The sequence below is a fragment of the Gymnoscopelus braueri genome (genome assembly GCF_963280865.1).
Source record: "Gymnoscopelus braueri genome assembly, chromosome: 18".
Classification (NCBI taxonomy): Eukaryota; Metazoa; Chordata; class Actinopteri; order Myctophiformes; family Myctophidae; genus Gymnoscopelus; species Gymnoscopelus braueri.
In genome coordinates, this window is record NC_137618.1 from 37321230 (window position 1) to 37393318 (window position 72089).

The 72089-nt window shown below is 40.1% G+C and overlaps 4 protein-coding genes and 1 long non-coding RNA gene across 5 annotated transcripts; 4 read left to right on the top strand and 1 right to left on the bottom strand.

The window, feature by feature from the left end:
- Positions 1–3358: 3358 nt before the first annotated feature.
- Positions 3359–6567, top strand: cryba2b (crystallin, beta A2b; the record flags this gene model as incomplete). The annotated part of the gene is made up of 4 exons (XM_080456926.1): positions 3359–3516; positions 4668–4809; positions 5698–5840; positions 6120–6567. 4 exons carry the CDS (start codon positions 3359–3361, stop codon positions 6265–6267), a joined length of 591 nt encoding a protein of 196 aa, XP_080313052.1. The 3' UTR covers positions 6268–6567.
- Positions 6568–13468: 6901 nt separating this feature from the next.
- fev (FEV transcription factor, ETS family member) lies at positions 13469–16583 on the top strand. Its single transcript, XM_080456467.1, is given in 6 exon segments — positions 13469–13629; positions 13632–13707; positions 13710–13799; positions 14663–14734; positions 15304–15550; positions 16166–16583. Coding segments are annotated over 6 exon segments (828 nt in total). The 5' UTR covers positions 13469–13596; the 3' UTR covers positions 16476–16583.
- Positions 16584–35843: 19260 nt separating this feature from the next.
- On the bottom strand, positions 35844–36767 carry cdk5r2b (cyclin dependent kinase 5, regulatory subunit 2b (p39); the record flags this gene model as incomplete). The annotated part of the gene is made up of 1 exon (XM_080457244.1): positions 35844–36767. The coding sequence occupies one exon, from the start codon at positions 36765–36767 to the stop codon at positions 35844–35846; it is 924 nt and encodes a 307-aa protein (XP_080313370.1).
- Positions 36768–44542: 7775 nt separating this feature from the next.
- On the top strand, positions 44543–45901 carry LOC308073347 (eukaryotic peptide chain release factor subunit 1-like; the record flags this gene model as incomplete). The annotated part of the gene is made up of 1 exon (XM_080412219.1): positions 44543–45901. One exon carries the CDS (start codon positions 44543–44545, stop codon positions 45899–45901), a length of 1359 nt encoding a protein of 452 aa, XP_080268345.1.
- Positions 45902–68469: 22568 nt separating this feature from the next.
- On the top strand, positions 68470–69850 carry LOC308106159. The gene is made up of 3 exons (XR_013934974.1): positions 68470–68553; positions 68985–69033; positions 69394–69850. It is a non-coding gene; the product is annotated as an uncharacterized lncRNA (long non-coding RNA).
- The last annotated feature ends 2239 nt before the right edge of the window (positions 69851–72089 follow it).

Genomic DNA, 72089 nt, shown 5'->3' on the forward strand with positions numbered 1-72089 from the left:
ATCAGGGAGAAATAATTCAACAAATGGTGGCAAATAATCTATGGCACAGTGGCAGCCATGTTGAGTGTACCAGCCAAATAACTACTCCACTGATTGGTACAGTCCATGCCTTCCAATTCTCTTTATTTAGCCCTGGCCCTGGTCTACTGCTGGCATAAGAAATGGCTGAAGCCTTGGGGAAACATTTCATTAAACCAGTGTGAGTAGCAATTTGACTAGTGGCAGTGCCATAAACATATCTCTTTCAAAATAAGTTGACTTGGTATTTCCCACCCTTAGTGTGATAAATATATTCACCACTAGATGTCCCTAAAGATAAAGATATTCATCACAAAAACATCACATAATATGTCTGACTGTACAAACAAGAGTATTATTATCATTATATTACACCATCAACAGTCAAGATTAAAATGCTGACAATATTTTCGAAGAAATCTTGTTATTGCTCACATGGGGTAGAGCCAGCTGTGAGTCATACAAATTTGGTTTCGATGATCAATCTCAGTTGAAGCATATAGGCTTTTAGCCTCCTATACAACCCAAAATAAGGGGTTTGGGGTTGTGAACAATTACAGGCAAAAAAAAATCTCTTGTAGGCTACCCCCTGTGTGTGGTGGAGGATAATGAAGTCAGTAACTTCACTGCAGATCTTAAAATAGTAAATGCGCTTCACTGTATAGCTACTGAACCAAATTAAACATATACTGGATATACACTTCCAGATGATTCATGTTATATGATGTTAGCCTGGCATGGCCAGACTAACATCACTGTGTAGATATTAGTCTGGAATCTCTGTGTGGAATCTGCATTTTCGAGGGGCAAATTAAAAAAATGCCTCTGGTGATAAACCTGCCCCATATTTGCATACTGGGCCCTGATTGGTCCCTCACAAAAGAGGGTGAAAAGCGTCTCTCGAGCCCAACAGTAACTTATATTCCTTTATTTGATTTCATATCCATTTTACAGAACATTGTATCCCAACAAAATATTTCTTTTTGATGAACAGAAATCTTAATTTTACTATAGAATAGGGCCACTAGTGTAATTTGTACAAGGTAAAAATAAATTGACCCATAATTTGGTTGAGTTACATTTACGCTCTGCATTTTACTGTGTGCTAACCATGGTCTTCAGAAACATAACTGCCCATAACTACCCAGCTACTCACTATATCAACAGTATGCCCACCAGCACAACATCACTGTTTACAGGATTCATTCATTCAAGTTTTATTCTCAAAATGACACTTATTAAACTGCTTTACAGTGCTCCCAAGTAAATACAGGAATAAACATCACAGTGTGGTAATAAGTACAAATATACAGTATAAACTATCTAAAAACAATGACATTGTGGTGACTTTGGTCAGAGTATCTCATTTCAGTATATCCCGCGGGGTATTCTACGTGGTATTTTAAGATGAAGTCAAAGTCAAGTAGACCAGGGATTTCTGGTCTGTCAGAGAGCTGCAGAAGACTGCTTTTCACTGTGTAGCCTTTCACCATTGCTAGATCATCTGTGTCTCCCCTTGGGAGGGAACGAGGGAAGGGTCCATTCTAGGTAATGCCCTAATACGTTCTCATGCTCAGGCCACAGACTACTGTACTCATTTCCCCACATCTCCTCCCAATTACTCAGAGAGAGAGAGAGAGAGAGAGAGAGCGAGAGAGAGAGAGAGAGAGAGAGAGAGAGAGAGAGAGAGAGAGAGGGGATCAACTCATAGAATGTGTCTATTATCCTCCCACACCAATCAAACTGTCGTGTCAGTGCGTTGCCATTGTATAGCGCTGGGTCAGGCTGCTACTGGCCACGGCTGCCGTATTGATGACTAAGTCAGTTTGGGGCTCTGTGGACAATGGCCCTCTGGAGCCTCTACAAAGCGCTAGGCTAACGTTCCCCTTTCAGCCAGCCTGCTCAGCTGCTGAGTATGCAAGGCTGACGGACGAATGGTAGGCCTACGGCACAGGTCCAGGGGGCCTGGCCCTATAAAAACACAGGCCCGGGTCTCTCCCCTGACATTGATTATACTGGATCTGTCCCACCTCAGTACTGTCTGTAAGTATTTCCACACACAAGCCTCAGATTTAGCGAAGGAGCCGCAATGGGGGGCAGCTCTGTGCTTTGCTGGGGGTGGGGGGGGCGTGATACCCTTCATCAGTCAAGACATTGCCAAAGCCAATCTTTTTTATGGAGTTAGACAGCCGTGGATGCAGTTCAATAATATTCAGGTGCAGGCTCGGTTTATCAAGAGAATGGGAAACAGGGGACCCACACTACATTAATCTAAAGTGAACAAAGTATATTTAAGCCTTACTGTTGGGACTGGCTGATCTATACATCAGAAACCCTTCTAACCACGAAAAGATTGCTTGATGCTTTATTATTGGCGCCTCCTTTTTCTGTGTGACATGGTCAGGCTAGCCATTTAAGACTATCAATAAGCATCATATCATCCTCAGCATCAGCTAGAGAACCGTACAGATGGCGGCAGCTGTGCCAATTAATTTGTTTGAGATTAAATCAGGCAATTTTTCCTAAATTAGAGATTGCAGGGTGTGTGGGGACTAATAGACAATAGGCAACCCCAAGCTGTACTCCAGCAGGACATGCCTTTTGCTTTGTTGTGCATTATGTTAAAAAAAAGATATTATCACAAAATATATATATTTTTTTACATAGAGAAAAGAGTGCAGCTATAGCGTTTTATAAATGGAAACCAGTGAGCCATTCCTTGTGTGTGGAAATCAGTTCTGATTGGCTGCATGTCATTTGTTACACTTTTTACAAACACAACATGCAATATATGCCGTTTGTTGCTTGCCATAGCCTTGGACTGCAAAACAAACGGTGGAAATTCTAAGTAACATTTACTTTCAGGAATACTGTACCTTTTGCCACTGATGGCAGCAGCTTTTTGGAGTTTATGTTAATGTACAGAAGATGTTATTGAAGACATTATACGCAAAAACAAGAACATGGATGCTGAACATGTAGTTTGTCAAGTGGCCTCTGTCTGGATTTAACTTTAACTAAATGTGCGCTGTACATGGCCCAAATTGTAACTGATTTTCCGCACTGAATCTGCATGTCATGAAAAGACCTCTTCTGAGGTCACATAGGGTCAAAATTATTTTTATCCTGCACCTGTCTTACTGAACTCACTTAGTAAGTCAGTGCCCACATATTTTCTGGTTAATTCAAGTCCACAAGTTAATTCACGTCCACATTTCTTGGTGATTAATCATCTCAGCATCTCATTTTGTATCAAATATTCAAATGCCAGTTTTTAAAACACATCTTCAACCTTCCTCCTCGGCCAGAGAGTAACCTCCACGGGGAATAAGCAGCAGCCATGAACACTCAACAGATGGAGCAGATGGGTCAGTTCAAGATCACAGTCTGGGAGGAGGAGAACTTCCAGGGCAAGCGCTGTGAGTTTATGCTGGAGTGCCAGAACATCATGGAGAGGGGCTTCTGTAAGATCCGCTCCATCAAGGTCGAGAACGGACCGTAAGTCACTGTATGGCCCTCTATGCCCTTTCAGTTTCCTCTCTTTCTTCCCCTTCTTCTTCTAATTCTATCGGTCTCATTGACTACTGAATTTAAGATAATTCATATGTGACCAGTTTAGATCTACTATTGAGTATGTGCTATAGTATAGTTGTTCTGCTGTGAGGTGTTCAAGTTTTTAGATATATTTAATCACAACAATATAGCATTTGGTGCCACACTGCAAAAGCTGAGAGTTAATTTAACCACTTCAGCCCAAAAGGCTCTTTTTCAAAAATGTCATAACATTTTGAAAATGTTCACCTATAATGACATAATAACACATTATTGGTCATTATTGCTGTCTTTGGTGTGTGGTGTGCCTCAGGGGCGACACAGAGTTTGAAAATGGTGCGGCTGCACCATAAATAGATAAGTGACATTACTATATATAAGTACATACAATGTATTGTGTCATTCCGACTAAGACCAATACTGGATCATTCTGCTTAGATAAATCACAGAAATTACCTAAAATAGTGACATTCATACTTAAGAATAGTATTCCATAGATAGACTATAAATTGATTTGTAGTGAATTTATTAGAGAAAAGTAGTTACATGGTCAAACAGATACACAGCATTATTACCATGGCAGTTGGCATTGTATTCAGCATGTGTATATGTGCATAATGCTGTGTGCAGCTGCTGGCTATGGCAGTGAGCAGAATGGCTGACTGAGACTGACTGACGATCAGATAAAAAAGCAGGTGCAGCAGCAGTAGCAGCAGCAGCAGCGGGAGCAATAGCAGTAGTAGTATCAGCAGTACTAGTATTGGATGTTTGCCCTGGGCTTTGTATTGCCAATATCAAAGGGGGAGTATGCTGTTTTCACTTTAGGTTGATGTTCAGCTCTATATTTTAATATAGCACTCTCAGTGTTGTTGCACTTTGTTATGTTATTCTTTGTTTGGGGATTTCATTCATTCAGTTTGTTCATATTTCTTTCTTTCTTTCTTTCTTTCTTTCTTTCTTTCTTTCTTTCTTTCTTTCTTTCTTTCTTTCTTTCTTTCAAAAGCAATCTAAATGTATTTGTTATTCTACTCTAACATGAACTTCATTCCTCTTTCTGCTTGCCTCCTCCCTCCCTTCCTCCCCCGCCCCCTCTCTAGTTGGGTGGGTTATGAGTACCCAGAGTTCCAGGGCCAGCAGTTTATCCTGGAGAAGGGAGATTACCCTCGCTATGAGGCCTGGAGTGGAAACAGCGGCTACAGAACCGAGCACATGCTCTCCTTCAGACCCATCAAGTGCGCCGTAAGTCCCTTCATTTTGCCCTCCATTTCTTCATACTCTCAACTCCAATCTCTCCATTCAATCTATCTATTGGTTAATACGTTAAAAGACCACATTACCCATTTTCAACCCATCTTCATATAATTGGTCCTCAATAACGCTCATTATAAGATGGCACTATTTCTGTGAACTCTGTGTCAGAGGAAGGAAGGATGTGGATGGTTCAGAAACCTCCCTAACAGTGAAATTATCGGTAGGCAGTTTTGATTATTTCAAACCAGATTTATTTCAGCGCATGATGACTTTACAGTAAGAGAAACACTGTAGTTTCTATTAGCTTGGATTCCCTGTTGATAATTTCATTTGTAGACAGGTTTCTGAACTGTCCATAGCCCATCAATGAGTGAGTAGTTGGAAACTTTTCCATCTTATAATTAAAGCATTAGTGAGGACCAATTATATGAAAATAAGGTTGAAAATGGGTGATGTGCTCCTTTAATATACAAGTTATTATTATATAATATATAGCAGCATCTCCCTTCCTTAAGCCGTCTTTCTTCCAACTGTGCTATTTCATTTTCAATCACAAAACACTTGACAAAGGAGGACAGTATTCCTTCATTAAGATCTACCTTAAATTCCCTATCCTCCACTCTCAATATCAGTTTTGTTTTAGTTTACTATTCACAGTTGGTATACTGTTCAGCTCCCTATCATGCAGCTACACAGTAAAAGCCGCAGTGTTCATTTAAGGTACCAAATGGTAACTCACCATGTTTGGTTACATTTGTACACTCTCCGCGTTAAACGTTAAATCAACACTCATGATTTTACATTGTAGCGCATGCTAACCAATGCTCTTTCTTAGCTTGACCCTTCCTTTGTCTTGCTCTGTCTGTCTCTCTCCAGAACCACAGTGACAGCAAGGTGACCATGTACGAGTGTGAGGACTTCCAGGGCCGTAAGTTTGAGATGTGTGACGACTACCCCTCCCTGCAGGCCATGGGCTGGTGCAGCAAGGAGGTTCCCTCCATCAAAGTTAACTCCGGAGCGTAAGTTACTCATCCCCATCTGATTTTCTCAGAGACTCAGAACATTAAGCTATAAGTGTGTTTGTCTGTGATTTATTTGAAGTAAAAGCAGAAGGTTTAGATGCATGACATTACAGTTGTTTTGTAGACTGGGTACGGCACTGATCAAATGTTTCATGGAATAAATTAATTGAACTATAGTGTTAAAAATGCGCAAGGGCGCTTTTGCTGACTTCAGTATCTAATTTTCTCTGTCTCTCCATCTCTCCCTTTGTCTCTCTCCCTTTCTACACCATCCAGCTGGGTGGCCTACCAGTTCCCTGGCTACCGTGGTTACCAGTACATCCTGGAGAGGGACAGGCACCAGGGCGAGTACAGGCACTACAACGAGTACAGCACCCAGGCTCACACCAACCAGGTGCAGTCCATTCGTAGGATCCAGCACTAAGCCTTGGTTCCACCTGACTCGACCTGACTGAACACCCCCCTCCCCTGACACACATGAAAACCCCTCCTCAACCCAAGCCTGGACAGACCAACGCCACAGAGCAGTAGAAGGCCAACCTCCTTTCTATCTACCTACCTACCTATCTATCTATGGCTCTGCTTGTATTGACATCTAACTGCCTACGACTACTACCCATGCTATAGCATGTCCTTCAAATAGGCAATAAAGGCTTTTCTTCAAAACTGTGGCAACTGAGTGCTTGTGAATATTCCTTTATTTTTTACACATATTAAAATCCTCAGTGTTCGCCTGTCAGAGCACAGGTGCAACAAATGCACAAGTATGGCATGAATCAGAACACTCTACACAGTAAAATCCTGAGGGTTCATTTAACTCAGTTACAAATTGATAAAATAACGCTGAGGATCTTACTGTGTAGCCTACTGTCTCTCTTTTAGGTACAGGACTAAGTCTGTAAAACAATAGAATATTTAAAATAGGCTATTTTCAGAGCTTATGCTTTGTGTTATATAGTGAACAGGGCAGATTCCTATGGCTTCTTAGAGAAGATTATTTGAACACACTTAATTGACATCTAATCTCTCTGTTAGGTTTTAGGATGTGTCATATTGTTCCTGTCAGATTGTAATTTGATTTCCAATAAACAAGAGCACGAGATCACAGTTGTTTCTATTGTTTGTTTCTGTATTGGTGCAGGCTTGCACAGAAAAGGCCAACTACAAGAACAAAGAGCAACAGAGATGCCTCTAGCATTTTCCAAACTAAAATGTATTCCTTCTACCAGCTGATCAGAATAGAGTAGTCTGTTCCAGAGAAATACATTAAAAGAAGAAAGATCATCATTATTGTTGCTTAATTGCTAACAATGATTTTAACAATCATTACAGTCAAAAGAAATGCATGCTTGCTCAACCTGGTTGGTGTAAAACAATACTATGGTGAAGCCAAGATAACCAAAATTCCATAAATTGTGTGTGTTGTGTGTGATGTCAACGAGGTCATGTAAGGAAAGGCCTATGGCTCAAGAATGACGTGGTGCCTCCAGGTATAGCATGGCAGTCAGAATAGGGAGAATTTAATTCTGCAGGTGTGGTCTAACCTGTTGTGCAAGCTAAAATGTAGTTACAGTAGCTGCTATTACTCTACATACAAATGTAACTTAGCTACACTAAAAGCTCTCTTTCATAACATGTAGGTTACTTAGTAAAAGTAGCTAGCTACATTGCAGCTACTTTGTTGGTAGTGTGACAAGGACATGCTGTGACATGAGTGATTGAATTCGAGTACTCATACAAAGGCCAAAAATGAAAGTCTCCCTACTTACTATGATTTCTTGGTAAGTTGGGCACAGCTTTATCTTAAGTGATTTAAAAAGTATGATGAAGACATCAGTACATGGGTTCTGAATGTAAGCTACCCAAAAGCTACAGGGAAATGCAGTTTTACAGCAGCTACTGCCTAATGATAGTAAAACAGCTAGGTATAAATAGTCATGCAACCCATGCAGTGCAGTGGTTGCCATATAGCTCACGTGCATATTTGCCTTCTTGTTCTTTTTTTTAATCCAATTTCCACGCTGTTATATATCAACTTTTTGCTCTATGGTGCAGGGCAGTGGTGGACAGTACATTTACTTGAGTACTGTACTTTTTTTTTGTGTGTATCTGCTTTACTTGAGTAATGAGTATTTGTATTATTGGATACTTATGACTTTCACTCCACTACATTTCAAAGACAAACATGTGCTTTTGATTCCACTGGGTTTCCAGGAAGGGAAATGTACATTATGAATTAACCCCTTAAGCCCCATTTCAAATATAGTGAAAATAATTCTGGAAAATAATTACTTTTGAAAGTACTCGAGTATAAATTTGACAGAGCAGCTTTCACTTAGTTGAGTAATATTTGACCAGGAGTATCTAATATTGACTCATACTTAACTGGGGTTGAGTATGCAGATTGCTGTCCATGGTGCTGAACGCCATTCATTAACAATCACTATTAGTTTGCAACAAAAAAAAAAGCCTGCTGCCAAAACAGTGGTTTGTCACATATTTGTTTATTCTAATGCCACACATTTTGGTGGAGTAAATCCGTTGATGGGTTTGTTTATCTATGCACACACTCCTCCCGTAGGTCCAGGACGTGGAAGTCCGTGTTACACACCGGGTCACACCCACACACTTTCACTAGCTAGGTCACGAGTCTGGAAGCCCAACCCGGTGGAAAAAGTACTCACAGGTTGTACTTACTGTAAGTAAAAGTATCAATATGGCTACTGCAGTGTAGAAATACTCTGTTACAGTAAAAGTCCAGTAATCAAAATTTACTCGAGTAAAAGTACAAAAGTATATTGGCATCGAAATATACTTAAAGTGCCTACCAACAGTAGAAAGTATATACTCATTATGCAGAATGTCCCATTTCAGTTTCCAAACGTATTTTGTATACAAATCTTTTGAAAATAGCAGATCTACAAGCTCACAATGCCAGCTTGTAGATCGGCTATTTTCAAATGGCCGAAATGTATAGGGCTGAAGTGGTTAATGTATGTTTTGTAATAATTATCTAAATCTACAGAGCAACTAGTAACTAAGTTCAAATAATTGTAGTGGAGTGGCGGTGGTGGAGTAGAAGTAAAAGTAGGCTACTGAAAATTGGAAATCCCCCAGTAAAGTAAAAAATACCTCAAAAATGCACTTAAGTAGTAAAAGTTGAGTAAATGTACTTAGTTACTTTACACCACTGCTGGAAGCATACCGACAGAGTCCCACACCCAAACCAGGATCTTTTAATAAATGTTCAACCCTACACACACCTTTCTCAAATATACATACCTCAGGCGACTGATTAAAACGGCTGCACTGTTGCACTGCAGGGCAGCTTTAGTTAGGTTACAGGTGTGAGGAGGAATGCTGCTGTATAGGTTGGTTATTAAAGAGGTCTTCTAACCCAGAACATTAAGGTAAGATGATGATCAAGGTGTATAGGTTGGTTATAAAGAGGTCTTCTAACACAGAACATTAAGGTAAGATCAAGAACAGTTTTTTAGTCTCTATGCTTAGATTTAGTAGCAGTCTGAATTGTGTGCGTTAAACACAAGTCTATTATTGGTGAACAACAGCGTTTGATCAACAGGTTAAATTAGGCTTATTATAACCTATAAAGTCTGATTTATACTTTGGCATATAGACGACAGCGTCGCTCGCTGAAAATAGTTGATCTACAAGCTCACAACTGGATCAACAAGCTCACCATTGTGTGCTTGTAGATCGGCTATTTTCAGCAAGCGACACCGTCGGAGTCGAACTCGGAGAGTATAGGCCTATAATAGCTACCTATATGAAGTGTGACTGTCTCACTATGCGGAAACTAAATGTATTTGCAGCCATAACTCTGCAGTCTTTGGAAATTGTTTCATTTGAGGCCGACTGCTGGGTAAACGTAGGCTATAGGCTGATATCCTACGCCAGTGGTCCTCAACCTTTTCAGGCCGTGACCCCTCAAAATAATCATATTTGAACTGGGGACCCCCCATTCTGACAAGCACTTTTTGTAGGAGTTGAGGCATTACATTTAGTTTGACTCGGTTCCACACAGATACATTTTGCGAAAATAGCTAATTTACAAGAGCTTGTATGTAGATCAGCTATTTTCGCCTCTTTCTTGTATTATTTGACAATTTTGACAATTTTGACAATGTTTGACCAGTTTTTATAGTTAGGCATGTTTGATGCAATAATGGTCTTTTTTCATTTCATTTCATTGTAGGTATTAAAAATTGGCCTAATACGCAACGCATTGGGATATAATCTAGCATTCGAGGCTTGTTTTAAGTTGCCTGCGACGTATTAGTGGACTCAGGCAGCTAAAGCAAGTCTGGGACGCCAGAGAGACGCACCTGCATGCAGCCTGAACAACATAGAGCCCACAGCGGAGAACAGCGGAGGAGCAGAGGAGGAACAGAGGAGGAACAGAGGAGGAACAGAGGAGGCAAGGAGAAGGAGATATAAACTCACATTTCAACCGAGGAAGGGGGCGCAATAACATGGGCTTATTGCATAGCCTACCACATAGATTATACAAGGGACCTGAAGGGTTCCGTTTTGGGGTTAAAACATGTTTTGCTTGTATCAATAGGCCTGCAATGTAGAAATACCCTGTTACGTAAAAGTCCGGAATTCAAAATGTACTTGAGTAAAAGTACAAAGGTATTGGTATCAAAAAGTACCAAAAGTAGAAAGTACATAGGCTATATACTCATTATGCAAAATGGCCCATTTCACAAGTTTTCACAATGCACATTGTGAGCTTGTAGATTGGCTATTTTCAAATGGCCAAAATGTATTTAGGGCTTTGCAATAACAATCAAAATCTACAAAGTAACTAGTAACTAAAGTTTTCAAATAATTGTAGTGGAGTAAAAGTATAATATTTGCCTCTGAGATGTAGTGGAGTAGAAGATAGAAAATTGGAAATACTCCAGTAGAGTAAAAATACCTCAGAATTGTACTTAAGTGCAGTTGAGTAAATATACTTGCACAACGTGCAGGGCCATCCCATATTCAAAGAGAAAGAGATCTGACCCATTTGATATGATACATTGTTATAAAAAGACATATTGTTTCAGTTCAAGCTGTGGAGCTGAAAAGAGTGTGGTTGAAACGTTGTTTTTTTCTGTTGACTCATAATACTGCACGATTACAACTAGATCAGGGGTCTTCAACAGGGGGTCTGGTGTAGAGGGAAAAAAGAGCAGACCAAGAGTGAAAGGTCAAGTTATTGACGGTTTAAGTGGTTAAATGTCTGAGAATACACATTAACATGAATCCAACACTGATGATAAATAATGCTGTCAAACAAGTCTATGAAGACATGTATCATGAAATCTATGAAAACGTTTGATAATCTGCAACACAATTTAATACAATATTTAGTCCCTGCTTCATCTCTCTCTCAGCTATGGGTCCTTGGCCTGAAAAACGCTGAAGACCCCTGATCAACTAGCTGCCTACACTGCATTTAATCCATGGTTACGCAGGAGGTATATAGTGAGATGAGAAGTGAATAATTAGCCTCGATATGGGTATGTATTCTGCAAGATAAATTGATGTCGCAATCATCCGTTTTTATAAGTGCCTATTCTTTGGTTAAAACAAAACGCTTTTTTGTTTTTGTTTGTTTGTTAACAAAGCCCCTGATAGCAGTCACACTCACTACAGTAGCCTATTATGTGTATGTTCAGTAGACAGGGGTCTCCCATTTGTCTCCAGCTTTTAATAAACAGAAAATTACGTTTTTGGATTGCCAATCTCATCCAATCAGGAGAGAGAACCAATTTATCAGCTTAAGGGCGCGTTCGAAAATACAGCACTGAGCGCACTGGCCAATACAAACTAATAGGCGAGTGTGCTCCGGTGCGTAATTTCCGAACGCACCCTAAATGTTTAGTGTTCCAGTTCCAATTCTGTCTGCTATTTTTTGTTTTAGTTTAGTCACTTCCAATTTAACTGTTTATCCTGTATCCTGTATGAGTTCTGTTTCCTGATTGGATTAAATTAGTATCCCGACCTGAAAAAGATTTTTTTGTTTACTAAAGAGCTGGAGAGTCAACTCTCTAGATGATTAACAGCTAACACTTATTTTAACAAAAATAATAATGTTAATGCTACTAGCCTACATATTGATCTTATCTTAATCATTAACACCTGGCTAGTCGTGGCCTTTGACAAACATGATCATTCCTGGCACGGAACATATAAAACGGATATCCGTTTTTTTTTTTTTAAATCTAATTCACATGACTGGTCTGTAGACAGTATACTACGTTTACTTGTACATTAAATACATTTTTGTAGTCCCCCCCCCCTCAAGTAGCCTAAGTATATGACTTTCACAATAATTATTGTAGTTTGTTTTGATAGGACTCTTAGTTGGGACTCAAACGTAACAAATATATAATGAATCAACCAATTAAGCTCTATTTCAAATATAGTGAGTTTCTTTGGGAAATACAGCAATGCATTGATATTAAAAACAATATTGTGTACTTTTAAATAAGATATTGTGTACTTTTAAATAAGCCTGCTTCAGTATTTACTTTGTCCACCACTGCTGATCTTACGGGAAAACCATGGTCATGAATGATGTCTTCTTTCTTCTTGTCTCTCTTATTATGTCTCATCTCATCCTTGTGGAGAGTGTTTCGATTTCTATGGTTCTCTCTGCATATTCTAGGGCTTCATTGTGGTTTATTTGGATAACAGCCAAGAAGTTTTCACCCAAGGACATATGTACCATTGTCAAACCTGTTCTGAACATGTGCTGTTAATGCTAAATATTTTGTCCATTCTTTTCCTCCGATATCTATTTGTTTTTAACTCCCTTTACTCCATGCATAAAAAAATTGTCTTTCAGTAAAAAGCATTGAATTATAAGACTACACAGTGATCAATAGGCTATACAGACAGGATTTTTGGAGTAGAATAATAAATGTATAAAATGTTATTCCAACCAGTGAGAAAGTGGTATTTTTTAGCTTTGCATGTTTCTAATACCCACAATATCTGATACCAAATAAAATGTTTTGCTAATGCTCATGTTGCATTCAGTTTATTATTTGATATATATTGCTTTTGGCCTGATTGAAAGCCATGTATTTACTTGCATGTATTCATACAAAAAACAGTCTATTTATTTTGCTGTGTGTGCATATATATATATATATATATATATATATATATATATATACATATACATATACATATACATATACATATACATATACATATACATATACATATACATATATATATATATATATATAAATGTGTAAACCAAATTAAGATATGTAACTTAAACCTTATACCTACATCAATGCCAACCACAAGCCATGGTTTTAGAGTTACAAGCTCATTAGCCTCAGATTGAGGCTATATAACGTTAAACCTACAAACAGAAGGCAGAGGGGGCGAAATGTCCTTGTTTTCTTACGTGCACTGAGGCGTGATTTTAAAGGTAAATACTCTTTCCCCAACATGAAACAGGTCTTTGTTGTTTGCCAAGAGGTAAAGAGGCGGAAAAGTGAGTAGGATCTGAACTGGTTTCCATGTCAAACACTTCAATTCACCATAGAAACTCAGATCTTAACGCGGAAACTTTATTAAACTGTGATCGCGGATTGATAAGGGCGAATTTCTATCGGCCCCCTTTTATTGTGGCCACGGCGGACTGACAGAGGTAAATTGCTCTTTTAATTAAAGCAATGCACCAGGGGAAATTGCTGTCTGAATATTGTCTCAGAGAGAGATGGGGGCCAGTGACAGTTGCCTGGAAACTTCCAATCTGTTCCACCCGCATTTATTCCAGATCACAGTTATGAGATAAAGTTTAATAAAAATCTTTACCCCCGTCGCCAGCCAACGAAATGAAAATCCAACCCTTTTCTGAACAACTGAACACAATGAGACAGGACTGCGGAGGAAGACTCATGTTCAACATGTATCTCTCAGGTTCGTTATGCTATATGTCTGTTAAAAATGTAGAAATATTCTTTTTTTCCCCCCCTCTCTTCTCTCTCCTTTCATGCTATTGAGGAAGACGGGTCATCTTCCATCGCCGGGTGCTCCAGCAGTGATACAGGGATCGTTCAGTCGTTTCAATCTGAAAGCCCGTCTCCTCTTTTGTCGGAAATCGGATATCCTCTTTCCTGGACGCGTTTCCTGCAGCTTCCCCGGTGATGGAGCTCGAAGGGGACGAGAGGCTACATGCATTAGAAAGCTCGACGAGGATGCAGTTATAGCACCAGCCATTGAATTATTTTCACTTTGTCTTGATTTTATTTCAGAGATCTTAACGTTATGTTCAGCTTAATATTTATATACCAGGGCCAGGCTCACTTATTATTATTTTATCAATATTGCTTAAAGGAGTATAGTTCACCCAAAAAAAAATACTTATTTTCTATCAATTAGACAATTACACACCACATGAAGCATTGAATGTATGGAGATTCTTTCGTTTTTGTCGCATTCCTAAAGCCAATAATTTGATGACCGGTGGAGTCTCTGGTAGGAGACTCTTTGAGTCGCCCAAGTCTTCAACTGACATCAAATGTCATCAAATTATTGGCTTAGGAATACGATAAAAACAAAAACAAATCTCCATGAATTCAACGCTTCATGGGGTGTGTAACTGATAGAAAATAAGTACATTTTTGGGTGAACTACTCCTTTAAGAAATAGCAGGCCTATATTTTTTTTTAATATTTCTTGGTGGAGGTCTAAGAAAGAAAGAAAGAAAGAAAGAAAGAAAGAAAGAAAGAAAGAGCTATAGGTTAACCTACTACTCACATTTGATTTCATTGTCATTTCAGATCCAGCAGAAAGTCTACTGAAAGAGAGCAAAGGAACATCTTGGGGTCCAATAAATACAGGAGTGCAAAAAGGTAAGCAACAACTTCAATTAATTGAATGTTTGCGTGTATGCCAAATAGGCTACACCCTCAGGAATGTGTAATGAATAAAACATTAATAAAAAATAAAGTAAAGCATGTCAATTTAATTTTGAGTATTTAAGTTAATTAACATTTCAATAGGCCTTCTAGGCCAATCGTCATACGGCCTGCTTTATTGTGATTGGCAAGTGGCAACCCAACCCCGCGAACATTAGGTTAATAATTTGCCTATAGATTTTTCGGTATCATTATAGGTCTATTTTGTTTAATCTCCGTTAAACCACCACATATAGTATAAACAAAACATCTGCCCTAGTAACATAACCCCCTTGCCATTATTAAACCGAATCATAAATTATAGGCCCCTATCTTGAACTGTTCAATCAATATTCAAACTATAATTATTTGCTTGAGACAGACAGAGCATAATCTGATCTCCTCTATTATCATTATTATTATTACAATTATTATCATCATCATCATCATCATCATCATCATCATCATCATCATCGTCGTTATTATCATCATCATCATCATCATTATTATTGACTTCTCCATAGGCAGCGGGCAGATCCAGCTATGGCAGTTCCTCCTGGAGCTGCTGTCGGACGGCGGCAACGTGTCGTGCATCGCCTGGGAGGGCACCAACGGGGAGTTCAAGCTGCTCGACCCGGATGAGGTGGCGCGGCGCTGGGGCGAGCGCAAGAGCAAGCCCAACATGAACTACGACAAGCTGAGCCGCGCGCTGCGCTACTACTATGACAAGAACATCATGACCAAGGTCCACGGCAAGCGCTACGCGTACAGGTGGGCTTCTGTCACGATTACACATTCAAAACCCATTAAGAACCCCAGAAAAAAAGATTTGAGTGACAAATGCTCTTCTTAAAAATATAAATATTCAAAGATTTGCACAAGATTTTTCAAAAAATAGCAAATCTTACAAGCTCGTGCTGCACTATGAGCTTGTATATCTGCTATTTTTCAATAGCCAAGGAATTCTAAAATGACACAGATGCGTTTCCGGTCTTAAAGGTTGAGGTTGACTATTAATTGTCACACAGATAATTGCGATTAACGATTTAATTGTGTTTTTGACTTTGGAATATTGGAACATATGAATGCAATTTTAATTTCTGTTTTGGTTTTTAGGCTTCATAAATTGACAAATTGCACAGGGGCAGATATGACAAATAACTTAAATATACAAAGAAATTACTGACACATTTAATCATTTAATCATAAATAGCTGATCTACAAGCTTACAACACGTCACGAAGTGACATGTTGTAAGCTTAGTAGATCTGTTATTTCAGCTGTTTTTGGAAAATGTTTGAAAAAATGACAAATGTTCAACATGGAAACGATTATGACATTATGCAGGCGATTATGTAATAATTGTGACAGGGCCTATACACACAGGTTCGATTTCCACGGGCTGGCGCAGGTGTGCCAGCCGTCGACCATGACGGAGCAAGCCATCTACAAGTTCCAGAGTAACTTCGCCCCGATTCCGTTCGCCGGGATCTCTAAGTTGAACCTGGTGGGGCCGGGCGTGGGGCCCCACGCGGGCTTCTCGTACTGGCCCGGCTCCCCGCCGACGGCCCTGTATCACGGCCACAATCTCCATCAGCCGCCCGGGCCTTTCAGCGCTGCCGTGTCCGCCACCACCCACATCAGCTGTGTCAACAACATCAGCAATCTGAGCAACATCAACAACCATTACAATTGACTCTTAAATGGTCTATAGGGTACCATGTGGGGTTTCAACCCTTTTCATATCAACAAGGGTCCATTACTTATTCGGCATTTGAGCCACGGACCACCGTTTGATGAGATTTAGACTCTCAGACCCAAGACTTAGAATATGTTGGTATCGTTGGATATACGATTTTGTCCACAATTCCATAATGTATTGATGTTGGTACCATAGAGATAACAGGCAAACGTTCAAAATAACAATTATTTATTTAAGTAATGCAGATGTTTAACAATAATTTAACTCTTGAGAGTGTAAAATAGAAACCAAATGGACCCGTTCATTTTACACTCTCAAGAGTTAAAGATCTATATCAATTTGGTTACCAACTCTCCATCATTTAGCTTGGGACCGCCTGGAACCCCCTCAAGGACCACTGGTGGTCCCCGAACCACTGGTGGTCCCCGAACCACTGGTTGTGAACCACTGGTCTATACAGTGGTTCTCAAAGTGGGGTCCGGGGACCCCCAGGGCCAGGGGTACTTGAAGGGGTTCCAGGGGGTCCCCAGCTAAAATAGCCAATTACATCGAAATCAGTTTGACCACTTTAACCCTATATAGACTGCTTATATAGACTCGGCTATTTTCAAAACAATCTAGAAAAGAAAGAAACATTTTAACAACGCAAATCTTGTGTAGGTGTCCCTGGCACAACATATCAAATTTCAAATTGGGGGTCCGCGGTGAAATATTAATTTGGAGGTCCTTGACATGAAACGGTTTGAGAACCACTGATCTATTAGATACATTTATAGGCTACAACATACAACTGATGTAATGTATTTAACCTTATGCAGTAAGTGACTGTGATGTGTTAACCACTATAAAATGTAAATTTACAACTTAGTTAATATCACGCGCCATGTTATGTCAAAGTTGAGGAAAATTAGCCTAACGAAGAAGAGTGCTGGATTTCCTACCTCGCCAAATTACGCACAGACACTGACATTTTACGCACGAAAATTTCATTTCCTAACCGTGATCAACGCTTTTTACAATATACCCGACTTATTTCCAAAGCCGTTTAAACATAAGTCTACCAAATTAAATCAGAAATGACCGAGGATTTGTGCACCATTCTCGGAAATGAGCACATTGAATTAAAGAATCACAGGCTTGCTTATTTGTTAATGAAAGCTAATCTTTCCCCCCCCCGCTGCGTCTCTTGTCACGTTAAATTATTTCCTTTCTCCCTTTCATCACGATGGTACATTTGTAACAATTAATGGACTGTCTCTCCAGGTACAGTGTATAGGCCTAGTTGGATGATCAGCGCCATCTTATGGTTTTCACTTATTAGTCCATGAGCCAGAGCCCCAAAATTGAGCAATGATTATCGAAAGAGTGGGCAAAACCAAACCTATATTAAATTGTTCATAGGGTCAATAAAATAAATATATGATAACCTTTCCACAGGAGTAGCTTTTTCATGGTTATCACACATTTTGTTATTTTCCCCATACGTACATGACAGGTGAAAAAATTACAACATTTTAAAAAGAGTTATCATAATGAAACTTCCTGAGTTGATTACTTATATGAAGACAATGATTTATCGTATTACAAGTTTTCTGAAATTGTATATTTAAATATGCAAATTAGGCATTAGGAAAATATTCCCACATTTGCATAACTTTCCAGAATCAACATTGGAACATTGGACAATGCCAGAGTCAACATACTTATTTCATTTTGTTAAGATGTTGGAGTCAAAGGTTTTTAACGAGGGAATATTCAATATCTGGCTCAATTTTGGGGCTCTGGCTCATGGACTAAATGCCTAATTTGCATATTTAAATATACAATTTCAGAAAACTTGTAATACGATAAATCATTGTCTTCATGTAAGTAATCAACTCAGGAAGTTTCATTATGTTAACTATTTTTTAAATTTTGTAATTTTTTCACCTGTCATGTATGTATGGGGAAAATAACAAAATGTGTGATAACCATGAAAAAGCTGCTCCTGTGGAGAGGTTATCATATATTTATTTACTATTGACCCTATGAACAATTTAATATAGGTTTGGTTTTGCCCACTCTTTCGATAATGAAATCTTGTCTGGCTCATGGACTACTGTGAGTCTGTGACATGTGAGTGTTCACTGTGAAAATGTAACATTTTGTAGAAAAACAAAACTGGTATAACTTCCACTTTAATTTAGAAATCTCATGGTGAATTAAGCTTACTTCACAGTGATAAACTGCATTGGTTTAGGCACAATAAGTTAACAAACCATTTCAAATGATTCAAAATTGAATATGTTTTTGTCCATGGCTCATAGTGACAATTGTGAAGTCAGTCAACTCCACTGTTTAGTGTCTATTGCATAGAAGGCTAAATTTACGTGGCGATTTATTCACCAAGGTGCACACTTAATGTAAAAAATAGATAAAAAACGAGTTGCACAGAATAAAAAAATACAAATGCAGTATAAGCATATACAGTAGCCTATCCTACCTGTTTACTTGTGTGTGAATCATTTATAGAAGCCAATACTTCCTTAATCAATCTCAAAATGTGCATCTGCATTCATTTTGGATTCATGGTAAACAAACGAATGGCAGTGGTAAAAATGTAGGTCTAGATGAGAAAATCGTATTTCATATTATTTCTGTATTATTGCTATATTATAGCCTAGCCTAGCCTGTTCATGGTCATGTAGCTACAAACAACATAGTGAGGCAATAATAATCTAATATTATTGTCACACTTAAATATATAAATGCAGTCAGTCAACTATGCTCTTACTAAAATCTAATTTAAAAACTGAGAGTCATGGTCTGGATGCCTGAATTATGTTGGCATATGATGCATGGAGAGAGTTTAGTTTCCCATACGGTCAAAATTCCGTGGTGGGGTCAGAATTTGGTGTAAATCTTGTACATATTTTCCTTCATTTTATTATATAACAGTGCCCTTTTAATAATTGTGAAGGTCATGGAGTCTTCGTGCTTTCTCTTGATTGTTTAATGAATCAGCTGGTAAATTTCATACTTGCTGAAAAAAAGTTATGATGATGATGATGATGATGATGATGATGATGGTTGTTGTTGTGGTGCTGCCATACCAGCGGTGGTGATGATGTAGAAAGAGGAAGATAAAAAGAGGAAGAGGGTAATGAAAAACTATGACCATGCACCAACACGAAATGATGAGGACAAAGAACAATGAAGAAGAACATGATGATGATGATGATCCGAATAAGAATCAGAATAAACTTTGTCTTTTTTGTGATGATTATTTTCTTTGACTCTTTTCATGATGATGGACAACAGTGGTGATGCATTTGCCCAAAAAATTACCAAATTGAAATATTCACAGCAGCCACTTGAGGGCACCATTACACTTCCAATATCAGAGCCATGCTTAAATCTATGGTTTATATAAACAGGGGACTGGAGGACTGATCCATTACTGAACATGGATGCATCTGCAAACAACTGATTAACCAGAGCATTGTATTGCTCTACAAATCTATACCAAGACCAAGCTATAAAGTACACACCTCCTCAGTTCTCTTCAGTATTACACAGTAATGGAAATCACACCCATACCTTAATTTGTGTTAAGATTGATTGATTGATTGATTGATTGAATACTTTATTAGCAGTTTGAAAAAAAAAAGCACAGGAAAGTACAGTTCAATACAATGTAAGCTAAGAGGATTTTAAACCCAAGAAAGCCTATGGCTTGTTTCCATTGGGGTCCTATATACTCAATTCATCGAAACATTTAATGACATACAAATATACAATACTATGCAAAACATGGGGGGGGGGGGCGGGGGCTTTGACATTTTACAGAGGCCAGTTTCGAATTGTAGCCACCTGGCTGTAAGTGCTCTTCTAGAGCGGTTTTGAAGGAGAGTAGGGATTTACACTCCTTTACAACATTTTTGTGGCATAGCAGGAGAACAAATTTAACCCTTTGTTTGAGTCAAATCTGGGTTGAACGTGATTCGTGGAGCTCCCTCTGGTGTTGTGATTGTGGACTAGTTTTTGAAGTAGTTTGACAGGTACATGGGGTTCTTTGTGGTGTAGCGTATCTAGACCAGGCCCATTGCAAGTTGCTGTACTCTGTCCTCTACCCTGAGCCATCCGACCCTAGCTAAATGAGCAGGGGTTAAATGAGTTGTAGATGTAGGGCCAAGCAGTAGTCTGACCACTTTGTTTTGGGATGCCTTGTTTTTAAGGCCTTTGCAGTGCTATGGTACCATGAGATGCATGCATAGTCGAAGTGACCTTTGCATGAGTGCTCCAGTTAGAGTCTTCAATGTATTCTTACTGACCAGGTGAGGAGATCCTGTACAAAACTCTTGTTCTTTGGTTGACTTTTTTGATTACTTTAGTTGCCATTTTATCACTGGAAAGACTTGCCTCTAAAAAGGAACCCAAGTAGGTAATTTCCTCTTTTCTTGTGATAACATTGTCACCCACTTTTACTGTGAGGCCGTCAGCCTTGCCGAGGTAAATTTTGGACCCAAAGAGAATGGATTCAGTTTCACCCAGGTGTAATGATAGTTTGTTATCAGCCAGCCAGCAGGTTCAGATTCTACCGAGTTCAGAGCTTAAGGGCTTTTCAACCTGCAACTTGTCCCTGTCCGAGACCAGCAGAGCCGAGTCAACCCACGAACAAGAACAAATTGCATTCACAAGCTGATGTCATGTCGTTTACATATATATTAGGAACAGTAAAGGCCCTATCCACAAGTTTCCTAGGCTGTGTGGGCATCACTTCCTGTCGATTTCATTGGATATCATTGGATTTCATTGGACCAAATCGACAGGAAGTGATGCCCACACAGCCCAGGAAACTTGTGGATAGTATGCTTCCTTGCGGCACGCCACAGCTCACTGGGAGGTGGGGGGTGGGGGTGGGTGGGGGGGGGCAGGGTTCTGTTCACCTCCACCACCTGTTCTCGCCCCTCCAGATAAGATTGCAATAGGATTGCATCCTATCTGGATTGCATCAAAACCGATTGCTTTTAGCTTATAAATCAATATAGAGTGATTAATGGTGTCAAAAAGCCTTTTAAAGGTCCAGCATGACCATGACCAAGATCAGGAATACTTTAGTACTTTGCTTCAACAACACACACTTACACTTTTTCAAGCAGCAAATGTAAGCAATGTTTACTGGAGAGAGAAAAGCAAGTAAAAGAAAGAGAGAGAGAGAGAGAGAGAGAGAGAGAGTTGCCTCATTGTCAATAGCGACTCATTGATATGCATGTCACACACACACACACACACACACACACACACACACACACACACACACACACACACACACACACACACACACACACACACACACACACACACACACACACACACACACACACACACACACACACACACACACACACACACACACACAGCTTATAAACCCCCAGTGGGATGAATGAATGGCTCTGTATTGAAATACGTTACAGTTTATATATTCATGAAAATGTGATGCGTGTTGTGCGGTTTGTTTAGGGAATCTACTGCATACAACTGAGTGTATGCGTGACTTGATATACAACAGTACCTATTTAATATCAGTAAGACACTGATATGAAGCCAGATGAGAAGGCTGGCGCCTTCCATTCAAACTTTGCCCAACATATTGAACATTAATTATGGCAGGAATTGTTTTAAGGCCCTCAAAAGCCCGAAAGCATTTGGTTATAACATTGGTTCTCAAAGAGGGGTCCTTGAGGCGGTTCCAGGGGGTCCCCAGCAAAATGTGTTAATACATTTCAACGCTTTTATCCATATTTTATATGTTGGCTATTCAAAAATAGCAGATATTCAACAGCTCACGAGCTTGTACATCTGCTACTTTTGAACATTTTGAGCGTGTTTGAAGAATTTTTTAGAATTTTGCAACACAAATCGTCACTTCTGGGGTTCCCTGGCACAAACATTTTCAGATGGGAGTCCGCGGCCAAATATAATATATCAATTTGGGGGTCCTTGGCATGAAAAAGTTAGAAAACCACTGATCTATGCCAATATTCGCTCTTTCAAGGCTCCTCCATAATTTATTGGCAAAAGACGTTCTTAGACATTAAGACCACCAAGAGGTCTAAAATGCACCAGCTTTCTAAACCATGAATTAAGTAGAGGGAGAAAGAGAAGTTGCAGTTGCAGTGGAGCTGGAAAGCAACAAGTTACAAAATGACCTATAGAAAGACGCTGCATAGGAGATTGTTCAAGAAGGAGAGAGACTTAAGCCCCATTTATACTTAGCCATACGGTGGTTTCACACAAAATAGCCGATCCACAAGCTCGCAATCATTGCATCCCTAGCTGAGCTTGTAGATCAGCTCTTTTTCATATGACGGAGCATAAATTAATCATTAGGGTGGAACAGTTGAAACTGGAGCTGATAAAAGAAAAGGCTATAGTGAATCTGTTGGGTGATGGTATAGCCCAGGCCAACATGGGGGTGCATTTGATGTTGGTGGAACTATAGGAACATGTTGTAGAGTCTAGGGTGGCTTGATGCTGTGTGCCTTCAATCTCAGCTCTGCCCTGCTGTCTGACAGTGCAATAATCTGTGCAATTATGTTAAGGTTATAATGGTCATAATCAGTGGTGGACAGTAACGGAGTAAATGTACTTGAGTACTGTACTTGAGTACAGAATCTGTACTCAAGTACAGTACTCAAGTACATTTACTATATTCTGAGGATCTGTACTTTACTTGAGTATTAGATTTTTTTGATACGTGTTACTTGAGTACATTTCCAAGACAAATATTTTACTTTTACTCGAGTATATTTCTAGGAAGGCTATAAAGTACTGAGTACTTTTAAGCCCACTCCACATCCACAACAATGTTTCGCCGTGCATGTTGCAAGGAGTTGCAACATGCAACTACTTGCAACTACTTGCAACTATTAACCCCAATGGCAGATGCAAGGAGTTGCATCGGTGTGGTTGACCTTAAAACAGTTTTGGTGCAAGGAGTTGCGACTAGTTGCATTGGTGCGGTTTGGCCTTTAGGTTGGCTGTTTTTTTTCTTCCCTAAAATGCAATTGGCCTAACTTCTGCTCTCACACTAGCCGTGTTTCTGGCTTCCCCCTCCGCTCGCCTCTTTGTTACATCTTGTATGGGTGTATAGGAGTAAAAGTATTTAGTTGTGGTTCCTCAGTCATTTCTATGTTTTTGTAGGTGTTTCTGAAGGCTTTGTATAACATCTAATAGCAAGCACATCAGTGCATGCAGTGCATGTGGTTTCAGAGAGTTACAGTACTTCTCTGAAACAAGAGTTACAAGGTCCTATAAATTCATTGTGAAAACATTACAGCAATTCATTGATATCAAAATTAAGAAATGTACTTTTACTTGTACTTTAAGTATTTTTCAAAGCATGTACTTTGGAATACTTAAGTATATTTAAAAACAATAACATTTTTACTCTTACTTGAGTAACATTTTGACTGAGCTACTTTTACTCCACTACTAGTGGAGTGAATTTGACCAAGGAGTATCTGTACTCTTACTCAAGTACTGGGGTCGAGTACTTCGTCCACCTCTGGTCATAATGACTACACACCACAGTCAAATTCAGTGCAGATAATTTAAGAGACTTGATTTTTAGATATGGCATTTTTGGTATTCCATACTGCAGATAGCAGGGCTGACCAAACTGACATGTCTGCTACAGGTGGCCAGCCTGGTGTTCACAGCCTGCTTGGTCTCCAACCAGAACCAGCGCAGATCCCTCCATTCCATTGGTTCTCAAAGTGGGGTCCGGGGACCCCCAGGGGTCCTTGAGGGGGGTTCCAGGGGGTCCCCAGCAAAATGTGTTAATCAACTGGGGCAGCATCACAATCATTCTAACCACTTCATCCATTTATACTTTGGCTATTCAAAAATAGCAGATTTGTTTTTGACCTTATGTGGCAAACCCGACTGCAGCAGAGGTAGAGGGCACATTAAAACTGTATAGACCAGTGGTTCCCAAACCTTTTAGCTCAAGACCCAAAAGAAAAAAAATACATTTGCCCGGGACCAAAACTAGTGAAAATAGCAGATCTACAAGCTCACAATGCGCGCTTTGCAGTGTGTTGCGAGCTTGTAGATCTGCTATTTTCTATATCTTAACCTTTTTTTAAATTATTATTTCTGAAATGAATTAAAACATTAATAAAAATAAACCCACGCACACACACACACACACACACACACACACACACACACACACACACACACACACACACACACACACACACACACACACACACACACACACACACACACACACACACACACTCATGTATCACATGTCACCTAGTCAGACAGCATCTGACTAAATATTCTGTGTTTAACAACAACATGCATTGGAATCTCTTCAGGATTGAGTCACATCCACATCAATGTTACTCCATGTATTGTCCACTCTCCCCATCTGTTCTGCAACTAATCTGCTGCTCATTATTGCTAAGCAGCACTCATCCTCTGTACTGGTCTTGCATAACACACAAGGTGGGTGTTTTAACTGCAAGCCACAGGATTAACATCACCAGTCTGAATGTAGAAAATAGAGAACGAAGAGGGAGAAGGAGAGAGAAAGCACAGAATGAAACAATGTCTAACTATAAAGGTGAGCTCAGTAGAGCGCAAAATTCCTCCAGGAGGCATACCCATAATAATAACAATAATACTGTGTCTGACACTCGAACGTCAAACTCACAAATCTTGGCAATAGATTGGGAAATAATCTTCATCAGTCCCTGCATGGGAAAATTGGCGTTGTCAGTCCCTGCCCATGTGCAAATTCAGATTGATTGTTCAACCCACTGAGGAGAAAAATGGATGAGAATGAATGAGTTTACAAAAATTTAAAAAATCCTCTTCGTCCCTGCCTATATGAAAACCATTTTGTTGGTGTCTGCCAATGCCCATTTGCAATTTCAGCTCGATTGATCACCCCACTGAGGTGAGAAATGGACGGAGGACAGACAGACAGAGTTCCCTTTTATAGTATTTTTTATAGTAGGCCTATAGTATACAGTAGAATAGTATTATAATAGGATAGTATAGTGGGATAGTAGGATAGCAGGATAATGAATATAAAAAAGCTGTGTGATTGGATGTAAAGAAATGACTTAATGACTGAACAAAATGTTCTGTATACTGTAAGTAAATAAATAGACAGACAGATGTGCTGTCTTTGGATTCTAGCCAGATAAAGCTTATATTCACCATATTGGCCTGATTAAGGTCTTAGAACTGAATCAGTGTAATTCGGTTTTGATTGTGTGCAAAGAAACTATAGTTTCTTACAATCACCACTTTAGATTTATTTTGTATTATTTATCGATCTATTTGAACAGAATGCACCAGTGAATCTTAGCCTCAAACAGAATTTGGGACTTGACTAATGTCGGACTCATACCTGAAAGCGTCTCACTGAGTCCAGTCTGACTTGAAGAAAAGGTTTAGGGTTTGGGAACCTCTCAGTTAGAGATAAAAACAAGCTCACCCAGGTAGTCAACCAGGCAAGTAAGATCATTGGAGACAAACAATTGCAACTTCAGGACATATACAACCGCTCCATAACCAAAAAAGCAATTCTGATTTACAATGATTCTACCCATCCTCTTTACTCTGAATTTGACTTGTTACCATCGGGCAGGAGGCTTAGGGCAAAATTAGCAAAAAAGAAGGGTTACAAAACGTCGTTTGTGCCAATTGCTGTGGACATTTTAAATAAGAAAATGTTTAAATAGTCTAATCACCACTGCTCATGACCACTGTTGTTGTGTTAATGTAAGTGCATTTTATATAGTATTTTAATGCACCTGTGTATTTTGTAATGTTTTATTGTTGTAACTGACTGCTGGTGTGCCAAAGACAAATTTCTATTTTTTGTCAATTTAATGGACAATAAAGTTTTCTTTATCTTTGAAAACAAGTTTTTTATTTTTTATTAATTAGAATTGATCCTAGCCTGATAATCAGCAAACATCAACATTATTTGAAAAGCATTTTGTTGGACAATCCAATGGCCATATACAGTGGTCCATTTTTATTTTAGCTCTGTACTGTAGCTGATGCTGTTCTCCAGCAGATGGGGGCAAGGTGCCTTAAGGATGCTTTACAGTGAAAGGACACACTACTGCAGTGGGGCTTGCACTTTGGGACTTATCAATTGTAGGACAGTCTCTCTAACCACAAGGTTAGAGACACTGATGTAGAGAAGTCCTTTCATAATAATCAAATAATCTGTGAGCCATATAGACATAGTTATGCACAGCATGTATACATTAGAACATCAGCATCCTAAGCTGAATACATAAGAGTGTTAAATCAATCGCTGTCAGTGCAAAAATGAGGGCGTTTACATGGGGATTTAATCACCTTTTCCAAGAGCTGCATTTGGTGGATGATTCATTCAGACTGTGCTGTATGATGGTTATAAAGAGGGACAAATTTGACAACCTGTGTTAACAAGGGGAAGGCACTAAAAGCCCCTTAAATCTCTACTTAAATCACCCCCCTCCTGAGTACATTATTAGAATACAGGGTAGAAGTCAGTGGGCTTGGTGTGAAAACAGTGCAGTGCAGTCGGTGACTCATTCTGCCTGCTCCCCTGTCGGCAGCAGTGGTAATGAAGGCTCTGCTAAATTAGAACAGCACTCCGTCCTATACCTGCTCCTGAAATAGAACTGGCTCCGGGAGACACAGAGAGAGAGAGGGGTGAGAGGGAAGGGAAGAAAGAGAAAGAGTAAGAGAGAGAGAGAGAGAGAGAGAGAGAGAGAGAGAGAGAGAGAGAGAGAGAGAGAGAGAGAGAGAGAGAGAGAGCGAGAGAGAGAGAGAGAGAGAGAGAGAGATAGGCGATAGGAGATGGAAGATGGGAGAAAAGGAGGGAGAATCAACAGTCATTTGAACCCCAGCATCTCTGTTATGGGGCTAACATTTGCTAAAAAAAAATAGCCAACCTACAAGCTCACAACGTGTCACAACGCGACACGTTGCAAGCTTGTAGATCAGCTATTTTCGGTGAATTTATTAAGTATACGTAGAGCGAAAACAGAAGGGGGCCTAGTATAGAGCCCTTGGGAATCCGGTCACCTAAGTATAGGTTTTAAGTGGTTAATTGGGCAGGGAGAAAGAGCGGCAATGAGGGGGAAAAAGAAATGTGAGAGAGAGACAATGGAGGAAAGGAGAGACAATTTAGACCTATTTACAGTACATGTGACCCACTTTTCCCTCACATTTCAGAGCCACTAGAAATAGATAATACTATAGCCTCGGAAAGGAAACACAAATGAGAAGAAATCCAACTAATGCAAAGTTCCTGTTCAATGTCACTGTCATAGACCATGATTACATTATATATCTTCATAACCTTGCTGAGTCTCGTTTCACTTGATTCTTTGCTAGAGTCGTTTGTTTTCCCAGTGTAAAAGGCCAAGTAACCTGCTGTGAGATCACTGAAATAAGAGAGAAAGTTCTGTTCAGTGCAGATTTTCACTCTGATTCGAGACACAGAAATGTATGCAGTATCAGTGAACACGTGTGCTCATTCAGAGGTTTCAAGCAGGTGGAATCTATGAATTCACTCTTGTTTCATCTACAAAATACAGAGATTTGAGTCTCTTCTTATCATTTCCAGTACAGCCAACTGAACCTTCTGGTGAAATAGTTGGCCTCTCTTCCCTGACACTGAGCATGGCACTTTAAAGCACTTGAACCCTAGCCTATTCTGGACATAATAGGTGAAGATTTGGCAAAAATAGCAGATCTACAAGCATACATGTCGCATTGTGACACATGGCTATTTTCCGCAGAGAGAGTTGGTGTAAAGGGGGAAAAGATGGGGACCAAGTGTAGACACCATGGGGAACCATGGTCAACTGGTTAATTTTCCACCACTTCATGCAAAAACATCAACTAACCAACACCAACCACGCACATAACATCTACCCAACCTCATTACTAGAGCTGCTAATTGTCAAACAACCATATTAATATAACACTACTAATTGGCAAACACAACATGACTCTAGATATACTGGGTAGACGCCAGGTGTGTGTTTACAAGTCACACTACTCCACGACACACCGCTGCCTCCTCCCTTAAGATACTGCAACTACTCCCTGAGAATACTGCAGGAAATAAAATCTGATGAAATAAGCATTAAAACGGGTCTTCTAACAGCAAGATCCTGAATGCACAGGGGGACCGGAAAAGTGACACAATTCTGAGCTCAAGGACAGAGCAAAATGGTTGCAGGTGTCAATTTGGATAATGGGCTGTGATTGCATCGTCTGCATTTACTACCAAAGTAGGGGTGTGGAGTTTTGGTGGTTGCATAACATGGAAGGGATGAATAATGCAGCGTGAAGTGATTTACTGACAGCAAGCACAAAAACATGAACATTGTGTAGGTGTCTGGAATCATGAATTAATTAGTCAGTAATGTTTCTCTTGGTCTGTTTCATATTGCATGAAGATATCAAATATTATACCAGGTAGGAGTACTGTAAATAAACAGCCCATGATTAAATTAAACCTAGCACTAAATACTATATTAGATCCAGGTCCCTCTCCATCCTCAGTCAAATGGCAAGCTGCCTATTTCTCATGCATTCTCTATGTTGTCCCATATTATGGTCTGTAAGTGCTACATTGGTTGAAGATCCCAACATTCATGCTGTACATACTGTAGGCTTGTAACAGAGGATAGCCCTTTTTCACTAAGGTGCAGGCTGAGGCGTCAACCTAATTTGGTGTGCCTGCACGGCACCTACAGTATGCACAAACAATTGAGTTTGAAGTAATGTCCTAGCTCAGGATTATACCTGGAGGTGTAAAGGCAGCCTAGTTCTATACTGTTTATATTGCTTTGGAAATAGGGTTTGTAGGCTACTGCGAAATTCTCTATCTAGGGCATCATGACTGGTATCTGCAGATGACTGCCTTGGTGGTGTCAAAATAGATTTGTGACATACTGTATGTCCCATTATTATTAAGTATTAATGCATTGTTTGGTTCTTTTCTTTTCAGAATAATGCGTTGTAGCTTTGGTCTATATACTTGCAGGTGAGAACGAAGGGTTAAAAGGCTTACATTAACTATGTCACTGGAACAGTATTCATGTGATTGTTCCTACTGAAGATGGAATGCATACAAAAGGACCTATAAATACAGTGCAAGGAAAATGTGTAAGATATATATACACTTCACTGTACAATTATAATGAAAAACTATACTTTTTTAAAATTATGTAATTTTGCCTAATCTGTGGAGTATGTTAATTCAATATAACTTATACTATTGGGGTGGTTGTATTTTGTCTCCCTGCTCTTCTATTGAGACATTTCGATCGTGTCAAAGGTCATGTCTCACCTAGACACAGGAGCTGACACAAAGTTTGACCTGACGGTCAAGATTCAATTCATCCCCTGGGCAAGCAGGTCGGCTCTATTAGCTCAATGTTAAAACAATTCAGCACTTGCGCAGGACACAGGGTTCAAATCCGGGGTGGAAGAGGAAAGTTACATAGTGCAGCTTTAACTTGACTTAATACTCTTTAGCAATCATTAAACTTTCAATAATACCTGCAGTGAGCATGGTGAGTTAACTCTAGCCCCTACTAAGCCTGATTCAACGCGTCTGTAGCTGTCCCCTCTCACTGTAACTCATTACTGGGTTAATGACTTGAAGAGATTAGCAGGGCGGTTATGTAGTACTGTACGTAGCACGAAGGCAGAAAAAATAGATATTTAATCCCTGCAGGTTGTTTATCTAGTCCAATTTAGATCCTATTTACCCTGAACTGGACTGACTGACGATATTTAAAAATCATCAAGTGTAATCATGAATATGAAAGCACTTGTAATGGTGGAAACAATACTACTTATTTCTAGGATGTTTGGTCAGGTCACATTATATATATATATATATATATATATATATATATATATATATATATATATATATATATATATATATATATATATATATATATATATAAAGAAAAGTAAAGTCAAGTAAAGTTTTATTAATCTATTTGACTTCCCATTGAGATGTGAGACAACAGCAGTAATAAAAATGACAGTACACTACACATAAAACACATCAGAAGTAGGCTACATAATAACGTGCTTGATTAAAAATAGTACAGCATATATTCAGTGGGGACCCAGTCTAGTCTGCCAGTTCTGTATCAGAGATGTAAACTCTAAATGGGTTCAAGAATTTTAATGGCCATCCTATTTATTCCATCGAAATTGTACTGGTTTTGAGGTATAATGCCATTAGCTTTTTTGTGTGCAAGTCAAGGGGCTTCACATACTGTACAGTATACACTGTACAACTCATTTAAAAACCTCAAGTCCTTCCAAATAGTTATAATTGATCCTCACTATGACTTACATGCTATTTTGAGACATGGTTGATAACCACACCATTAAAATGCATTAGCATGCTCACAAATGCTCCCATGGTGACTTTTCATAATTATATTCTGTGAAAGGCACCTTCCTTTTGCATTGCATTACTTTGTCTTTCATACACCATGTCCCTTTTAAAGACAACACAGAGTCAGACAAAACTGCACTGTAGTGTAACACCTTATGTCTTTCTCGAAGACCTGTATGTCCACAGTGGACAATAGGTTTTGGTTCAGCTAGGCTGCTAGCTTAGAAGTAATGCACCTCACAGTCCCACACATTGTGCTTTAGCTAGGGAACCTTTGAGTATGTTTCTTTTTTTTCACAAGTAGTTTAACAAGAACTAGGGCAATATACATGGCTAAGAAAATGTGTGTGTGTGTGCGTGTGTGTGTGTGTGTGTGTGTGTGTGTGTGTGTGTGTGTGTGTGTGTGTGTGTGTATCTGATGTATCTATAGTTCCATGTATCAATCAACCTTTATTCGTCACATAATTGTTTTTGTATTTTAGTATTTTTTTAGTAGTATTTTCTAAAATGCAGTGAAATGTATCCAGGTCAGCCCTACGGATAGTGAGCAATAAAACAAGACATACAGGACTAAACTAACCTGAAAAATAAATAATCAACCACTAATCACCACATAATCACACTGTATGTATACCTCAGCCTCTGCATAAGTATGTGTGTGTGTGTGTGTGTGTGTGTGTGTGTGTGTGTGTGTGTGTGTGTGTGTGTGTGTGTGTGTGTGTGTGTGCGCATGCCCGCTAGTGTTATTGATCACTGCAGTGTGTGAGTGTGTGTGGGCCCTGCAGTGGCTCAGCCCACGCACAGCGCACTGTGTCCAACTCTCATTCACTTACCTACCCGTTGCCATAGAGACCAGCCGAGAAGAATGCAGAAAGCCTGCTGGCAGACAGACGGACAGCAGACCTGTGGTGAATCTTAATAATGAAAAGAAGATCCATGTACCGAGGCGAGCCGCGGTATTACATAACTTTGCTCCTGGGCGAAAAGTTCACATCATCATGAATCAAACTAGTGAAAGGAATTGAGAGGAGACATTGATGGGGTTTTCCCCCTTCCATTAACATACATGGAAGGGGTTAATTCATGAGGCAGATGTTTGTAAAGTGCATAATAGGAGAACAAGTGAACTTTCCCTTCAAGTAGCTTGTTAAACAAATGTATACTATCAGACAAATAGGAAAGCACAAATGGGTTAAAAAGAAAATCCATGTTGCACTGTGCTCTGTACCACAGCAAATGATCAGCTGATGATGTATCATCTTTAAGAGCAGAACACATTCAAGTAAAACTGAACTAATCAACAGTTAGACTTCCACACTAACAATTTACCATACATAATGAGAAGTTACTTGTATAAAATGCAATCTTTCCCATGGAGATCATTGAAATTAAGATATATCCATGCACTTTATTTGCACTGGATTGGTATGACATTGTCTATCTTCAATCAATACATTCTCTATATTCTTTCTTCACACTTATCAGACTCCCAACAGCTTTCTAGCACCTTGTTTCACTGTCTGTTGCCCAGCTCCCTCTGTCTGCCTGTCTCTCTCTCACACACACTGTCTTTCTGTCTCTCTCCCTTACTCTGTCAGTGCATTTCTCTTTCACTGCTCTACAAGGATAAAGAAATGTGTCCCTGTAATGCCTAATTTATGCTCCGTCATATGACAGTGTCACGTGGCAAAAATAGTTGATCTACAAGCTCACAACGTCCTGCGGATGCGATGCATTGTGAGGTTGTAGATCGTCTATTTTCGGCGTGCAACACCGTCGTACAACAAAGCAAAAATCAGGTTTAGGGGGAAGGGAGAGGGAGAGAGCGATGGAAGGAGGGAGATAGAGACACGGTTCTATCGGAGACTGCAGCAAATTCCAACCAATCAAGTGAAGGAAACCTCGGGCCCACGTGTTCAATTCACAAAAACAGAAGGAAACCCCTCTGCTGTCCTATACACACATAAATGTAATGCACTGTAAAGACCTTGCAGGTGAAAGCTACTCTTTCATGACAGAATGTTACTTGTACTATTAAAGTTGTTTAAGAGCTTAGCAGATAAAACAAGCCCATCTCAAAATGCATATTCAATGTCAAAATATTTGAAACATAAACCCCACTGCATGAGGTAATTGTTGTATTAGCATACCTGTATGGTATGGTAAGAATTTCACCTGATCAAATCTCACTTTAATCTTGAAGCTTTTTTATTTATTTTCAGACTATTGTTGTCCTATATTTTGACTCTGTCACAGAAAATATATCACTATGACAGATTGAAAGGTAGCTTATAACTACTGATTAACATTTTCTTGTTTTTGAATTTTACTTGACTGTTTACATTGTAGTGCATGGCCCCAATTTGGATTTCCCAGGGCAGTTAATGAGATACCAAATATGTCTTCTATATACGCCAATATACGCCACATCACTGCATCAACTGTGGCATATTGGAGGACAAATTGCAGAATTAATCTCTGTGACAAACTTGGCCAATAGCATTTGAACGTGAATATTACACCAAGGACTGTTATGCCTAAGGGCTATCTTACAGTTGCAGCCAGTGCATGTGCGCAGTTATCCTATTCTCCATGGAGGCATTTACATTGCATAACCATGTCTTAAGTGTTCCCAAAAGTCAATGGATTAGTGGGTGATGAGAGTGGTTAAGAGGCTGTCCAAGTTCATCACCACCTCAGCAAACTGTTACTGAACAGAGATAATCGTGTACACAAGTCACACAAACATGTACACAGGCACACATTTGCAAATACATACAGTATAGATGCATGCACAGATACACACTCTTGGCCTGAGTCAGATTACAAAGGTGAGACCAGTTGAAATGGATACAAGAAATATTAGTCAATGAATGTATTTCTAAAGTTGTATTTATTTTCTTAGTCATCATAAACAAGTACAGTACTGCATTCTCCATTCATTAACATGTAGATTGAATGAACGCTCAATGTGGTGAATGCCAGAATGCATTCTCATTGTTCTGAACCTATAACACAAAAAAAGTTTCACATGAGTTGAACTGAACACTTAATACATATCATTGTCTGTGGGTGACATACAGTATGAATGTTGTTCTGTCTTATTCATTGATGTTATCCAGTAATAGGAATTGTGACAACTGCAAAGCCTTAAGGGAACACTCTAGTGTCCAGACGCAAACACTAGCATTATGACCATTACATTATATCACTGTGCAAGACAATAAGAGTTTTATTCACTGTTTGATCACAGCTGTGCAAAATACTGTAGCAGCATCATAGTCCACTGTCCAAGTAGCAGGCTCACGTCACAGCATGGCAATGGTCACATTATGAGGACCGTAGTAGACCCAATTACAACTACCAGGGTCGCCCTAAAAGCTTGGTGTCTGGGTGGGAGGTCAATTCACTTCCAGCAAATAGAAACTGCAATTGATTTTCCTAATGACAGAACTTTTGCTGTCATCTATTTATGAATATAAGACACTTTCCATGCCAAGAGTTTTACAATACCATCAGTGTTTTAAGGAGAGTAATAATAATAATGATAATAATGCGTCGACTGAATTTAAGGTGAATTGAACCCTGCAAGCTTGGTTCCACTGTACATTTACAGAATAGGGCAAATATAACATTCAACCAACAAACTTTTGCTTTTGTTATGCTTTAGCTACAACATACACAAACACCATTGAAACAGGCAGAGAAAAAATATAAATAAGGAGCAAATATAAAAAGAAAATCAGCTTTATACCAGGGTATTTACATGTAAACCTTATTTTCAGGCCCAGAGTATTTCATAGTTGGCACATCAGATAATATAATCTCTTGAATAAAACAAAAACAAAACAATACATTCCTATGCTATACAGTCCTGAATCTTTCCCTTCCCTTCCATCTTCAAAACAATACATTTCAGAGGCCATTGGCAGATTATACACATTACAATCCTCAGTGTTCATTTCATCTTTTAGTCCAAGGGACTGTGGGATATTGAAGGGGTATGCCATTCCCCTTCAATAGCTATAATTTATATACATACATCCATATACATTTTAACCGCTCACAATCTCTCATTGTATCACTGAATCAACAACCCACTTTTTATAGAAGTGATGATTTTTTTTATCTAAATTTATATGCCAGTTTTTGCATCAGTGCATTATTTATTATTTCACTTGAAACCTAAAACACAGTTTCTCTGATACCTGTTGCATCTCACCATCAGAGATAATTTATGAGTTGGAATATGGGTTAAAATGTGTAACTTATTCCTCTGTTGACAACTAAGCTGTTATAAGCATCTATTATATTTTATATTAAGTTGGCTTTGGCCCCGTTACGTATCATTTGGCCCTGCAGTGGTAATGTCCTACAGTATACATAGCATGTCCAGGAGGGACAAGGGGCTATAATCACCTTCACAGGTCAGCACCCTGGACAGCTCCGTCTGTCCCAAAAAAGCATGCCTGTTGCTATTCTCGTTCCTAAAGAAACTCGCATCAACTTGAGCATCCACTTAGTTAAAGCCCAAAGTAGGCTAATCGTTAATTATCTCTGGACATGATTGTTTAAAGACTGACTGAATGACTTCAATCGCGTTTGATCGATTGGAGATATTTTACAGGTGTAGCTTACAAACCATTCACGGTTGTCTCAATTTCAATCAAAGGATTACAAATCGGGGAGATATTTCGTGTACTGTTGGCATGCAGTGAACGATGTCTCCTAAACTGCAGTCTAAACACCATCTTGAAATAGGCCTAAAAGCCTGCATGGTTTAGACGTAGATATATTCTAATGGAAAAGGTGGACACCCTCGACATGAGCATTTACATTCAAAATCACCATCCAGGGATTTTGAGATATTCCTAGAAAAAAAACATTACCATTTTCTCTCCCCCAAGACTTAATCAACGGTCCAGATTTGAATCATTGATCTCTTGTTGGTTTTTGAGGTCCTGAAATACCTCGGTGAAAAAGTGCGGGTCTGAATTCAACAGCAGCATTTTGCCACTCATCCTGCTGATGATGCTGAGCGACCTCTCCCAGAAAACGTCCCTGTTGGCCTCGATCATGAACGGCTTGAGCGGGTAGGAGATCTCGTTGCCCATGTAGGAGTAGGCGAGATAGAGACAACTCAGAAAGGTGCCGTGCAGCTCGTTCGCACTGTCAATATCGTCCGTCACGGCGTCCTGGCAGAGCAGATACACGAACACCAGGTTGGCCGGCGTGATAAACCCTTGGTCCTGCCAGCCCTGGATCAGGAGAATGCGATCGACGTTGCGAAACCACAGAATCACGTCCCCGCTCGTTAGCTCCTTCACCTTGTGGCATCTCCGGCACATGAAGCTCCCCAGGCAGCGCAGCAGCTCCCCGGTGGAGGCCTGGATCACCACCCGCCTCGGGGAGAGGAGAGAGAGGCTGCTGGGCTGCTTCTGGACCGTGGAAAGCTTCCCGTTTTGGCCCACGACCGCCGCCTGGGTCGGTGCGGGCGGAGGAGGGAGGTTCTGGGGCGGAACCGTGGGGACGGGCACGGGAATGGGCGCTTTGGGTTTCTTCTCTTCGTTTTGGTGCGATTTCTTCAGGTTCTCGTTGTTGAGCTGAGCCACCTGGTTGATGGCCGGCGGCACGGGGGCGTTCGTCGTCGGGTTGACTTTCTTGGCACTTTTCTTCTTGGCATTGGGCACCAGCCTCTTCCACGTGAGCGTGGAGACGATCATCGAGTGCCGTTTGATCTTGTCGCTTTTATGGTTGCCTCCGTTTTCCTTGGACGCTTCGAGGTCCATTATAGCCCCCTTCTTCCCCGTCGGGGAGAGAGAGAGTACAGTTCCCATGTTTGCGACCGAGATCGACCGAACCGGGTAGCCTAATAACGACGGCTGCTGTTGCCTTGAGCGTGCGTTCTTCTGTAAGAGTCGTGAGCGCGGCTCTGCAGCTGCAGGTGGAGGAGGAGGAGGCGGTGCGAGTCACGGCAACACATTCAACCCGACCGACCACGTCTTATGTCCGTTTTGGTGGTCGTTCCTCTTCAGCGGCTGAGAAATAAACAGAGCGTATTCTGTGATGTAAGGTCAATTCCAAGAGACGCGTTATTCGCTGCAACCAAACGGCTCATTTCCCCGCAGTTGCGCCTCGTCTCGGCATGCGCACACAGCACCCTCCGTCCAGCTCCACTTGAGACACTGATACAGACACCCGAAAGTGAAGGGGATAATTCGATAAACGGCATCCTCCTCGGGTCCAGCGTTTCAGAGAGTCCAGCCATTGGCTCCCACCTGACTGACAGCCAGCTGAACCAATGAGAGCTACAATCAATGACTGACTCATTTGACTGGCTGCAGTTTTTTTAGTTATAGGTTAGGTTGCCATTTTTAGATGCAGGCAGGGTAAGGGCTGAGCTATTCCAGGTAGCAGTCCAGTTAATTACCTTGATTTAAACTTGAAGCATTATGGTCTTTAGTCTCTCTACACCATGACAGACATAACAAGCATAGGCTTATATAATGTGCTTAAGGTTTCCTTGACTTTCAGTTGTTGAGAGAACCCCCCTGAAGATGTAGGCTAGTGTGTACAGTAGGTTGCATAATAGACCTCCTAAGCCTAAACTTCACATTTGCCAAAGATTAAAGCTTTTCTTTTGCTTATGAGAGAAATTATTTTACATCCACTTTGTGAAAAAGCTTGGCATTGGGCACCGAAGGTGCCAAAGGGTGCATGCTGTCCAAACTTTTTGTCTCCATTAGCAAAATTGAGCTTTACCACTGCACACTGGGCAGCTATACAACGTTAATAAAACTATATAGAATTCATATAGTTGTATTATATAGGCTATAGAATATAAATTATCACCGGGCATTAGCTGTTGTCCGAGTAGGCCTATATCCAAGGGCAGGCATATGAGCTATGCTGTGCCCGAGGTTATGGTGCAAGATTTTGTTTATCACATAGCCTTATTTATTCTTAAAGACAATGAGAAATGTATTTTTTTATCAAAATTTGAATAAATATATAACATTGCTCTAAACAAGGACACAGACCTAGCAATACTGTTTACTTGCAAATAAGGACTGTGTCTACTGTGGTGAAATATATGATTATGAACCTATTGCCTTAATGAATGGTATAATAAGAACGTGCATTAATTGATACAGTTTAATGACCATATCACTAGAATGCAATAGTGTCACATGCTTGTACTTTTGGGGCTTCTCGTTGCTGGATCCTACTTCCACCAAGTTGATTTGACATTCATGTCAAAATCTGCTGTGTGGCTTGAGAAGAACTTGAACAACATCCAAGATTACACGTACCCCTTTAGAAATCTGCCCCGGTGAACAAAAAAAGTTGTCCCGCAGGGATTTCCCAACAGTATTGACAGAGAGTTGGCTGAGAACACAGCAGGTGAGTAAAAATGCTGAGCAGGCCCACATTTGGATCAAGATGGCAAGAGGAAAAGATCTAAGTGACTTTGAAAGATGGCTTTTAATTGGGGCACAGATGGAAGGATCTCCAGCCACAACGACTGCTCAACTGACTAGCTAGTGTTTCCATAGGAACAGTGACTAAAGTGACATCTGCATTTCAATTTATGGGAAAGAAATCAGTAAATGGAAATAGTTGTTGAAAGCTCAGATTCGATGGCTGTGATGCTTGTTCAAGTGCGATATGTAAGGAAAAATAGAAGAGCAACTACTCAGGTGACTGTTAATGTCAGTGAAGGATGTGATCAGACTGTCAGCAAGAACAACTACATACAGAGGGATGTTATAGTAGGGTTGCAGTGCATAACCCCCTCAATTAAAGAGACAAATGCACATTGAAGAATTTGGTTGTGCAAAAATTGAAACTGTTCTGGTGGCCCTTATACCCCACCCCCTAACAATATATATATATATATATATATATATATATATATATATATATATATATATATATATATATATATATATATATATATATATATATATATATATATATATATATATATATATATATATTTTTTTTTTTTAATTAAGCACAATGACAGACTGTCTTGGGAAGTGCCCTTCAATTTGGGGCAGCTCGGATCAGTTCATTATTTGTGTAATTTTTTGCTAAACGGGCCCCTCCTGAATTATTTTAAAGCCATTATCTCCGCCTCCCGACCATTCCGGCCTGGTGGAGATAATTATGCTTGATTTAACTTACCAGTTCACCTGAACAATGGGGGGGGGGGAAATACTAACAACAGCACCATTATTTCAAATTAATCCAGATCTCTCTCTGCACAGGTCTCACCTGGTTTTTCAGCTGGGCAGATCTGGATGTTTATGCATAAGGCATACTGTACATTTATGAATAAAGCATGGGCGGCATAAAAGAGACAGCCAGATCCCAAATCAATGGTATTATAAAAAAGATCCTTCAAGGCTGAAACGGGGTGTAAATATTTCCCTAGGCCAAGAGTTTTTTTTTGTGGATGTTTACATCACTATTGTGATTCTTTTATTTGCAGTTGTTTATTCCACTGTATATGTACACCCCAATTGTGGGACTGTTTGCAGTAGTAAGTCTGTGCAGGCAGCTAAGTTCTAATCCAAGTGACCACTGACTCTGTATGCATGTCTCTGATCCAATTAACCTCTAAGGCTGCTCAGTATAGTAGCAGTCACATATCAGCCAACTTGCACTGCTCAGTCAGCTACAGTACATGACTATCACTTAATCTTCTCATTGAAATAGTTTTCAGGAAGGGCTTTGTAGTTTGGGTGAATGGTCATAGAAAAGGTGGCGAGCTCCTGTTTTGATGTTATATCTTCCGGTGGCTGCACAAAATGTGCATGTGCTGTATGTACACTATGTATAAGCTCAAATGCAGCTCAATACACAAACACTGATTGTTGGTGAATGGTTCTTGATTTTAAAGTGAAACTGCAGAGTTTTTGTCCACTAGTAGCACTACTGAGCAAAATGGGTCCCCGTACAACAACACTACTTTCAAGGACCTGACGAGGACGTAGCCTCCGGGACCAGCCACGAGCACAGAGGGGGTCAGGCCTACGTACCAGTCCAGGTCGTATTTCCTCCCAGCTGATAACCACTCAGTTTGGGAGAGCAAAAAAGAACAAAAAAAGGGAAACCTGACCATGATGTTGAGTCTAGAAAATATGGATGGATATGTTTCTAGTCCGTAGGCGACCCCCCCGCCCCCCTCTGAAAAAGGAAGGGCCTGTCCAGCTTGTCTAGTTTACAAACTAGAAAATTAGATACATTCTGGCCATATTTCCTGAGAAGTTAATAGTAATAAAAAAAGAGTATACTCTCTTCTCCAGGCTAAACATACAATTGCACTCTTTTGGAAAAACCCAGATAAGTCAGACATCAGGCAACGGTACAGAGAATTGTCTTTTGCCATTAAAGACATATGGGGACAGTTTATCATACATTTTATGGAAGACAATCCTTTAGGACCCGTATTATGCTGTAATGTGGGAAGAAAATTATGCTTATGATTGTATTTGCTTTTGTAGTTTAGTTTGTGGTTTTATTTTATTTTATGTTTTTTGTTTGCGCATATAGCCATTGTATAAAGAGTCATACTAGTGTCATGTTTTATAAAAATGAAAAATGGCAATAAATATATTGGTTTTTTTTTTTTTATTCAAAAGTTGACACTTTACTTGGAAGATGGGATATGTCCTTGTTGCTTTATAAGTATTAAGAACATATGCATCATTGGTTTTCTATGTGTGTGTCACTCTCCACTGTTCCAGCGATTAGAGGTACTGCAGATTCTAACACTTACACTGGTGTAGTGGTCCTGATCCAAATTTAAATCAGTCAATGATCCAAATTCAAAAAGTCAATGTAACAATATCAATATCAACATCCCCCTCTCTGTCATCATCTTCGGCATCAATAATGTCAAAAGCAACAGCTCCATCATAATCACTGCCACATGTCATTCATCATCATTGTTGAGAGTAATCAATGGCAATTCACACCTGAAGAAAATGTCATCAAATGTAGACAGAGTTGAGTAGAAGAGGTAAAACTTTACATAATTAAATGTGGATTGCCACCTGGATAAAACCCCTGGCTCCTGGAAATACCCAGAAAGTGTGAAGCGCTTGGCTTCTAATAGTGTCCATTGAACTCTGGAATGGATGGCTATCAGCAGCTTCTCATCCTGTGTTTGATCATGTTCATGTTTGATCTAAGAAACCATGAATCAGATTAATCAATCCAAACACTTTTGAATCAAACAAAATGGAGCAGGCATGGCATGACAGTGGAATAATCAAAGTTTTTTTTTTGCTCTCTTATTGATGAATGCCCTTTGTTGCTCAACCAGTTTGTGAGCTAACTTGGTATACATATTTTAATACATTGCACCAGTGAATCGCTAAGTAAACAAGCCATATTTGCATGTAAAAACGCAAATCACACTTCATACTAGCAACCAACAGTGGATATTTGATTAACTAAATCTATTAGTTGAGATATTTTATACTACTAGAAGATGCTTTTTGTGAGTGCTGGAGGAGGGAGACACAACCTTATACAGCAACCTTTCAATGATAGCAACCGCAACCTTAAACAATAATAAATCAATAATACCTTCATCCCAAATCTATGCAGAAGATTTTGGAGATAATGTGGTAACACAGTAGAACCTGATAAGCCCATCAAAAATAGCAGATCTACAAGCTCACAACTTGTCGTGGTGAAAGTGGTATATTTTAGTATTAAGAGAAGCAGGCTTGGCCGAGCATCTATACCAGTGGTTGATTCTCAACCTTTTTTGGGGCCAGCGCCCCCCTAATCAATATCCATGTTCCTTACCGCCCCCACACTCAATGAAAACGTATGCTAATATTCTGCTCTGCAATTAACCTCTCTTCATTATGATGTTGCTTATATAATACAAATACAAATAAATCTCATTGAATGCCAAATAAATGATTATACATTAAACTGGTCTGTTAGAATCTGATTAATAGCCTACTTCCCAGAGAGAGAGAGAGAGAGAGAGAGAGAGAGAGAGAGAGAGAGAGAGAGAGAGAGAGAGAGAGAGAGAGAGTTGACGAGTATAAGTAGAATTGTATCGCCTTACAATAGGTCAGGTAGACCATTGTATTATGATTTATTTACTGTTAAAGATAAGCCCCTTCTTTTGCTCTCTTTCACTTCTTTATGCAGGCAGACAGCTACAGAAAATGTGTCTTACATTGGTGGATGAGTTGACATAATATACATAATAGTGGACATGTACTGTATAAAAGGCTGTTACATGAGCTCAATAAATGTGACTTAATTCATAAGCATGGTAGAACTATGCTGCCTCTCCTCTATCAAACAAAGATGGACGGGCGAACACACTCACTCACTAACACACACAACAATGTCTGTGTGATAGATCTGATATTTTCACTAATAATTAGGACTTATGTGGTTCATTCAAAATGTATTTTTGTTAGTTTGGTTCCCGGGGAGAGACCATATTTTTGGGGGGTCTCAAGCTGACACTGCAGTACAGTATAGGTCACCAATGGTTTGGCTGACGAGAGGGGGAAAAACCAAGCCAACACAGGAAAAACTAGTAAATGAGGTGGGGCTGATTGATGATGACGAGTAGAAATAGATCAGTATAGGAAAAAGGATAATGCAGAAGACAGTATTAGGCTGGTTCAGGTAATGGGAGGAATACAGTTTATGTAGATGATTGCTAGACGGAACATGACTGTGGACTGTTACTATATTCAGGGTTTGACTTGCTGGGTGGATGGGTGGGGAATCCATGCCTTTTCTTTTGATATTCCCCCACTGGTAATCTTTATTGTCTCCGCCAGGCCGAAAGGCATGGCGAGAGTATGTTTTACCCCCTGTCCGTCCGTCCGTCCGTGTGTCCGTGTGTCCGTGTGTCCGTCCGTCATTCTGTCATTTTGTGTACAGCTAATCTCTGGCACCGTTGGCTTGATCGCAGAGAAACTGTGCACACACACTCCCTGGATGCCAGAGCAGAACCTCTGCCCCAAATTCTTCACATGGGCCTGTTATAGCGCCACCAGGAGGCCGCTTTTTGCAAAACATTTTTTTTGACAGTACTCCTACAGATTTTATCCAAACATCACGCAATTCAGTACACAGTATCTCTATAGTCATGTGATCAACACGGATCTGTCCAATTTTCCATATTCTATCCTGATTGGCTAAGGTTGGCTTCCAAAGTTTGCAGGATTGCTCCGTTTTCAACAAAATGCCTCAGATCATGAACGCAGCTTGCGATTTCCGTGAGATTTCACACGCACATTCCCACTAGGCCGAGGAATAAATGCCACTTGAAATGTTTCAAATCAGCCTCATGGTGGCGCTATAAAAGGCCGATTTGTGTTTTGAACTATAGCTGCACCGATCTGCGTGAAACTTTGCACGCACACTCCCTAGAGGCCAAGGAAAAACATCTGCCCTGCTTTTTTCACATTTGCCTTTCGTAGCGCCACCAGGAGGCCGACTTATGTAAAACAAATGTTTTGATTTAATCCTTCAGAATGTATCAAAATTTCACGCAAAGCGGTACACATGATCTCTATAGTCATGTGATCAAGATGGATCTGTTTAATTTTTCATATTCCAACCTGATTGGCTAACATTGACATCTAAAGTTTGCAGGAGTGGCCCGTTTTGAACAAATAACACTCTTTTAACATTGCCCTATTATAGCGCCACCAGGAGGCCAATTTTTGCAACACTTTTCTTTTTTATATTACTCCTACAAATGTTGTCCAATCATGCAAATCGGTACCAAGTCAAGTGATCAAGATGGTTCTGTCCGATTTTTCATATTCCATCCTGATTGGCAAATTCTGAACATTGCTGCCCCACAATAACCTACCTGACCTGGCGGAGACCTGTGCTCCGAGGAGCACTTTTTCTAGTTTTTTTTATCACCGGGGATATGTTTTAACCCTTTTTCTACCTGTGTCCCTTTTATACCCATACACTGTATATGGAGATCTCTGATGTCAGTCCTTGTCCCTTTTATGCCAATATATGGAAATCCCTGATGTCATCAGTACATGCCCATACTGTATATTGGAATGTCCACGTATGGGCATATTAGTTGGATCCGTGGTTCTGGACAACTGGATATCCAAACTACTCGACGGCGAGCACCGTCCTTGCCGCTGCTCGCCGAGTTTGAAGTCGGTCAGTCCCATATATGCATATGACCTTATATGGGTATAGTGGTCGGTTCTGTGGCTCTAGACAACCGGATCTCTGTATATGTCAGTCCTTGTCCCTTACATGGCCATATATGGAGACCGCTGATGTCATCAGTATATGCCCAGGATAAGGAGTTCCCAATACAGCTACGTCCAAATATGGACGTAGCTGTATTGGGAACTCCTTATATGGTTATGGCTGAGTCATTGTGACATGAGTGTTATGTCAGAGGTCCGCCGGTAAGCTATATAAGGATGATGTCAGGGGGAGCCCCATGGAAGAGAGCTACCAGTCTGAAAGGCAACGTAATTTCTCCAACCACCGATTCATCAAGCTTTGAAAGACTGAGAGCGGAGTGGTGTTGCTTGAAGGCAGCAGGCACTGAAGTGATTGCAGCAGAAAGATGGAGCACAACCCTAGCGCGGCAGACGACAATGTGAAGATATGGAAAATCAAGAAGCTAATCAAAAGTTTGGAGGCTGCCCGTGGTAATGGCACCAGTATGATCTCATTGATCATTCATCCGAAGGATCAGATATCTAGACAGGCCAAGATGTTGGCTGATGAGTTTGGCACCGCCTCCAACATCAAGAGTAGAGTCAACAGACTCTCTGTGCTTGGAGCCATCACCTCTGCACGGGAGAGGCTAAAACCCTACAACAAAGTCCCACCTAATGGTTTGGTGGTGTATTGCGGCACAATTGTGACAGAGGAAGGCAAAGAGAAGAAAGTCAAAATTGACTTTGAACCATTCAAACCAATCAACACTTCCTTGTACCTCTGTGACAGCAAGTTCCACACCGATGCATTGACAGCCCTGCTCTCTGATGACAGCAAGTTTGGCTTTATTGTGATCGACGGCAGTGGGGCCCTGTTTGGTACACTGCAGGGAAACAGCAGAGAGGTGCTGCACAAATTCACAGTTGACTTGCCCAAGAAGCACGGCAGAGGAGGACAGTCAGCTCTGCGTTTTGCCCGTTTGAGGATGGAGAAGAGACACAACTATGTGAGGAAGGTGGCTGAGACGGCCGTCCAGCTCTTTGTGTCCAACAACAAGGTAAATGTAGCCGGGATGGTCCTGGCTGGCTCTGCTGACTTGAAGACTGAACTCAGCCTGTCTGATATGTTTGACCCGAGGTTACGGGCAAAGCAGCTGAAGCTGGTGGATATATCCTACGGGGGAGAAAATGGTTTCAACCAGGCCATCGAGCTCTCTGCAGACGTCCTCTCCAATGTCAAGTTCATCCAGGAAACTAAGCTTTTAAAGCTATACTTTGAGGAGATGTCAGACAAGAAGGACAACGGGAAGTACTGCTTTGGGGTGGAGGACACACTGAAAGCCATGGAAATGGGAGCAATGGAGACCCTCCTGGTCTACGAGAACTTAGATACTATGCGCTATATTCTCCATGTGCACGGCACAGAGCGTAATGGAGATGAGACTGATGAGAAGACCTTGTATTTAACACCAGAGCAGGAGAAGGACAAGTCCTATTTCACAGACAAGGAGACGGGGCAGGAACATGAGCTGATTGAGAGCATGCCCCTGCTTGAATGGTTCGCTGACAACTACAAGAAGTTTGGAGCCATGTTGGAGATAGTCACAGACAAGAGCCAGCAGGGTTCTCAGTTTGTCAATGGCTTTGGAGGCATCGGGGGTATTTTACGGTACAAGGTGGATTTCCAAGGCGCAGAGTACCAAGGAGAGGATGATGAGTTATTTGATCTGGATGAGTACGAGGTGTCTGGTTCTGAATTCTGATACTGGGAGGAAAACGAAAAGGAATGAATAAAGAAATAAGGAAAGATCTCACTTTTGCAGCATGTGAGAGAGGGGGAGCCAAATCAGCAGACACACACAGACCTTCCTCCCTTAAGCCAATTTTAATATAGGATTGAATTGCATTGAATACTGTAGATGTATACACATGTGTATGCATGGACAGACAGTTGTAGATAAAAAGGAGACAAAGAGCGGTAAACAGATGAGAGATGGAGGCTGTTTTGTTTTCCCAGCTGCTCATTTAACCTTATTCATCTCCAGACCAGATGAAGGGAAGAGAACATGTGATGTGTAAATTCACCAGACAAACAGAACATCCAGTGCGGTCTGCACAACACAATACTATGAATTATGTAATGAATTAACTGTAATAGAATACTATTCATTTTCTATTCATGTTAGGAAAAAAGACTATCCTGAACATGTTTAACTTGAACAAAGCCAGGATTTAAATGTAGGCTATATTATTTTGAATATAAATAACCTAATAGTTGTGTGTGATTATAGCAGATACACACACCCATTTTAATTCAAAACAGTCATCTGAGAAATTATATGATATCTAGCCGGGCCATCATCTCTGCTCTGCTCTTATGGATGTTAAAAGTATACTGCTTAATATACATATTAATATACTGCAACAGGCAATAGTCAGGAATGGTTACATCATGGCAAAGTAACATTACATTATAGGTATTTACCATACACTCAAACAATGACAGGGTCAAGGATCTGCAATCTGAGGGTTATGCCTTTCTATGTGCCATTGTAAGACTGCCCCCCAGTGGTATTATCATGCTACTGATGTGACTACACCATGCCTTCAAACCAAACATCATTTAACATTCTTTATTTAGAAAAGGAGGAGAAGAACCTGTCAGGATAAGGAATTGGTTATGCGTGAATGGAGATGAAGGGGGAGGAGGGAATAGGCGTGGGGAGGAAGGGAAGGGGATGAGGGATGTGGGGGTGAGGATGAAGGGGCGATGATGTGAGGACAGGGAGGTGAGGATGAAAGGGGTGAGGAATGAGGATGTGTGAGAGTGATGACGAGGGGCACGAATGATTAAGTGAGGAAGGGAGGTGATGGAGGGGGGAGTGAGGATGAGGGTGTGAGGATGAAGGGCCGATGACGATGGCGTGTTGAGGATGGGGATGGGTTTTGAAAGTAGACAATGCCTGAAGTATTTTGTGTGTACAATAAAGAGACAGGAAATGACTAAGTTCCATTTGTGTGTGTGTGTGTGTGTGTGTGTGTGTGTGTGTGTGTGTGTGTGTGTGTGTGTGTGTGTGTGTGTGTGTGTGTGTGTGTGTGTGTGTGTGTGTGTGTGTGTGTGTGTGTGTGTGTGTGTGTGTGTGTGTGCGTGCGTGCGTGCGTGCGAGAGAGACTAAAAACAACCGCTTGCTACATGTCCATCATTATCTGCCTTGATTAATCTGAATGTTTGTTTTGTTATTGCATTTCCCATGTGAGCTCATTTTGAAAAGTGTATATTGAATATTGTATTGCAGGGGAAAAGTGAAGATTTTGATTTTGATTCCATGGAACGGTGCATTAACGACCTGGTGACCTATGATGACGTGTCAATGTTGTCAGCTACTGGGAAGGTCGGAGGTCAAGACATTTCAGAGAAAAGGGAATTAGAATCTCAAGAAGGGGAAGTGTACCAGATTACCTGATTGAGTAATCATTATTAGGAAATGTGCCCAATGCCCATAAAATCACATGTGTCTGCTTAAATCAGTTAACATGAGTTTAATGGAAGGTTGGATAAAATAAGAGAACAGAATAAGGCTAACCATGGGATAGGAGATCAGTGGTTCAGTGGTATCAGTGATTCTTAGTCAGGGTGGTGGTCCCTGGTTCACAATCAGTTGAAAACCCCTGTTGTATTGCATATTTTTATAATATATTCTTGTAGATCAATTACTCCAGCCACAGTTTCTTCTTTCCAAAGCACTCAAACATGCACAGTTAAAACCACAACTGTGACACAAGCTTTGCCCTTTTAGGAAACCCGATAAAATCATCTATTCATTCCATGAAAAACACAATTTCTTTCTTAAAACCCAATTCATACAATGTTGCTTGCTGAAAATAACCGGGGGAAAAAATATATAATATTGTAAATGGTTAATATAAATTAACCATCAGAAGTGAGCTTAACCTGTCTTATTTCAATAACTTTACAAGCGTATACACCTCCAACCACGCTTCCTTCCTTAAACTTTGTGGCATGTTTCCTATTAGTTAGAGACATCCGTGAAGTTTCACTATTTCTATTGTTGCAGTCATGTCTAGCAGACTTGTCAAGGCAGCTCTACTTTCTGTGCATCTGCTGTTATTGGTCATCTTAATGCTCAATGAGTTTGCAGGTACAGTGAGTGTTTGTATGTATGTGTATGCTTGTGATGATATAAAATATTTGTATGCAATTTCTTCATACGGATGCTTTTTATTCAAAACAAATCTATTTCCACATTAGGGTGTGTTGCTGTGCCCACCGAGGCCGAGGGCAGAACTAAAATGGCATCCATAGGAGACTTTGTTCACTTCAAGTGCAACGTTTCTGATCCTCTACAATTCAACTGGGACAAAGATGGATTTCGATTTCTTGCTCACCGGATTTCAACTAATAAGACTGTGAGAGCTGAGAATTTTACTTCACACAGCAGGATTAGCATTAATCATGATTCTTCAGAGCTGAACATTACTAATATCCACCAAGATGATGCAGGGGTCTACAGATGTAATGTAAATACAAGGAAAGGTCAACAAACATTTACATGGAATTTAACCATCACTGATGACACCAGAGGCAAGTAGTAACAACTAACTATTTATGTCCAGAATGTTAAACTTTAAAATGTTGTTTCAGTATTGAGGGAGACAAAAGCAAACTTCAAAGGTTTATATTAGTCCCAAATAAAAAGAAATCAGCCCTCACCAAATGGCAAGGCAACATTTTATATTATTTTCATTTTAACTTTGCACAGAAAACCATCGGTCATGGTTTCTTCCATCCATAATTGTTGCTGCCGTTGCTGTGGTTTTAAGTGGCATCATTTGTTCAGTCTGTCTGTATAAGTGAGTATCATGTTTCACATTAATTCAAATGATAGTGTTAAATGGTGTTCCCAAGCTACACATACTCAAATATTATGAAGTCATAGAACATTCTCTATTGTATGCTATTGCTATTCATCCCAATTAAATGGAGTGTAATGTGTTATTTTCTTAGCAGAAAACACAATCAGGTTCAGCCTCCTGATCACATTGTGGGAGGAGGACAGGTTAGTAGAACATCCCATCCCATCATTGTTCATGTCTATACTCTTCCAAACATGTTTCAATAATGTTCTTGCTTTCCACTTCTTTCTCTTAATTCAATTTACTTGTTAAATCGAAGAAGATCCACCAAATAGCTCCCTTGACAACATTGACATTAGTATTAGTATAACTATTGTCACATTTGTGGCAAATGTGAGGAAGTGAGGGAGGTGAGGGATTCTTAGTATGATGAGTAAATTAAAATGTCATTATTGAGTCTTGACAAATAAGTTCAATATATTATAAATCGTATATAATCTTAGAAAGTACGTATGTGTCAGTGAAATAAGATTTAATTTTGAAATATTTACATAGTGATTAGTGATTATGGTCATCATTGGTTAAAGTTAAAACTAAAAATCTTTGTCACGTCATTTTGATTACATTTGGTTTTGGGGCTGGCAGTTTAACCACATGCTAGTATGGCTTTGTTTGGTATTGTGTACAGTACATTTAGCTGTAAACTGATGTGTACGGAAGTCATATCGTACAACACAGCCTATATTTGAATTAGAAATGTCCACTTATGAATGATGCTCAAAATGAAAATGAATATTAATCAATCCCATTTGACAACATATACAGTAGGACGATATGAAAATGCACATGCAATAAGGCCTTACTGTAATTTAATTTGACATTACATTTGAATAGAGAACTGCATTAACCACTTAAAACCTATAGATAGGCTATTCATTCTACAAGCTCACAACGTGTCGTGTTGTGATGTGTTGTGACTTTGAGCTGTAGATAGGGTATTTTCAGCAAATGCTCGCCTATTATCCAGCATTGGGATGGTAGGGTTTGTGTGGCTAAGCTTTATTCAAATTATATTTCAAATTAAAAGATCTACAAAAAAAAACTTTTTTTAATAAAATCGATGTTTGTATGCAATCAAAATAAGATTTAAATTAAACAAATCATAAACATATTTGCATTAGGAATTTCAAAGGAATGTAGCATACAAAATGTTCAACATCACACTCTATTAACTATTATATTATCTATTATTAAAATGGCTAGAGAGACAAGCATGTTAATTCTGCAGGTCACTTTCATCAAAGTGTGTTGTTTATTTCTCTGCCCATGGTTTCATACCCGGAAAAGCATTCTGATAGCTGAGGCAGGGGCTCAGGAGGAGGCAGAGCAGTTGCCTGGGAATGAGAGGGCTCCTGGTTCGATCCCGGCTCCTCCTGGTATCGTGTTTAAGTGTCCTTGAGACACTGAACCACTAACTTGTCTCTGGATTCTGTTCAATTGCTTCCCACTGCTGATGGCTAGGTTGGGTTAAATGCAGATGTCAAATTCTGGGTATGTACACATTAACTTCACCAATTTATCTTTCCCCTTTCCCTCCCCTATATTTATCAGCCCACAGGTCCAGACCCCATCTATCAGAGCCTCCAACCAGCCTCTATGGATCAGGATCAAATCTATAGTGTCAGAACACCATCTACAACAGTGGTTTCTCACCAGGGGTCCAAGTACCCTCGGAATACTTGAACAGCTTGCAGGTGGTATATGGAAAGATTGGGGATTTGTTACAATTTATATCCAAAATGACCAAAAACAATATTCCTAGTTACTTCTTAAGGCCCAATTTATAATAATTTATTTTCAAAATCATTTAAAAAATAAAATCCCCATTGACTTTATCCACGGCTAAACGTCCAGTTGCTGTCGCTCTGGATTGATGTTCAGGGGAGCCCAATGAGAAAAGGAAAAAGAGGCCAAGCTAATAGACGGTCAGTTCAGTGAAAACTATTATACAGCTTTTGTATGTTCACTGATCCACTGCAAAAAAGCTGCAGCAACCGTCAAGGTTTACAAGCTCGTTTCAACACAGAGATTCGTCCAAACCCTTTTCTCTGTTAACTCACTGTTGAACTTGGTGTAATCAAAACAAATTCTATACTCAAGACTCTTGGCACAGTTAAGGAACTCAATGTCGCTTTAAAAAAACAAACAGTTAACCCCTCCTTTTAGTGCCCAGTCTTCTCATGTGCCCACTCTGCTTTAGTGCCAGGTTTACCTGTGCCCACTTCACATGTATTCAACTGTAATTCTACCAATGTGGTATTTGATCACTTGTCCTTGTGCAAATGTATTCAGTACTTTGGTCAAACAAAAATATGTTTAAATTTAGTATTTCTGAGCACAAAACTGCAATAAGTACAGGAAATGTTGAATATGCCATGGCAAAACACTCAAGCCTTCGCTTTGTTGGTGTAGAACAAACCACGGCCCCTAGAGGGGGTAACCTCCCCAAGGTGTATGTTAAATACCATGCAACCATGGGGTAGTAATGACATTTCTTTAGTTTACCACCTTGTCATACCTTAAAAAATATTAAAGGGATTAAAATGTTCCTGTTGGCTTGGGTATATTTAGTTATTTATTACCTTTAGGCCCTCTAATTACTCTTTGTATTCCATAGGCACCGAAACTCACATACAACACATTGCTTTGTATTGGATAAGTGTAATATTGCTCCTTTATAATCCTGATATAGTTTGTATGGATTTCCTGTTACTGTTTATGCTTATAATGTAATGATCAAGAATGTTCTATGGAGGATGTTGCATTATTGCATTTTGTGTCACCGTTTATGCTGCCAGGATGCACTGATCTCAATGATCTCATCTCATGTATCTTTCGGACGATCAGATGTTTCTAAATTCATGTTGGTCTGGTGAATGTATTCTGGTCATGTACAGCTCAAGTGTCTACCCCCGGCCTACACAGATAGGGATGACTGTATGCAATATAAAAAGAATCGTGCCATGAAAACCATCAGGTTTTTGCTGTCTAGTAGTGATGAGCGGGTCGACCCGTAACCCGCGGGACCCGCGGGTCAACCCGCGGCGCGGGTAGGTCGAGTCAGGATTTCAGAGAAAATTATGCGGGCTGAGGGTGAGCGGGTCAGCCGCTCTCCACGAAAAAAAAAAAAAAAAAAAACCTATTTTGACCAACATGCTTGTTTATTCAGCCCATGACAATGTTGTGCTACTGTAGACTGTAGACATTTAAAGGGACTTTGGGTACTTAAAAGAGCGCTATATAATATATATATATATTCCCACCGCGGGTCGCGGGGCGGGTTGAGCCATAGATTTATATATGGGTTCGCGGGGCGGGTTGAGGCGGGTCGCATTCCGTCGCGGGTTGGGGCGGGGCGGGTCATGAAAAAACCCGACCCGCACATCACTACTGTCTAGTGTAGCATAAATAAAAAGAATGTGCATCTCGAGTAAAAATCTTTGTTTTTTGGAGTGCCACTACCTTGTTCATTTCCATGCTGTACTGTAGATTTACATGTGCAAGTTTGTCATGATTGTTGTCACTGAATTTATTTGCATTTCACAGTGATCTCTTTCATAATCATAACACTATGCCATCCTATCCAATCAAATCAGCATTTTGATTTTCTCCAGTACTGGATAATATAGACCCCTTCAAATGTTCTTTATTCTCTCAGACTGAAGTGCAACAGTTGGCCGATGGCTAAGGCTCCAAGAATTGACAAAGTCTAAGAGTGTTTTTCATGTTTACCTCCCAAAACACCAACGGTTGTCGTGCAGGATTTATACAGAGCAGGCCCGGGGCAGAAATAATACCAAAAATAAAGTTTCAAAGATAAAAGAAAACGGTAGATAAACTTTTTGTTACCACCGCGATCTGACTCCTCTGGTGCGATATCCTCTTAGACCAATAACATTTACAAAAGTGATGGGTCGCACTCAGAATGGCCCATGTGTTATAGGCTGTTTCCCAAACAAACTTGCAGTGCATTTCCAGACGTCAATTATTTCACAAAACAATTACAATAAGATTATACTGTACAGATAAGAAGTTGAACACAGGCTACAACACTGGCTACTGACCAGACACAACTCCAAGCCGGCTTGATGACAATCAGTTATCGTAAGTACTGTGCAGTGTGTGCTTGCAATGTCTCCTTTTATTGTCTATAGAGTAGGGGTTGCCCCGTGAATCTTCCTGTGAAGGCATCGGCCGGGCTGCAAGTTGCAGCCGGGTTGATACCTTCATGCCTCAGGCCTGCAGCATCCCAGTCAGCAACACTGCTATACCACACACGATGGAGAACTGATGTGCAATCTGATCTGCTTTTAATTACAGTCAAATCAAATAAAAACATATGTAGCATTTGAAGTACAAACACTTCCATTACACACACACTAGTGATATATTTGATAAAGTAGTTGAATCTCAACATACCTATGAAAGGTAATTTCACACTTCAATTTCACACTTCAAAACCATAACAGGTGGTTGTGGTTTGAAGTGTCAAAAAGACAGATGGAACATTTTGCAGCACAAACTAAGACAAGCTACCAGCCTATTCTCAGCACTTTGATGTTATTTGAAGTTTAGGCCATCATCCATTGTATTCAAAACGGATTCACTAAGTAATTGATCTCAAGATACACTATATAATCAGTCAGTGAGGAATATCACATGAATTCATTTTGTGCCAGCGGTCAATTTGTAAAAGTAGGTCTCAGTCTATTCAAATAAAACCAGAAACATGATATGATATGACAGAGACAAAATAGATGTCTAGCCTGTGTGAACTGTGAACGTGTGCATTTGTGCAGTAGAGTTTAGAGGAAGAGGGTATAGCTTAACCCATTAAGACCTGAGGCCGATTCTACAAATGTCTTCTAAACAGTTTTCTGAAAAACGTATGTTTCTATGTCAGTGGTTCTCAAACTTTTTCATGTCAGGACACCCAAAATGATATGGATTTGGCCGCAGATTTGGCCAGGGACCCCCAGAAGCAAATATATATATTTAAAGATTTGCACACATTTTCACGATTTAAAAAAAATAGCAGATCTATAAGCTCGTAGCGCGGCACGAAGTGACGCGCAATGAGCTTGTATATCTGCTATTTTTGATTTTTTTTCCTTTTTAAAGCAAAGATTTGATTAAAGATTTGGTAAAGCACAATAATGAGAAGAGAAACAAAACTCAGATCCATAACGTGTGTGTGTGTGTGTGTGTGTCTGTGTGTAGATCTGATGCTTCCTGTGAAAACTATACTCAATTCCATTCCTTGGGGGGGGGGGGGGTGTGTGTGTGTGTGTGTGTGTGTGTGTGTGTGTGTGTGTGTGTGTGTGTGTGTGTGTGTGTGTGTGCGTGCATATGTGTGTTTTGAGAACTAGGTTGAAGTTGCACGGCGATCTCAAAAAACACAAAATCAAGGAAGTCTTTATGCAGAAAACCTGATCAAATCATCTATCTATTCATTCCATGAACACACTATTTGAGTCTTAAGCTCAAATCAAACAATGCTTGTTGAAAATAAAATAAAAATCTGAACATTTTAGTTTTGTTTGTACAACAAAGTTAATCAATAGAAGTGAGCATGCAAAGTCACCTTTCTTAGTTCAATAGCTCTGATCTTTACAAACGTATCCATCGCAACCACACTTCCTTCCTTGAAACTCTCAGTCATGTTTCCTACCAGTGACTGTAGTTACTGTAGACACTGTGTGTGAAGCTTCACTATTTCTATTTTTGCAGTCATGTCTAACAGACTTGCCAAGGCAGCTCTACTCTCTGTGCATGTGCTGTCCATGGTCATCTTAATGCTCAACGAGTTTGCAGGTACAGAAGGGGCTTGTATGTGTATGCTTTTGACGCAAATAATTGTATGCATAATTTTTCTCCATACAGATTCTTTTTTATTCTTTTCATATACCACCACAATTTTCTTCCACATTAGGGTGTGTTTCTGATACTGAGAACAGAGATGTAATGGCATCCATAGGAGACGTTGTTCAATTCAAGTGCAACGTTTCTGATCCTCTACAAATCAACTGGGATAAAGATGGATTTAAATTTCTTTTTCACCATATTTCAACAAATAAGACTGTGAGAGCTGAACATTTTACCAGGATTAGCATTAATCATGATTCTTCAGAGCTGAACATTACTAATATCCTCCAAGATGATGCAGGGGTCTACAGCTGTAATGTAAATACAAGGACTGGTCAGCGGACAATTAAGTGGAATTTAGCCATCACTGATGACACCAGAGGCAACTCAGGCAAGTAGTAATGACTAACTATTTATATGTCCAAAATGTTAAACTTAAACATTTTGAGGGGGACAAAGCAAACTTCAAAGGTTTATATTAGTCCAAAATTGAATCAGCCCTCACCAAATGGCAAGGCCACCTTTAATATTATTTTCATTTTAACTTTGTACAGAAAACCATCGGTCATGGTTTCTTCCATCCATAATTGTTGCTGCCGTTGCTGTGGTTTTAAGTGGCATCATTTGTTCAGTCTGTCTGTATAAGTGAGTATCATGTTTCACATTAATTCAAATGATGTTAAATGGTGTTCCCAAGCTACACATACTCAAATATTATCAAGTCATAGAACATTCTGTATTGTATGCTATTCATCCCAATTAAATGGAGTGTAATGTGTTATTTTCTTAGCAGAAAACACAATCAGGTTCAGGCTCCTGATCACATTGTGGGAGGAGGACAGGTTAGTAGAACATCCCATCCCATAATTGTTCATGTCTATACTCTTCCAAACATGTTTCAATAATCTTCTTGCTTTCCACTTCTTTCTCTTAATTCTATTTCCTTGTAAAATCGAAAAAGGTTTAGCTCCCTTGACAACATTGATGTTAGTATTAGTATAGGCTGCACTAGCGCTCCTGCTTTCGTGTATAGAGGGGCGGGTGTATAGAGGCGTGGAGAGATTGCGCCCATTGGTTCACCGATCTGTCCGTCAGCCCCCGGCCCGTCAACACAACATTACGAGCGACGCCCACTGCACTCTGGTTGGTTGGGGAAATGAAACACTTCCTATACACGAATCCACAGAGCGCTTCCCTGTAGGTATGGCTCCGCCCCCTTTAGGTAGCGCCGCCATTACTGCGGTGTCAATATCACCGCACTCAGCGTAGTAGCAGCTGACTGATATTGACACCGCAGTAATGGCGGCTACCTAAAGGGGGCGGAGCCATACCTACAGAGAAGCGCTCTGTGGATTCGTGTATACCGGGTACACTGATGCGCTGGTCTAGGCTTTTATTTTTTAGCAATACTAAACAATAAAAGCCCGGAGATCGAGGCTAGTATTAGTATAGCTATTGTCACATTTGCCACATTTAATGATTATTACAAGCCAGTGATCAATATGGCAAATATGATGTGATCAATATGGCTGCTGCGTGAGGGATTCTTAGTATGATTGAGTAAATTAAAATGTCATTATTGAGTCTTGACAAATAAGTACAAAATATTATAAATCGTATACTCTTAGAAAGTACGTATGTGTCAGTGAAATAATATTTAATTTTGAAATATTTACATAGTAATTATGGTCATCATTGGTTAAAGATAAAACTAAAAATCTTTGTCATGCCATTTTGATTACATTTGGATTGGGGGCTGGCAGTTATGCTAGTATGGCTGAAGAACTTTGGTATTGTGTACAGTACATTTAGCTGTACACTGATGTGTACAATTCAAATGAAAATGACAAAGAGTGAAAATGTATTGTTATCCTACATTTGAATTAGAAATGTCCACTTATGTAATGATGCTCAAAATTAAAATGAACATTAATCAATCCCATTCGACAACTTATACAGTAGGACGATATGAAAATTGGCATGCAATTGGCCTTGCTATAATTTCATTTGACATTACATTTTAATAGAGAATGCATTAACCACTTAAAATCAGGCTATTCATGGTCGTGTCTATATCAGCCGTTGTTGCAAGTCGTTGTCTTGCAACAACGGCTGATAAGTCTATTGAGAATTACCGAGCCATTCCGGGTGGAAAACGGAACGCTCGTCCCAAAACACGGACCGAGGCCGCCAGTGTAGACCCGGGGCAGGGTGTTTTAGGACGACAGTTCTTCTTCTATTACATTTCTGAATGGAGAGAGGTGCACGTCTCTGCGCAATGGAGAGAAGGATGGCCGATGTTTCCTTTTAGCTTGATATTGTTTGATGGCGATACAATCATGACTGATACACAAGATACACAAGAAGAGTAGACCCTTCACAGCTAATAGAGAATTTTTAATTTTAAGAATCGGTTCAGAATTGAATGAGTATGGCTATAGTTAAATGTGAAGCTCTTTCTGCTATAAATATGCATCCATGCGTTCTGGGCGGCCAAACCGGTTTTCAAATGGTCCTCATTTACAATTCGGCCAATTGCAAATGAGCCTCATTTGAAAACAAAGGCGACTTGCTGTGGTTGGCTACAACAGAAGAGGGTGAGGGGCTGCTAATGTTGTTATATTGATTTTTAGTTTTTTTCCCCTGGCGGATCTTGCCCCTACACAGGGGCAAGCAGGGTTTACAGACCAGGCCACGGCCTCGTTGGCCCCAATGAAGGTACGCCTCTGCTCTGGACCCATGCGATAAACATATCAAAACGGCATTTTGATAGTCTTTACCATTCGTCCATAATTGGCTTCCAAAGTTAGTGGGAGGGGCCTGTTTTACAAAAAATGACAAAAATCACTAACGAAACGTCCAATCAAACCCAAATGTGAATCACATGTCAAGGGGGGTTTACTCAACAAAATCCCAAAAGCATTTCCACTTTGATCCATAGGGGGCGCCACAAATGCGCAAAATGTAACCGTTTGATGCAAAAACATGATTTTTGGGGGGATCAATCCTCTCAAAATGAATACAAGTGATCTCAGGAGTGACGTGACTATATAATTGGGCTGCAACATTTGTGGGAGGGGCCTATTTCTTTAGTGGGAGGGGCCCATTTCCTAAAATCTAAACGGCACGTATCACAAATCGAATTCGAATCACATGTCGCACGGGCTCCGACAGTATTCCTCCCGCCGTATTCCTCAAGTCCAAGCGGCCGCGACCCGCGACTCGTGTCGGCGCAACCACACTTTGCAATTTCCCAGAATTGCGAAAATTCTAGTTTTCAATGTAGCCGATAAAATTAATGTTTGTATCTTTGTATGCAATCAAAATAAGATTTAAATTAAACAAATCATAAACATATTTGCATTAGGACTTTCAACAGAATGTAGCATACTCAATGTTCAACATCAAACTCTATTAACTATTATATCATCTACTATTAAAATGGCTAGAGAGACAAGCATGTTAATTCTACAGTTCACTTTCATCGATGCGTGTTGTTTCTCTGCCCATGGTTTCATACCCTGAAACCCAGGGGTCAATCCTGGGTCCCATCCTTTTCTCACTTTACATGCTCCCCCTGGGTTCCATTATGAGAAAACACGGCATCTCTTTCCACCTTTATGCTGACGACACACAGCTGTATGTCCCCATTAAACCAGACGATACACACTCACTAGATCCCCTGTTAGATTGCCTCACAGACATAAAAACCTGGATGTCAGACAACTTTCTCATGCTCAACGACAATAAAACTGAAAAAATTATACTCTTTGGCTCCCCTCACAAAACAAATATTATCACCACCTCCCTTGGCCCGCTGACTTGCAAACCACATGTCAAAAATGTGGGGGTAATCCTGGACTCGGCCCTCAAATTCGACAAACAAATCAATACCGTTGTCAAAGGAGCCTTCTTCCAATTAAGACAAATCAGTAAAATAAAAACCTTTTTATCAACCCACGACCTGGAAAAAGTCATTCATGCCCTCATCTCCTCCCGCCTAGATTACTGCAATTCACTTTACTCAGGAGTTTCTAGTGCCTCTCTCTCTAGACTGCAGCTCGTCAAGAACGCTGCTGCTAGGCTCTTGACTGGCACCAGAAGGTGGGATCACATCACCCCCATCTTGGCGTCCCTTCACTGGCTTCCAGTCAAACAGAGTTGATTTTAAAATGTTATTATTCGTCTACAAAGCCCAACATGGGTTGGCACCTCCCTATATAAGCGAGTTGCTTCCTCCCCCCCGATACCACGAGGCCTCTAAGATCAACAGATCAGGGGCTCCTCAAGGTTCCACACACCCGTCTGAAGTCAAAAGGTGACCGTGCTTTCTCGGCCGCTGCTCCAAAATTATGGAACAGCTTACCGCCACTTATCAGGTCTGCACCATCTTTGGACATTTTTAAAAACAGGCCTTTTAAATAATACCTCCTGCCTTGGAGAAATGGTTGGACACTTTTCGTTTCCCGTTTGCCTTCTTGTTATGGCCTATATATTGATGCTTTTTGTATATATTGATGATCCTTTTGTTTTGTTTTGTTTTTTGCAGTCGTATGTGTATGTATTTGATTCTTTTGTTGTGTGTTTTTTAACCTTGATGTACAGCACTTCGGTCGGCCTTTGGTTGTTTTTAAATGTGCTCTATAAATAAAATGTACTTGACTTGACTTGAAAAGCATTATGATAGCAGAGGCAAGGGGCTCAGGAGGAGGCAGAGCAGTTGCCTGGGAATGAGAGGGCCCCAGGTTCGATCCCGGCTCCTCCTGGTATCACGTTTAAGTGTCCTTGAGACACTGAACCCCTAACTTGTCTCTGGATTCTGTTCAATTGCTTCCCACTGCTGACAGTTAGGTTGGGTTAAATGCAGACGTCAAATTCTGGGTATGTACACATTAACTTCACCAATTTATCTTTCCCCTTTCCCTCCCCTATATATGTCAGCCCACAGGTCCAGACCCCATCTATCAGAGCCTCCAACCAGCCACTATGGATCAGGATCAAGTCTATGGTGTCATAACACCATCTACAGCAGTGGTTTCTCACCAGGGGTACAAGTACCCTCGGAATACTTGAACAGCTTGCAGGTGGTATATGGAAAGATTGGGGATTTGTTACAATTTATTTCCAAAATGTCCAAAAACAATATTCCAAGTTACTTCTTAAGGCCCAATTTATAATAATTTATTTTCAAAATAATTTGATGTTCAGGGGAGCCCAATGAGAAAAGGAAAAAGAGGCCAAGCTAATAGACGGTCAGTTCAGTGAAAACGATTGTATGTTCACTGATCCACTGCAAAAAAAGCTGCAGCAACCGTAAAGGTTTTCAAGCTCGTTTCAACACAGAGATTCGTCCAAACCCTTTTCTCTGTGAACTCACTGTTGAACTTGGTGTAATCAAAACAGATTCTATATTCAGACTCTTGGCACAGTTACAGGCTCCAAAATATGCCAATATTGTTGTTGAAGATTGGGAAACCATGTGTATTCAGTGTGAAATAAATCAAATAATTTGGAACACACACACACACACACACACACACACACACACACACACACACACACACACACACACACACACACACACACACACACACACACACACACACACACACACACACACACACACACACACACACACACACACACACACACACACACACACACACACACACACACACACACCTTTTTTTACAGGAAACACCTCCTTTTAATGCCCACTCTGCTTTAGTGCCAGGTTTACCTGTGCCCACTTCATTTAGTGCCCAGTTCACATGTATTCAACTGTGATTCCACCAATGTGGTATATATGCTCACTTGTCCTTACTCCTTGTGCAAATGTATTCAGTATTTTGGTCAAACAAAAAGAACATTTAAAATGTAGTATCTCTGAACACAAAACTGCAATATGTACATGAAATGTTGAATATGCCATGGCAAAACACTCAAGCCTTCGCTTTATTGGTGTAGAACAAATCACGGCCTCTAGAGGGGGTAACCTCCCCAAGGTGTTGGTGTAATGTTTTGGACAGACCAATTAAATACCATGCAACCATGGGGTAGTGATGTCATTTCTTTACCACCTTGCTTACCTTAAAAATTATAAATGGGAGTAACATGTTCCTGTTGGCTTGGGTTTATTTAGTTGTTTATTACCTTTAGGCCGTCAAATTACTCTTTGTATTCCATAGGCACTGAAACTTACAACACATTGCTTTGTATTGGATAAGTGTAATATGGTTCCTACTTCCTTGTTAATCCTGATAGTTTGTATGGATTTCCTGTTACCGTTTATGCTTATGATGTAATGATAAAACATGTTCTATGAAGGATGTTGCATTATTGAATGTTTTGTCACCGTTTATGCTGCCAGGATGCACTGATCTCAATAATCTCATTTCATGTATCTTCCGGACGATCAGATTTTTCTATATTCATGTTGTTCTGGTGAATGTATTCTGGTCATATGTAGCCTACAGCTGAAGTGTCTACCCCAGGCCTAAGGCTACACAGATAGGGATGACTGTACGCAATATAAAAAGAAGCGTGCCATGTATACCATCAGGTTTTTTCTACGCTCTGATGAAGGCTCTGGACAAAACGCTTTAGTCTGGTGTAGCATAAATAAATAACAAATGTATCTCGAGTAAAAGTCTTGCATTTGTATTTTTTTGGAGTGCCACTACCTTGTTTATTTCCATGCTGTACTGTAGATTTGTGTGCAAGTGATTGTCACTGAATTTATTTGCATTTCACAGTGATCTCTTTCATAACACTAGGCCATCCTATCCAATCAAATAAGCATTTTGATCTTCTCCAGCACTGGATAATCTAGAACCCTAGCCCCATTAAGAACTTCTCACTCCGCTATACAGCTCCGAGATGAGGTCCTATGCCGAGGTCTCCCAGAATCGGTTGAACGGCCGCAAAGGGTCCGCTGTTTACCCTTTTCGCCACATCGTATCCAAAAACTAATGGTAGATTCCAAAGCGTAGATGTTTAAGGTTACCAAACCTTAAACATCTGTACGCTTTGGAATCTACCATTAGTTTTTGGATACGATGTGGCGAAAATCGAAAATGGTAAACAGCTGTATAGCGGAGTGAGAGGTTCTTAATGGGGCTAATAGTCTGGTTCACTATGTAATTTTGTCGGATTTTTTTAAAGATTTGCAAAACTATACATTTTTGGAAAGGTTATTGTCTAAGGAATCAGAAAATCAATGTTTGCATTTGCCCAGATGTGTATATGGCGGCCATATTGGCAATTACAAAATGGCCACCCTAAAATGTACGTTTTTTAATATCTCGGCCTCTAAATAAGCTGGAACATTGATTTTAACTCTCAAACCTACATTTTCAGTGTCGAGGAATCCAATGGTGGTAATTATAAAGCTACAAAACTTTACAATATTAACCCTTAGATGCATGACTGAGTCCAAAATGACCAGATGTGGTTGTTTTCTTGCAATATCTTTGTAATTAAAAAAACATTTATCAATTCATATTGAAGATTTGCAAAACTATACATTTTTGGAAAGGTTATTGTCTAAGGAATCATAAAATCAATGTTTGCATTTGCCCAGATGTCTGTGGCCATATTGGAATTGACAAAATGGCCGCCGTAAAATGTATGTTTTGTAATATCTTGGCTTCTAAATAAGATTCTACATTTTCAGGGTCAAGGAATCCAATGGTGCAAGTTATCATTTCATTTTTTTGTATCATCCCATTGACATAATCCATCATATGGGTAAAAACAGCACAGCCCAGGCAGTCAGTCAGATACTAACTCAGTGTTCTTTTTATTTCTTTTAACTGTGAACTTTGGATGTTTGTGTAACCATCTTAAACATCATGACATGTGTAATCTTAGACAGTCTCTATCCATCATCATCATCATCATCATCACTTTCGTGCATCACAGCTTGGGAATCATCATCATTCTGGCACTGGCTGCTGCACTGACACATTTCAGTACAGGCTAAGTCCTTAGCTTTGCAGGAACATCTGCCAGAAGAACAGTCTGATTTGCACTTGCATTGAACCATCTCAAGGATGGCCTTTGGAGCTGGGAGGACCTCTGTGGTCGTTGGTTTCAGCATGCCACCCGAGTGTTTGAAGTACCCATTTTGCAGGGGATCCAGCTGTGGATCCTGCAGAGCAATGGCTGCTTGTGCCCATGCCCTTGTTTGGACATGGACTCTCAAAATGTGCTGTTTCAGAGCTCCAGGTGTTGGAGGGAGCTTGTCACTTTCTGCCCTGTGCTTGCAGAACAGATGCCATCGCATTTCAGGGATTGTCTTGATGTTGATACCCTTGGGTGAGTAAGCTGCACATACAAAGGACTCCAGTGTTGACAGCATTCCTTCTGTCACTTCTGCTTCATCCAAAAGCATCTGCAGAGCTTTGATAATATCTCCATCCGTTTTGAGGTAGACCTGCAGCCAGGTTGCCTTGCTTATACGGGAGAACCTCCCTGTGTTGTCGGCCCCAGTGAATGCATGGAAGGCTGGCAAAGCCTTTGCTCTTTCTTTACCTAGAGCTCGCCACAATCTTCAATCTGCACAACACCAGAGGCCATAGAAATGGACGTGTTCATCAGCAGGAGGTCGTAGTTTGCTGTGACTAGCACTAAAACGTCCGTATCTGGGGAGAAAAATACCAACTGTGCATCAGGTGGGTTTCGCTGTGAAGCCAGCACAGCCTGGTGGATCAGCAGTGTGTCTGCTTCTTCGTGGTTATTTTCTTCAAAGACCAGGTCTTTGTTGCTCCTAGTGTATCTAGAAGCAGACGTGATGATCAGCTTGGAGGATCCCCTGTTGTACTCTAGTGTTTTGGTATCAAGATAGTCAGTCAGATCAGCCTTCGTCTTGTCATGGGAGAGGAACCTGCTCATCGGGATGTGTTTGATGGTAGGCAAGGCAACCTGGCTGCAGGTCTACTTCAAAACGGATGAAGATGTTATCAATGCTCTACAGATGCTTTTGGATGAAGCAGAAGTGATGGAAGGAATGCTGTCAACACTGGAGTCCTTACAGCTTACTCACCCAAGGGTATCAACATCAAGACAATCCCTGAACTGCGATGGCATCTGTTCTGCAAACACAGGGCAGAAAGTGACAAGCTCCCTCCAACACCTGGAGCTCTGAAGCAGCACATCTTGAGAATCCATGTCCAAACAAGGGCATGGGCACAAGCAGCCATTAATATGCAGGATCCACAGCTGCATCCCCTGCAAAATGGGTACTTCAAACACTTGGATGGCATGCTGAAACCAACGACCACAGAGGTCCTCCCAGCCCAAAAGGCCATCCTTGAGATGGTTCAATGCAAGTGTAAATCTGACTGTTCTTCTGGCAGATGTTCCTGCAAAGCTAAGGACTTAGCCTGTACTGAAATGTGTCATTGCAGCAGCCAGCGTCAGAACGATGACGATTCCCAAGCTGTGACGCACGAAAGTGATGATGATGATGATGATGATTATGATGATGCATAGAGACTGTCTAAGATTACACATGTCATGATGTTTACACAAACATCCAAAGTTCACAGTTAAAAGAAATAAAAAGAACACTGAGTTAGTATCTGACTGACTGCCTGGGCTGTGCTGTTTTTACCCATATGATGGATTATGTCAATGGGTTGATACAAAAAATGAAATGATAACTTGCACCATTGGATTCCTTGACCCTGAAAATGTAGGTTTAGCCATCTTATTTAGAAGCCAATATATTACAAGACATACATTTTACGGCGGCCATTTTGTCAATTCCAATATGGCCACAGACATCTGGGCAAATGCAAACATTGATTTTATGATTCCTTAGACAATAACCTTTCCAAAAATGTATAGTTTTGCAAATCTTCAATATGAATTGATAAATGTGTTTTAATTACAAAGATATTGCAAGAAAACAACCACATCTGGTCATTTTGGACTCAGTCATGCATCTAAGGGTTAAAATTGTTTTGTAGCTTTATAATTACCACCATTGGATTCCTCGACACTGAAAATGTAGGTTTAGGAGTTAAAATCAATGTTCCAGCTTATTTAGAGGCTGAGATATAAAAAAACGTACATTTTAGGGTGGCCATTTTGTAATTGCCAATATGGCCACCATATACACATCTGGGCAAATGCAAACATTGATTTTCTGATTCCTTAGACAATAACCTTTCCAAAAATGTATAGTTTTGCAAATCTTCAAAAAAATCCGACAACATTGTAAATCTAAGCATAAGGAACCAGACTATAATAGAACCCTTCAAATGTTCTTTATTCTATCAGACTGAAGTGTAACAGTTGGCCGATGGCTAAGGCTCCAAGAATTGACAAAGTCTAAAGAGGGTTTTTCGTTTTTATCTCCCAAAACACCAGTTGTCGTGCAGGATTTATACAGTGCAGTCCCGAGGCAGAAATAATATTTTTCTTTTCCATGTCTTTACAATGAAGGACAAATGTTTCGACTTGCTCCCAAGCCAAGCCAGGTGAGACCCACCCACAATGATTAGTAATTGGCAACCATCTACTCAAACAAGGCTGTTTCCCAAACAAACTTGCAGGGCATTTCCAGACGTAATTTTTTTCACAAAACAATTACAATAAGATTATACAGTACAGATGCAGAACACATGCTATACACTGGCTGCTGACCAGACACACCTCCAAGCCGGCTTGATGACAATCAGTTATCGGAAGTAGTTGTGCAGTGTGTGCTTGCAATGTCTCCTTGTATTCTTGACAAATACCTGACAGGTGAAAGCATGGCAACAAAGGTGGTCAAAAGAGTAAACCAGAGAACCAGATTTAAGGGCAGAGTTTCGTCTTTTGTCAACCCTCAGGCCCTCAGGACCCTCTCAGGGGCCCTGATTCAGCCCCTTTTTGACTATGCTTCCTACTCTTGGTACTCCAACACCTCAGTGTCACTGAAGACTAAACTTCAAACCTCCCAAAACAAACTGATTCGACTACTTCTCGGACTGGGGCCCATGACCCACCTCTCTCCCACTCACTTTGCCAGCCTAGGCTGGCTCAGGGTGGAAGACAGGGTTACAACAACTAAAAATGGGACTGGTCTTGAAAATTGCCCAAAAGAGGAGCTAGTACCAGTTTCCCTGTAGACAGACGACCCCCCTCCCCTTTTTTAAATTTTTTAATATATATATATATTTTTTCATGCTTTTTTTTCTCTGTATTTTTATGTTGATTTCTGAACTGTTTGGTTGCTACTATAGATGTCTATGAAATTAATTCAAGGACCTCAACGGAAACAAGTCCGCAAGGACTTTTTTGGTCGGACCTTTTAGACAAAAGTATTATAAATGTAACTGTGTTGTTTTACATTCTTTTGCCTAATACAAATTTCAATCAATCAATCCCTTTTTTGTCTATAGAGTACGGGTTGCCCTGTGAATCTTCCTGTGAACTTGTGTGAAGGCATCGACCGGGCTGCAAGTTGCAGCCGGGTTGATACCTTCATGCCTCAGGCCTGCAGCGTCCCAGTCAGCAACACTGCTATACCACACGCGATGGAGAACTGATGTGCAATCTGATCTGCTTTTAATTACAGTCAAACCAAACAAAAACATATGTAGCATAATTTGAAGTACAAAAACTTCTATTACACACACTAGTGATATATTTGATTTGAAGTAGTTGAAACTCAACATACCGATGAAAGGCAATTTCACACTGAGTCACACTTCAAAACCATAACCGGTGGTTGTGGTTTGAAGTGTCAAAAAAACAGATGGAGCATTTTGCAGCACAAACTAAGACAAGCTACCAGCCTATTCTCAGCACTTTGATGTTATTTGAAGTTTAGGCTATCATCCATTGTATTCAAAACGGATTAACTAAGTAATAGATCTCAAGATACACTATATAATCAGTCAGTGAGGTGCATTTGTGCAGTAGAGTTTAAAGGAAGAGGGTATATACTTAACCCATTAAGACCTGAGGCCGATTCTACAAATGTCTTCTAAACAGTTTTCTGAAAAACGTATGTTTCTATGTCAGTGGTTCTCAAACTTTTTCATGTCAGGACCCCCAAAATGATATGGATTTGGCCGCAGATTTGGCCAGGGACCCCCAGAAGCAAATATATATATTCAAAGATTTGCACACATTTTCACAATTTTTCAAAAATAGCAGATCTACAAGCTCGTAGCGCGGCACGAAGTGACGCGCAATGAGCTTGTATATCTGCTATTTTAGATTTTTTTCTTTTTTAAAGCAAAGATTTGATTAAAGATTTGGTAAAGCACAATAATGAGAAGAGAAACAAAACTCAGATCCATAACACGTGTGTGTGTGTGTGTGTGTGTGTGTGTGTGTGTGTGTGTGTAGATCTGATGCTTCCTGTGAAAACTACCTACTAACTACTCAATTCCATTCCTTGGTGTGTGTGTACAGTGTGAGTGTGAGTGTGAGTGTGTGTGTGTGTGTGTGTGTGTGTGTGTGTGTACAGTGTGAGTGTGTGTGTGTGTGTGCGCGCGCGTGCGTGCATGCGTGCGTATGTGTAAGTGTGTTTTGAGAACTAGGTTGAAGTTGCACGGCGATCTCAAAAACCACAAAATCAAGGAAGTCTTTATGCAGAAAACCTGATCAAATCATCTATCTATCCATTCCATGAACACAGTATTTGAGTCTTAAGCTCAAATCAAACAATGCTTGTTGAAAATAAAATATTTTTTTGTTTTGTTTGTACAACAAAGTTAATCAATAGAAGTCACCTTTCTTAGTTCAATAGCTCTGATCTTTACAAACGTATCCATCGCAACCACACTTCCTTCCTTGAAACTCTCAGTCATGTTTCCTACCAGTGACTGTAGTTAGACACTGTGTGTGAAGCTTCACTATATCTATTTTTGCAGTCATGTCTAACAGACTTGCCAAGGCAGCTCTACTCTCTGTGCATGTGCTGTCCATGGTCATCTTAATGCTCAACGAGTTTGCAGGTACAGAAGGGGTTTGTATGTTTATGCTTTTGACGGAAATAATTCTACGCATAATTTTTCTCCATACAGATTATTCTTTTCATACCACAATTTTCTTCCACATTAGGGTGTGTTTCTGATACTGAGAACAGAGATATAATGGCATCCATAGGAGACTTTGTTCAATTCAAGTGCAACGTTTCTGATCCTCTACAAATCAACTGGGAAAAAGATGGATTTAAATTTCTTACTCACCGTATTTCAACAAATAAGACTGAGAGAGATGACAATTTTACCAGGATTAGTATTAATCATGATTCTTCAGAGCTGAACATCACTAATATCCTCCAAGATGATGCAGGGGTCTACAGCTGTAATGTAAATGAAAGGAATGGTCAGCGGACATTTATGTGGAATTTAACCATCACTGATGACACCAGAGGCAAGTAGAACTATTTATATGTCCAAAATGTTAAACTTAAACATTTTGAGGGGGACCAAACTTCAAAGGTGTATATTAGTCCAAAATTAAACTGACATCAGCCCTCACAAAATGGCAAGGCAACATTTAATATTTGTTTCTTTTAACTTTGCACAGAATGGTTTCATCCCTCCATACTTGCTGCTGCAGTTGCTGTGGTTTTAAGTGGCATAATATGTTCAGTCTGTCTGTATAAGTGAGTATCAAATAATGGTGCCTTGTTCCTGGCACTGTAGCTTCATAGTCAGCTCCTGCTTTTAAAATTGTAATTAGTGGGATTTAGTTTAACAATGGAGAACCCTATGATTAAATAATATCGTAAAAAAAACAAAAAAAAACACAATCCTTGAGCATAGATGATTCCATATAGTTCAATGAATGTGAACAAATATGACTCAACACAAATATTCTAATATGTCATTGGCAACACTTTCCTAATCTTCTCTACAGAACCAAAATCTGATTTGAGTGCAAAAACTCTAATATTATTAGTCCACATCTTTTGACACTGGTTAGGATTGTACTCTGCAACATTATCTCAATAAGGGGCCAATTCTGTTTTATAGTGGCTATGTGTAAATACAAATGAAGTCATAGAACATCTGTACATCTGTATGTTCTCTGCAGAAAATGCAAGCAGGTTCAGGCTCCTGATCACATTGAGGGAAGAGGACAGGTTAGTAGAACAACACATCTAATCATTCTCTTTCCATTTCCCTGCAAAAATCCACACACTGACTAGCTCCTGTCTGAAGGACTACAGTGACATTTTAACCACAAAGCTCTTCCTCAAACTTCCTGTCTGAGGAAGAGGTTGATATTCAACGTGTCTCTGTGCTATGTGCTCCTATTTGAAGTGCCCGCTGCATAGAGTGGGTGTGGATCTATTCATTTATTTTTGCACTGTATTTTATCGGTGCAGCACCTTTCTTTAGTCATAAGAATGTGCGTGTCAGTTTTGTTGATACTTTCCCCGTTCCTACCTTCCTTCCCTTGACAATAAATTCAATACGTATTTTGCTTCCTATCTCTACAGGACATCACCCTTCAATCGCTGGACAGCACAGACAGGAATAGAAGGATACATGACCAGGGGAGTCAGTATGTTGAGAGACTCAATTCAATCTATGGACACTTCTGAAGCAGCAAGACTGCGGTTGAAATGAGTCAATGCTGAACATGCTTCAACAGACAAACAGCTACAGTACACAATGTTGAAGTGCACAGGGATCATGCCACAAGCCTGCCACATTGACGATGACTAAAACCCAGTGAGCGGAAGCTTGTGATTCACAGTAAAGCCTGATATATACTTTCACAACAGTCACATTTATCACATTAGATGATTATTAAAAGCCATTGATCAATATGGCAGCTGTGAGACACGATTGGAAGTTAGGAATTCTTTGTAGGATGAGTACAATTTCAGATTGAATCAAATGTCATTCCAGTGTAAATGTGCTCCCTTGTTCCTGTCACTGTCGCATCATCATAGCCACCTGCTTGTTAAATTCAATCAGTGGGATTTAGGTAAACAAAGGAGAGCCTTATTACTGAATAAAGATTAAATTGTAAATAAAAACCTGCAATCTATGACTGTTTACCTCATGAGCACAGACGATTCTATATACTGTAGTTAAAAGAATGTGAACAAATATGACTAAACACAAATATTTTAATCTGTCGTTTGGCAACACTTTCCTAATCTGCTCTATTGATAACTGAAAACAACGATTTTTCCGGGAAATTGACACATGTTCTTCAACAGAAAAGCCACTACAACCAAAAGATGAACCAATATAGTGCTTCAAAGAAACTATACCAGGTAGAAAAAAAACACCTAGCATCTGTCTAAACAATATAACATTCTTAACAATTGTGGTAAAAAAATTATAAATAATAATATCTAAAACATGTTAAAAAGTAAGAAATATATCTGCATAGTATAACTAGCCTATCAAAAAGGTGACAAGAAAGGAGTGAGGGAGAGAAGAGTGCTAGGGGGTGAGGTGCAGTCTGAAGAGATGAGTTTTTTGGGAGTCTGGAGGATGCAAGGGGGTCTAGTTTAGGAATCAGCAGTGGCGGACAGTAATTAAGCACATTTACTTGAGTAATGAGTACTGTACTTAAGTAAGTCATTTCTTTTTTAGTATCTGTACTTTACTTGAGTATTTATTATGTTTGGATACTTATGGCTTTCACTCCACTACATCTGTGAATGCCTATGCACACCTCAAAGGTTGGCGACAGGTGTGTAAGTAAAAAATGCACAATTTAGGAGGAGATCTCTGATGGTTAAATCAAAGAATAGGACCTGCACACTGTCAGAAACGTACACAAATTGTTTTAGCTCTTTATTCGACGTTTCGGTCGTTAGACCTTCATCAGGACAGACAATGGATTGTTTGTCCTGATGAAGGTCTAACGACCTAAACGTTGAATAAAGAGCTAAAAAGGTTTTGCAAGTTTCTGACAGTGTGCAGGTCCTATTCTTTGATTTAACCATCAGACATCTCCTCCTAAACGCCACTACATTTCAAAGACAGATATTGTACTTTTGACTCCACTACATTTCTACAAAGGGGAAAAGGTACTAACACTTAAGCCATATTTCTAATTTAGTGAAAATAGCAGATCTACAAACTCATAATGCGTTATGAGCTTTTACTATTAAAAAAATCTACAGTACATTGTAATTTGTACTTCCGAATACTTAAGTATGTTTTAAGCCGGTGCTTTTGAATACTTAAGTATTTTTAAAAGCAAGTACTGTCTCCAGTACTTAAATTCAAGTACAAATATATAGACTCTGCACACTGGATCATGCTCCAAAAAGGTTCAAATGTATTACCACCACAGAAACAACACATAAGGGGGAGACATGAACATTTGGGGACGTTGAAGACAAGGCAAATAAAATGGATCATTTGGAGGGCATCATCAGTGAGCTAAACAGGAGGAAGTTAGTGCAGTCAATCCTAGAGATGACTGATACATGGTCTGAATAAAGAGTTGAGTAGGCTCCCCTCCTGAGTCCTGGGTAAGGTAAGGAAGGGTCGGATCTGTTGGATGTTGTAAAGTGTAAAACTACCGGATCGAGTGATCACCATTCACCACAGTGAGTGCCTTGAAGGACAGCTGACTATCCAGGACAACACTCAGGCTCTTGATTGATTGATTGATTGATTGAATACTTTATTCGTCAGAAATGTAAACAGCACATGGTGTAGTAAGACATATAGGATAGCACAAAAAAGTCCTGGGGACTTGTTTCAATTGTGGTCCTATACATTCAACTCACCAACATAGCATAAAAACACAATAATACATTCAACAAATACAAACACTACAGCCACAAAAGAGGTGGGGAAATTACATTTACCTCCCCTTGTGGTCTCCTGAATAGATGTTTTTTCAGGCCAATTTCGAAAGAAACCATCGTTACACATCCTTTTAAATGGTGTCGTGTCTGTCAGGGCATTCCACATTTTGGTGGCAGAGTAGTCCCTTGCTTAACCCTGTCTTCAACCCTGAGCCATCCCAAACCATAGACTCCCAAACTACAAAGTGTGTTGGCATTAGGCGGGCCAGGGAGTATTTGGTGGAAATGGAAAGATCTTGCAGGGAGCGGGACTTACCTGGGACGAAGAGAAGCTCTGTCTCATTTGCATTGAGCATGAGGTGATGGGGAGGAATAGAGACCAGTGAGATGTTAGCCAGGCTTAAGTTGCA